This window comes from Lycium barbarum, chromosome 1, assembly GCF_019175385.1.
Source record: "Lycium barbarum isolate Lr01 chromosome 1, ASM1917538v2, whole genome shotgun sequence".
In the NCBI taxonomy this organism is placed as follows: Eukaryota; Viridiplantae; Streptophyta; class Magnoliopsida; order Solanales; family Solanaceae; genus Lycium; species Lycium barbarum.
Window position 1 is genome coordinate 10,804,183 of NC_083337.1, and position 72,089 is coordinate 10,876,271.

Sequence of the window (72,089 nt, forward strand, 5' to 3'; positions counted from 1 at the left end):
ATTTCTCTCATTCCTTTTTCGCACAAAAATCCATTTATGGCCAACTGGTTTTACACCATTAGGCGTTTGGACTACAGGTCCAAAAACCTCACGTTTGGCAAGTGAATTCAATTCTGATTGAACTACTTCTTGCCACTTTGGCCAATCATATCTTTGTCGAAATTCTTCGACAGATTGAGGTTCCTGATCCTCAATGTCTTTCATAATATTTAGTGCAACATTATATGCAAAAACATTATCCACCATAGTCTTCGATCGATTCAAATCTATCCCATCACCAGAAGAACTCAATGATAGTTCTTTATTCACTTGAGTCTCGGGTTCCCTAATATCTTCAGGAATATGAGGATTAATCAGATCTTGAATATCTTCATGATATTCTTTCATAGTTTCATTTTGATCATTTTTCGCGTTTCTTTTTCTAGGATTTTTATCCTTAGAACACAATGGCCTACCACGCTTCAGGCGTGTATGAGATTCAGAGGCTATGACACTAGTAGATTGTCCCTTTGGGACATCAATTCGGATAGGCACATTCTCTGTAGGGATATGTGACTTAGTTATCCTCTTCAAATCAGTAAATGCGTCTGGCATTTGATTTGCTATTTTTTGCAAGTGAATGATCTTCTGGATCTCCTGTTCACATATGGGGGCACTTGGATCAAAATGAGACAGTGATGGAACTCTCCACGTAATTTCTCTTTTGATTTCTTTTCTCTCTCCCCCTAATTGTGGAAAATTTGTTTCATCAAATCGACAATCTGCAAATCGGGCAGTGAATAAATCTCCCATCAATGGCTCAAGATAGCGAATAATAGAGGGTGATTCAAACCCAACATATATTCCTAACCTTCTTTGGGGGCCCATCTTAGTGCGCTGGGGTGGTGCTACCGGCACATATACAGCACAACCAAAGATTCAGAGATTAACAATATTTGGTTCATGACCAAATACTAATTGTGACGGGGAGAATTTAATATAATGAGTCGGTCTGAGACGAATCAGAGATGTTGCATGTAAGATAGCATGACCCCAGACAATAGTGGGCAACCGTGTTTTCATAAGTAGTGGTCGTGCTATCAATTGTAGTCGTTTAATAAATGACTCAGCAAGGCCATTTTGGGTATGAACATGTGCTACAGGATGTTCAACTTTTATCCCAACTGACAAACAATAATCATCAAAAGATTGAGACATAAATTCTCCGGCATTATCGAGGCGTATAGCCTTAATGGGATAATCCGAAAACTGTGCCCTTAAGCGTATTATTTGTGCCAATAATTTCGCAAATGCCAGGTTGCGAGACGATAGGAGGCACACATGAGACCATCTTGAAGATGCGTCTATTAGGACCATAAAATACCTGAATGACCCACAAGGTGGATGAATAGGTCCACATATATCCCCATGTATACATTCTAGAAAGGCAGGGGATTCAATGTCAACTTTCATTGGTGATGGCTTAGCTATCAATTTACCCTGATAACAAGCGGCACATGAAAATTCAACACTTTCAACAATCTTCAGGTTCCTAAGTGGATGCCCATTTGAATTTTAAATAATTCGTCTCATCATTATTGATCCAGGGTGACCTATTCGGTCGTGCCAAAGCACAAAAGTACTTGAATCATTAAACTTCTGGTTTACGATCGAGTGTGCTTCAATTAATTTTTGCATAATACAGACCAGAAGACAAAGTTGATAATTTCTCCAAAACGTATTTCTGGCCGGATACATTCTTTGTAATAGCAAGATATTCATCTTTTATGTCGTTTAATGTCTCAGCGTGATACGCATTACGGCGAATATCTTTGAAACTTAACAAGTTTCTTTGGGGATTTATAAGAGAATAATGCATCTTCTATAACACGTTTCGTCCCTTTAGGCAGAAATATAGTAGCTCTTTCAGAGCCTTCAATCAATTTCGAATTGCCAGAAATTGTATTAATATTTCCCCTTTTTATACGCAAGTGAGAAAAGTATTTCTTATCTTTGAATATGGCATGCGTTGTTCCACTATCAATCACACAAATATCTTCATGATTGGTCATTGATCCAAATAAAATTTGAGGAATTTCCATAGATTCTTCGAGGCTTTTAAAGTATTTGCTCGAGATGGCAGAGTTGTTAGGATTTGAATCCCAAATCCGACCTTTGTAAGCAGGTTCCCAGGAAAGATTGGGGGGTCACAGCTGGACCACTTAAATACCAACCTCCTTAGACAGAACCTACTTACGCCGTGATGTAAGCGAAGAATAAATAGCACACACAGATATATAGTGGTTCACCCTCAATGTGAGAGCTACGTCCACGTTGCTGCTGCAGATCTTATTAAAGAAGAAATATTACAAGTGTTTACAACACTCAACCTCACAACCCCAATCCCAATTACACTCAAGAATTTTACCACAGAAAATTCTCTCAAAGACCTTCTCTTACTTAGGCCTTTCACTAAGAGTATTTCTCTTAGATTTTTCTCTCTTTGGGATGTGTTGTCTTCTTCAATTTGGTGTGTTTACAAATGAACCATAAACTACCTATTTATAGGAATGAATTTCCTATGATGAGGTAAGCGCTTACATCACGACTATCATGAGGTAAGCGCTTACATCACGACTATGTGAACAAAAGAATTGACTTGTTTGGCCAATTCCACACCTAACAAATCTCCCACTTGAAGACTAATTTTAATTTGTCTTCACACTTTGATCGATGCAGCAGCTCTTTCCTACTTTCATACTTCGTGCAGGCCAACTGAAGTTCAGCATAGCTTCAGTTTGTCTATCGTCACTGCCTTTGTCAGCATGTCTGCTGGATTCTGACTCCCTGCGATCTTCTCAAGCACTAGCGCTCCATCTTCCAAAGCTGATCTAATGAAATGGTACCGGAGTTTTATGTGCTTCGTTCGAGCATGGTAAACCGGGTTCTTTGCCAAATGAATGGCGCTTTGGCTATCACAATATAGCACACTTCCCTCGTGGTCCTGATCCAATTCCCGCAGAAAAGATTGTAGCCACATCATTTCCTTTGTGGCCTCCGTCACAGCAACGTACTCAGCCTCACAACTAGAGAGAGCTACTATCTTTTGCAACTTGGAAACCCAAGAGATTGCAGTACCTCCGAATGTGTAAACATACCCGGATGTGCTCTTTCTGCTATCAATATCACCACCGTTGTCAGCATCAACATACCCTTGCAATCCTGTTTTTGATTTTCGGAAATACAGAGCTGAACTCGAGCTGCCTTTCAGATATCTGAATATCCACTTCACAGCCTCCCAGTGTTGCTTTCCCGGATTGCTCATAAATCGGCTGACAACTCCCACTGCATGTGCAATATCTGGCCTTGTACATATCATTGCATACATAAGACTACCGATTGCAGATGCATAAGGTATCTTGTCCATCTGCTTCTTCTCATCCTCGGTTGTCGGCGACTGATCCTTTGACAACCGAAAGTGTCCAGCCAAGGGAGTGCTGACTGGCTTGGCATCATGCATGTTAAACCTTTTGATAACTCTCCTCACATATTCTTCTTGTGAGAGTTTGATGCCCTCCTTACTTCGGTCGATTCTCATCCCAAGGATTTGCTTTGCAGCTCTCAAATCCTTCATTGCAAACTCTTCCGATAACCCTTTTTTCAACCGATCAATCTCCTGTAGGTTTGCTTCTACGATTAGCATGTCGTCGACATAGAGTAGCAGTATCATGTACGAGTCTTCAAATTTTTTGAAGTAACAGCAGTGATCTGCCTCGCACCTTGAAAAATCAGCTTTCTTCATAAAGCTGCCAAACTTTAAATACCACTGTCTTGGAGCCTGTTTTAGTCCGTACAGATTCTTTTGAAGTTTGCACACCAGATTCTCCTTTCCTTTGATTTTGAATCCCTCCGGCTGTCGCATGTAGATTTCCTCGTCTAGATCACCGTGAAGAAATGCAGTTTTCACGTCCATCTGTTGCAGATGTAGATTTTCCTTTGCTACCAGCCCAAGAACAGTTCTGATAGTCACCATCTTGACTACGGGAGAGAAGATCTCTGTATAGTCAATGCCTTCTTTCTGTTGAAATCCCTTTGCAACCAGCCTTGCTTTATAACGCTTGCTTCCATTGGGTTCTTCCTTTATCCGATAAACCCATTTGTTTTGCAATGCCTTTTTATCCTTTGGCAACTCGGGTAATTCCCATGTATGATTTGCCGATAGTGAATCCATTTCATCCTTCATTACCAGCTCCCACTTAGTCGATTCATCGACTTGCATTGCTTCTTCATAACATTCCGGCTCCCCTCTATCAGTGAGTAGAATGTAGTTGAGGGATGGAGAGTACCTGTGAAGCGGCTTCCTGATCCTGGATGATCTACGCAGCTCTGTGATTGTCGTCTGTTCATTTGTTTCAGAATCAGCACTTTCATCAGCACCTTCTCGGATTGTTTGTTCCTCTGCCTCGGTTGTACCTGGCTGCGGCTCAGGTGCCGGAAAGTCCTTCAAATCGACTATTTCCGATTCCTTGTCCTGACATTCTGAATTCTTTTGCAGCTTGTCTTTGTACAGTACCTCTTCGTTAAAGACAACATTCCTGCTTCAGATGCTCTTCCGATTTTGTTCATCCCAAAATCGGTACCCAAGCTCGGTGTCACCATAGCCAATAAAGTAACACTTCTTTGATTTTGGATCAAGCTTGCTTCTAGCCGTATCATCATTATGAACATATGATAAGCAACCGAACACTTTCAGAAATGAAAGATTTACCTTCTTGCCACTCCAGACTTCTTCTGGAATTCTGAAATCCAAGGGAACTGACGGTCCTCGGTTAATTAAGAAGGCCGCGGTATTGACTGCATCTGCCCAGAATGTCTTGGGCAGTCCAGAGTGTATTCTCATACTCCGAGCACGCTCGTTCAACGTTCGGTTCATTCTTTCGGCTACTCCATTCTGTTGCGGCGTTCCAGGAATAGTCTTCATCATCTTGATCCCATTATCGGCACAGTACCGTTTGAAATCACCATCAGTGTATTCTCCGCCGTTGTCGAACCTCAAACACTTCAACTTGAGGTTTGTTTCATTCTCGACCATGGCTTTCCATCTTTTGAATACACTAAACATATCGGATTTATTTTTCATAAAATAAACCCATACCTTCCTGGTTGAATCATCAATGAAGGTCACGTAGTAGTGTGATCCTCCAAGAGAGGGTACAGTGGTAGGTCCCCACACGTCTGTGTGCACCAATTCCAGCTTTTCGACCTTCAACTCTCTGCCTGCACTTGAGAAGCTTACTCGCTTTTGTTTTCCGAGAATGCAGCTCTCACACGTATGAAGGTCCACCGTCTTCAGCTCCGGAATTAAGCCATTTGTCACCAACAGCTTCATCCCCTTCTGGCTGATATGCCCAAGCCGACAATGCCACAAATCTGTCTTCTTTGTGTTGTCAACCACAGCAACAATATCACGACAGCTATCCGTCATGTAGAGAGTGCCAATCTTCTTTCCTCGGCCAACTACCATAGCACCTTTCGCCACCTTCCAAGACCCATTACCAAAGTTGAGATCATATCCCTCATCATCAAGCTGACCTACTGAAATCAGGTTTCGCATCAGCTTTGGAACATGTCTAACTTTTGTAATCTTCCACGAGGATCCATTTGACATCTTCAAATTAATGTCTCCCGTGCCAACAACGTCTAGCGGCTCTCCATCGGCTAAATAAACTTTTCCGAGATTCCCAGCCACGTAGTTTGTCATTATATCATGATGTGGGGTGGTATGAAAGGACGCTCCTGAGTCAAGCACCCAAGAGTCTATCGGGCTGTCAACCGATAGTAACAACGCATCGCCAATGTCTTCCGTAGCAGCGTTGATTCCAGCCCCCTTGTTGTCCTCCTTCTTTGGCGCCCTGCAGTTTTTCTTGAAGTGACCTGGTTTTTCACAGTTCCAACACTCAAATGTTCGTCCTGGTCTGGATTGACCCCTGCCATTTCTTGACTTCGATCTGCCCCTATTTCGGTTGTAGTTTCTGTCAAAATTTCTGCTTCTGTTTTCAACATTAAAAGCAGATTCGTCGATGCCTCTCCAGAATCTGTCCTGCGCACCTCCTCAGCAAGGATACGATCCCTAACATCGTTGAACTTTAGTTTGTCACTACCGACAGAATTACTAACCGCTGCTCTCATTGGCTCCCAGCTATTTGGTAGGGATGCCAACAAAATTAGAGCTTGCACTTCATCATCGAAATCAATTTTTACCGATGACAATTGATTTACAATGGTATTGAATTCATTTACGTGTGCAGCAACATGAGCATTTTCCATCATCTTTAGATGAAATAGTTTCTTCATGAGAAATACCTTATTATTTGTCGAAGGTTTCTCATACATGTCAGACAATACCTTCATCATATCTGCGGTGGTCTTCTCCTTTGCCACGTTGTGAGCAACGTTCTTCGACAGCGTCAGCCGAATGACTCCCAGAACTTGTCTGTCGAGGAGATTCCAATCTGCTTGCTTCATCTCCTCTGGTTTCGGACTCAGAGGTTCATGAAGCTTTCTGCCATATAAATAATCTTCAATTTGCATTCTCCAGAACGCAAAGTCTGTACCATCGAATTTACCGATGCCGTGCGTCGTACCATCTTCGCCTCCCATCGTTTCTAAATCACAACACAACTTGTTGCTTTGATACCAGTTGTTAGGATTTGAATCCCAAATCCGACCTTTGTAAGCAGGTTCCCAGGAAAGATTGGAGGGTCACAGCTGGACCACTTAAATACCAACCTCCTTAGACAGAACCTACTTACGCTGTGATGTAAGCGAAGAATAAATAGCACACACAGATTTATAGTGGTTCACCCTCAATGTGAGAGCTACGTCCACGTTGCTGCTGCAGATCTTATTAAAGAAGAAATATTACAAGTGTTTACAACACTCAACCTCACAACTCCAATCCCAATTATACTCAAGAATTTTACCACAGAAAATTCTCTCAAAGACCTTCTCGTACTTAGGCCTTTCACTAAGAGTATTTCTCTTAGATTTTTCTCTCTTTGGGATGTGTTGTCTTCTTCAATTTGGTGTGTTTACAAATGAACCATAAGCTACCTATTTATAGGAATGAATTTCCTATGATGAGGTAAGCGCTTACATCACGACTATTATGAGGTAAGCGCTTACATCACGACTATGTGAACAAAAGAATTGACTTGTTTGGCCAATTCCACACCTAACAAGAGTTTCTTGGTGATAACGTGATATAAAATAAAGACTAAGCTTCAAATTAAAAGGCAAAAGATATACGGAGAGAGAGAGATAGGAAACAGTAGTACTATATCAATTGTTTCTTCTAACTTTTGTTTTGTGTATATTCCTTTCTACATTTTTCAATACAAACAAGCTCCTCTATATATAGAAAAGGAAAAATGCTTCTAGGACAAGCCATAGTTGAAAAAGGCTTCTAAGACAAGCCATAAAACCTTAATGACCAAACTAACTTTGTGGCCAAGTAAAATGGACATACAATATAATATTTACAACAAATCTTTCTTTCTTCATCTTTTTCTTTGTCAATTTGTCTTGTATTCCCCCGGTCCAGAACCAAAATGACCCCCCAAAAAAAAGAAACTCTGTGAACCAAAAGAAAAAAAATTAGTGTTAAAGTTTTTTTTTTTTTTAATTTTCACACTTTTTTCGTATTTTGGCCATTGATTAATTATGCTTCGAGATTCTGGAACTTCAATATTTTATATAGAACCCTACTTATTTTTGTGTGATTAAGAAGGTAGGATAAGCACAACTTCGACTTGTCGTTTTAGTGGTTGAAAAGTGCTCGAAGTCCATTTTTGTTTGAAGACTTGTTGTCATTAGCTTAAAGTTTTTTATTTTTAGGGTTTAGATTTAAGTGTATTATTTTTTAATGCGTAACTTTATTTCGAATATGTTGCGATCTTTTTAAAATAAGATTTATTATTAAGAAATAGATACACAAAAAATATACTTAATATTTACTAAAACATGCACCATGCGCCCAACCAAGGCATGGTTGAAAAGTGCTCGATTATTAATAATGTTTGATGTGGCATGAGCTGAAGTAGTTATATAAATTGATAAGATAAAATTATCAAATAATGAATATAGGAAGAAAAAGTAGTTGTAAATTGGTGAAACTTTAATCGGTCATAACTTGGTGCTCGGACGTCCGATTTACGCGATTTTTTTATTTTTTTTATTTTGCAAACTGCCGTAAGGCGGTTTGGCCGGGCCAGTTTTTACAAAAACATCCTTTATCCCATTCAATTTGAATTTTCCCCCAAATTGGTGCACAATTTTCATTATCTTTAATAAAAATCTAGTGATAAAAAAATAAATTTGAATATGGTAATCCCGTAGTAATGATGTTTTGAATGTCAATTTCAAGGTTCGAAATTCAATTTATGAAAACAAGTTAGATGGCATTAGTGAACTTTATAAATAATAAAAAATGTCTACATTGTCACTTTCACAAACTTGGCTTGGTGATTTAGCCATCTCTTTTTACTTCTTTTTTAACCCAATCACCGGGGATCAAACCTATGCGGGTGCATGTTTTAGTAAATATTAAGTATATTTTTTGTGTATCTATTTCGTAATAATAATCTTATTTTAAAAAGATCGCAACATATTCGAAATAAAGTTGTGCATTAAAAAATAACACGCTTAAGGAACACTTAGTGTTTTTTCCATAAAAAGATCGCAACATCTTATTTTAATAAATATATTTTTTGCAACACTTAGTGTTTTTTTTATACTTTGACCAACGATTAGTCGTGTGTCAAGACTCCGAAATGTCAATATTTTATATAGAACTTAATATGTTTTTCTGCGTACTATAATGTAGGCTCAATACATCAAGGATACGTACGTAAATGTTCGGATAATCATTTTAGGGGTTGAAAAGGTACCCAAAGTAAGTTTTGTTGGAAAACTTTAGGTTTAAGTGTTTTATTTTTTAAGGTTTTGATTTAAGCGTGTTATTTTTTTTAGTCAAGACGTAACTTTATTTTGAATATAAATCTAATTCAATTAGATAAAAACGTATTTAAAAAATATATAGAGAAAAGCTAGTTGTAAAGAGGTCAAACTTTAGATGGTCATAACTTTGCGTATTTTTTTGAGATCTATGAGGGCGGTTTGGCCGAGCCAATTTTAAAAAAACACCTGTTATCCCATTCAATTTCAATTTTCTCCCAAATTGGCGGCGTGAAATTTTCATTTTTCTTTACTTATAATATCATCCGCAATAGATTTCAACGTAAAAATCATGGGATAATGTAGCAGCGAATGTCAATTTCACTTTTGTGGTTTCAATTTTCGAAAATAAAGTTGACTAATTTTGTCGACATATAAAGTTGAGTAAAATAACCTTACTAAAATAGAACACTTAAACCTAAAGTTTTCAAACAAAACTTACTTCGGGCACCTTTTCAACACCTAAAACGACTATCCGAACGTCTATGATTGATGTATTGAGCCTACATTATTGTACGCAGAAAAAAATATTAGGTTCTATATAAAATATTGACGTTTCAGAGTCTTGACACACGACTAAATCGTTGGTCAAAGTATGGAAAAAAAACAATAAGTGTTGCAAAAAAAAAAAAAAGTTAACCAATTTTTTTTTTTTTACTGGTCGCTATAACGCATTATTTTACTGCGTTAAAGGACTTAACCGCGCCATTACGGTTAAGTCCTTTAACGCGGTAAAATACTATGTTAAAGGTAGTTTTGTATGAATTTTTTTTTTTGGGGGGTATTTGGTCGGTTGTCTTTTTTATGGGGTTATTTTGGTTCCGGATTCTATTCCCCCCTATTACTTTTAGGGGTTGTTTAGTAGAGTTAAGAATAGTGTTGAATAGGGTATATTAGTAATATTGGCATTAGTTATATTGAAATTAGTGATGGTGGCATTAGTTATGATGAGATTCTTTCTTGTTTACAAAAACACCCTGCACATTCTTTTAGCTTTCAGGGACTTCAAGAGCAATTTTGTCTTTAACCATGCTTATGCATGCATTAAATAGGCTATTGGTATTGCTAATACCCTAGTTCGCTATGTGCTCCCTCCGGATCAAAAAAAGAGTCCACTTAACATTTTGATACCTCTTAAGAAACTACTCACTCCAAGAAAAATATATGTAAATAGACTAAACTACCCCTAATTAAATAGACATTGAGATTTGATCACATAACACTTAATAGGGGTAAATTTGGAAAGATAAGGTTAATTGTTTCTTGATTTAATAAGTGGACACTTTTTTTTACCCAAGAAAAAAAGGCTAAGTGAACACTTTTTTTTTTATCCAAAGGAATTATTAGTTATACATAGGAATATAGGATAATACCAAATAGGATGTATAACTAATACTAGCCTTTGTTATACATAGGTTGAAAAAGTGTACCAAACAAGGGATTAATAATATCAAAAGCTAATGCATGCATTATTTTCCCTAATGCATTCTACCAAAAGACCTCTTACTCCCGATATCCCTTCTCATTCCCGATTAACTTTAAAGAGAAACATATAAAAGTAAAACTAGTTATTTGTCATTTATTAAATGTTCAAAGGTGTGCTCGACATTTAATCTTAAATTTGGGAGGAAGATAGCCAATAAGTTCTAACAGTTCACATGTTTTTGCGTAATTAATTAATTAATATAGTAACTTTAAAAATAAAAAAAATAAAAAATAAAAAACAAACAAACGGAGGCAGTTCTCAATTTTATATAGGATCCATTCCAGACTTGTATATTGTTAAATTCTTTTTCCCGGCTATTTGCAACATCTATCAGCTAAAGTGGATGTATTCCTTTTATGAATTTTGATGAACTCACACACACACAGAAAAAAGATCTTTTCCCTTTATGAATACCACATAAATAAAAAAATAATCAAAGAAGTGAATGACGTGTCATTCATATAATTTTACACCCTACCCATATAACCTAACCCTCAAACGTACTTAACAATGTATAATAAGCTCTAGCAAAAAATAATTTAATAAATATATATATTAACTGCATAAAAAAATTATATTACGATGTAGTTTAATTTATAATAACAAATTATTATTAAAAAATTAATTCTTTTTCGATTGAAATGTATTGATCAAGTTCATTTGTTAATAAAAATATGCAAAAGCTCTATTTGTTTCGACTATTCTATGAGTTTCTTCCTTTTTTATACGGTGCTTATGAAAAGCACTTTGGACTGAATTTTGTCGATCCAATCTGTTAGACAAGCATTCATCAAGATCAAACTCGAATTTTGCTTATTCGAACAATCACTTACTCTAATATTCATCAGTTTACCAATTAATGCTTATAATTCTATCCATAATTAATGTATAAATAACTTGTTCGTATAAATACTTTTCGTCAATCTATAAAATTTACCAAAATAAAGTCAGGTTTGCCATTAACAGGTGCGGACATAACATATTGGTTCATTCGAACTCGATGTTTTGGCAGATGAACAATAAATTTTAAACTCATAAATTTAATATGTTGTGGTAGAATTTCTTATCCGAATTCATAAAATTCAAATTCTAAATTCGTCTCTCACACTGAATAAACGTTATTATACAAACACCAGCTTATAAATACCTCATAAACACTCAAGCATAGAGTTTCAGTTTGTTTGCACATCGTGACACGTGATTTTTTTTATATACGAATTTCCTTGACTTTTCTTCTCCACCATCCTTTCCTCTTTTTTTTTTTTTTTATAACTAGAAAGAAGAAACAAACTTATCAAGAAATAAATAAAAGTACACCCATATTTACGTATCTATATTTACGTATCTATTAACTCTATATATACATCTAAGTTACGTGTCTTTGCATGTTATATCTCTGTCTGCGTAAGAAACAAAGAAATTAAAGAAGAAGATTAATTAGCAGTTGAAGAAATAGCTAGAGAAAATTAATTAATGAGACTTTTGCCTGACGTGTTAGGTTGGTAATTAGTCGGTTATTTTCAAAACCCAAAATACAAGTTGCACTTAAAGAAATGTAGAAAAAGTTGGAGTCGCGCAAATAAAGTTTCTTTCGTAATAAGCACTTTAGAATTTAGAAATTAATTGTTTATTTGTTAAACAGGGAAAGTTGACTGACTTGAACTGTTATTTGTTATGTTGTCAAATCGATCAGGTAATTAACTGAGTTTTCCTGATTGGGTAGGCAAGTAGGGGATACCTTCCAAATGGCACATGGAGTCTAGTTCAAAGAGTTTAATTTAGTATTTTTTTGATACAGAGAAAAACTATTTTAAATTTGAATATGATATAAAAATTATTCATATAATTAAGCTAAATATAAGACAATTACAGCATAAAGTTCTTGATAAATATTGAATAGTAACCTAGTAAAAAATAAATGAAGATTTTTGAAATGTTTAGTTTAAAACAAGTCTTAGAAATTTATGTGGTTGTAAATCATCTCATAAAGTGACATTGCTTCTAAATATAGAATTGTGTTAATCTTTTTTGGACAAACTAATAAATAAAGTAAGACAATCTTTTTGGAATGGAAGGAGTACTAATTATAAAACTATCAGTGTAAATATTTACTAAAACTTAATTCCCTCTGTCCCAATTTATATAACATAGCTTGGATTTTCATAGTCAAACTTCTTTATTTTGACTGTGCATTTGGACATTCAATTTTTAAGTTTTTTGAAAAATAACTTACATCTTTAGAAACTATATAAAGAACATATGAATAAATCGCGATAAAAAGATTTCTTGTTAGACTCCGAAAATTCAAACTATATCATATAAATTGAAACGGAAAAAGTAGTAAATATTCAATTTAGAAACCATAATTCAAAAGTGGTCTGTATTTTATGATAAGAAGTACCATCATGAGGTGTGAAGGGATTGACAAGAAAATCTTAATAAAGAGCCTTTTTCCCTTGGCCTGTCGCGACACGAATATAAAATAATCGAGCCAATAGGCTATACAGTTTTAAAAAATGACAAAAACATTTATGATGTTTAAAATCTTAGTCCACCGCAACTTCCAAACAGGCCTCCTGTTTCTCCAACTCTTTATTCAGCAAATATAGTAAGCCTTGTTTTCTGGGTCAATCCTACTTTTCATTTACATTTTAAATCTTCTCATCCCCCTTAATATTTTCTCTGACAACTGTTTTATTGAATTTATCGAACTTTATTATTAAATTGGGTTTTAGTTTTCTTTATAAAGGACCAATTCTCCTTCTGTTTAGGCTGTTTCTTGATATACTTGAGGGTGGGTGTGTTTCTATAGCTTTGCATATTGAATTGTAGGAAAATATGGGTGCTGAAAATCAGAGTTTAAAAAGAGAATTTGGAGAAAAGGGGGTTGAAAAAATATATGTTTCTGAAAATATTAATGGATTACAGTACACAAACACAAAATCAGAGAGCTTTGTTGTGGATATGGAACGCATATCTCATCTTGTGGAGAAAGATATGAATGCAAATTCAAGAATTACTGTAAGTTCATCTTCCTTTAATCCTTTGTCTGAGCTTTCTTTTTTTCTTTTTTTGTCATCTTCAGAATTTTATGCCTGATAGAGGTGTAGCTAGAATTTGAAACGTAAGAGTCCAGGATTTTAGTTTATTTGAATTACTGAATTCTAAGTTAATAATCTGTACGTATTAAATGTAATTTTTGAGACAAATACTGAGTTTTACTAAACTCGTCCGATATCCGTATTGAGTCTGATTTTGGATTCATATTGGAAAATCCTACACTAAGGGTAAAGAACTTCCTTACGATTAAATTTGGATTCATATCGGAAAATCCTACACTAAGAGTAAAGAAACTTCCTAATAAGGACGACTTCCTTACTCCGAGCTCAAACATGAGACCTTTGGTCAAAAATTAACTTAACCTTTGTCAAGTGCTTTCATGGTTTAATTAATTACTCAGATAAAGGCACCATCAATAGAAATTGATTTTATACTTGTTGCCTTTAAAATTATGAGGGAAAGAAATTAATTTTCCAATTTCGTTCTTGGTCTAATTCGAAATGAATATCTCTTTACAGAAAAATAAAAAGGAAAAAGAAAATATTCTTGATGAATTAAATTAAATCATATAGAAAAAGCGAAGAAATACATGTGTTTTTTGGTGTCTCATGGTTTGAATTATGAAAAAAGTTGCAGAGAAATCTTTCAAGGAAGGGTTTATTGAAAAAAACAAATTTCAACGCTGTCAATGAGAAAGACACAAGCCTAATGGCGACTTCACCAAGAGGTAATACATTTTTTATTCTCTTTTTTTTTTTTTTTTTTGGGGGGGGGGGGGGGGGGGGGTGGGAGAGGGGGGATCTTAAATCTTCACCATGAATATCAAGTTGAAGTAGTCTATAATAATTTGCTAAAAGAATTTATTTAGATGATAAATTGAGGTTTAAAGTCCACCAACTATATTTTTCTCTCAATACAACCAAAGCACTAGTAACAAAGTATTGACCATCTTTTACTACTATTTTCCTTTTTTTATTGTGTCTAGAAGAATTCAATTGAATAGACCCTCTATCGAAAAATTACAATGTGCATCCAACAAAAATTGCTTTAGGTTGCATATTTGAATATGAAGAAGCAATTTAATTTTCCTGTTAAAATTTCCGGCTCCGTCACTTGTCGAATGTACTTAATGGTGGGAAAAAAGCACCATTGTTGTATCACTTTGATGCATTCTCCAAGTTAGTTTTGATTCAAACTCTGAATTTATTCTTAAAATTCATTTAATATGTACGAATTATATATTTAAAATTCAGTAACTTAAAAGTATTAGAATCTAAAACACATAAGATTCAAATTCTGGCAGTTTGAATTAATCATATCAAAGTTTAGCACTTTTTATTTATAGTTGGTCATAAGTCCGTTGTGATTTTATTTTCTTTAATATCTACAAAACGAGATAGAGGTCAATTACCCACCCAGCTAGGATCAAAAGACAAATGCATCACTTAAAGATATTGTCAACTATTATCATCTATGTTAAAATCCCCCATACCAAAATGCATCTTGTTATCAGAGTTTTAGGATTTATTTTTCAGAATTTTTTTCTTGAGGCAGATGCCAAATTTGGTGTTTTAATTTTACGTAATTAAATACCGATAATAACAACGATGATAATTATTATGAGAGATTTGGTTTGACCATCATAGAGTTAATCAAGTGACAATCGTGCCTAAACATGCAGCATGCACTTGCACGAAAAGCCTAGTTTGAGTAAACAACTCACATCTAAGATAATCCACTCTGTATCGTCATTTTCATATGCTTGTCTTGCATATCAAAACTTTGTTTAAGTATTATTTAACTATTTTAAGTACTTAGCTTAGCTGCCTTGTAGTTTCCTTAATTACTTTGAAAATCATCATAGTAAATGAGGTGAGTTACTCCAATATTCAATCCCAGGCGTTCCAATTACGTACGCCATTAGTTTTTCATTAATACTCTCTCCTTCCCGATTTATGTGAATGTATTTGACTGAACACGAAGTTTAATAAAAAAACGAAGGACTTTTGTAACGTTTAATTTAAAACAAACCATAGCTCTTCTTTATCTTATTATTAGCCCAGCTTTTTGTTAATGTTAAAGATTGCCAAGATTTTCTTGGTGAGCTGCGATTTTGATGAAATCATTATGCTACAAATTATATTTCTCAATCAAATGGTACAATTGAAAAATATAATTTTATCCAAGCTGTCCGCTCAATAACATCCAAAAATGTTGAAGATAAGAATGATTATGATGTATAATATTCCAATGGGGTCGAGTTTACAGAGTGCCATTCCTTTTTAATTCCCTTAATTTTTTTTTCATAAAAAGAAGCGCACATCCATTAGAATTATTGAGTAAAGCAGAACCAAATACATTATTATGGTATGATCTGAATCGTACTAATTTAAACATCTAAGTTATATACACTGACAGAATAACTATATTTATAAGATTAGTGTTAGTTTAAACGGCTACGCATGTTAGTTACTCCCTCCGTTTTACTTTAATTTGTTTATCATAGTTAGACTTTGCACAAAATTTTATAAAGAAAAAAAAAAGAGTAGATGTAACATTAAAGTAAAAGAGTAGATGTAACATTGAAATTTGTGGTTTAAGTATGCCATAACATTTGTATGGCCGACCAGGAGTAGATGTAACTCTCGAGCAACGGGTTAATCTGAACTCAATACTTTCCGGATGGAGTATAAATCTATATGTAAAAATCTATTAAAATTACAATAAATAGTAGCTATCCGCCTCGGTGTGTAGTCATAAAAGCTTCTCATTACGGAAATATATGAATTGCGTCTCTTTTCTAACTTCTAACAGGAGTTTTATTTTTATCAAGTTCTCGGTAAATGTTATTATAGAGATTTATATGTAAATTACCATTGTGAGTGACCTGATTGTATGTACCATCACTTCATAGAACTTAAATTCTTAAGTGCAGCTTCTTTGCTAGGAGCAAGCATGCCTGAAAAGCCCATGGTGGTAACAGCAGGAACAACTGATCACTCCACACTACACACACATAATCAGAACACAACGGTGGCCGCCAGTAATGGTGCGGCGGCCACCAGTGGTGCTACCGCCATCGATAGCAAAGGTGTTTCCCAGAGATTCAGTTTCAGACGATCTGCTTCGCCTTCTTGGACCCTTGATCCCAGGAGGATACTTATTTTCTTTGCTACCATGTAAGTTCTCTCAACCAGTTAAACAGAATTATGTTTAGTTGACTTATCTTCTCCTTCAAGGGATCAAATGTGATTCCCTGTTTATTATAGATGTACTTCGTTCAGGTCAGGTCAATTCGATCTTTGATTATTCGTCTCTACGAAAAATATAGAATATTGCTCACAGGTCACTTATGATCCCTTTACTGCTCGTAGCGACAATGAAAAGAAAAGAAAAGAAAAAAACAGCATAACAAGCAACTACGAACCCCTAAATCAACGAAAACTGTCTATTGCTTGATTTATCTAATCTGGCAATCCTGCATCTGGTAATTCTAATGCTTCTTGAAGCAAAATAAGGGCATAAACCACTAAATAGAGTCTTGAGTGCCTAGCGGTGTTAGCACTCTCCCTCTTTCTCAGATGAAACTAGCAAGTTCAGGAAGAGTGAATCTGTTTACCCCGAATTTAGGTAATCAATTGAATTTGTAAGTGAGGTATAGGATATGTGGATGAACTTTAATCTATTTTGGGTTTATAGGAAATAATTATAGATTTGCGTGTTATAGCATGTGTATGTGAACATATGCGTTAGTGATTCGAATCAAGATACAAATGTTTATGATTAAGCCAACTATATTGGAAGAATAAGCATAAAATGCCACTGACCCGGACCAAAGGAGAGAGAGCTTCAATATATAATTTCTATTACAATGTTCTTGATCTTGAAAAAGCTAACCCCTAAAAGTAGGAAAATGCCTCCTATTTATAGTTTTACCTTATGGGTCTTGCATACAACATAAAGCCTTTTTCAGAATAAAGTAAACCCTAAAAGGATAAGGTTGGGCTGTACGGTCTGACATCCGTACGATCGTCGGTACAATGTGACAGAACGATGTTGACGCGTGGCGATTTTATAACTGATTAACCGGACTAACGGCCACGATCAACTCGGTCATGCTGAAACCGGACTGGCGGTGATGCGGAGTTTGGTCCGGTGATACCGGACCAAACAAATTCGCTTCACTTTTCTCAGGTCAACCGCAGCCGGTGCAATATCACCAGTTCTAAGGGAAGACTCGGTGATCATGCATGTTTCTTCTTATCTCCGTCCCCGGTCTCACCGGTCTTGCTTATATCCGGTTTTTATCGTATACAGATAGTCCCCACACTTCCTGGATCGTAGTTTTACCGGAGTAACGGGAAGTGGATGAATCAACAAACCGATGGTGCCATAAGCCCGTTCTTATCTTTACATTTTTTGCGGGAACAGTTGTGTCACGTCCCTCAGCCATCAGCCACGTGTCTCACCCCGAGTGGTCAACTTTGGCAACCGCCGTAACGCACGTCTCTTCAACTCACGTCTCATTAATTGTGGGACACGTGGCACCCCCCGGTTGGCCAACTTTTGTAACCGTTTCAGTCCCCCATGCCTATATAAGGCTTTTAACCCTCTCATTTTACCACTTTCACTTCTACTTCTTACTTCTCCACCTCTGATCGTCTTCCTCTTCCATTTTCTTACTTATTTTGATTGCCAAAACAGACCAACTTTGTCAACTTCTCCATTGTTGTTCTTTGATCGAAAGTGCTGTTACGTTTCTCCTCTCACTTTGCTATTTTGAAATTTTCTCTCAACTGCCTCTTCACTCTTATTATTTTTTGTAACTTGTTCCTTCTCCCTCATTCGAGTTCACCGAACCTCCTTTTTTATTATCTAATTCAAATGTCTGCCAACACCGAAACCACCTCCCAGGATGTTCCCTCGGTTTCCCCTCAAGGGGGCCGAGCCAACTTCACAACCCAGGGGCAAGACCGTCGTTGAGCCCACTGCTTTGGACATAGTACCGTCCAAACCCAATTATAACAAAGCGTTTGAAGTTGAGAAACCTTCTCCGGTTGCGGATAGAGGATTCGATGTAAGGCGATACCTATCGTCCATTACCGAGGATAAACTCGACCAAGTCCGGGCTGACTGCGAATGGGGTAACCGTCTGGTGCAAGTGTTTGCACCCGGGCCCGACGAATCGATCACCGATTACAGGGAGGGCTTCCTGTGCGTTTATACCTATACCTTTACACTCAAGTTCGACCCCCCGATCGACCCGGTTATATTGGATATGTGTCGGACATATACTGTGACCCTAGCCCAAATTGGCCCGATAGTCTAGAGGACTATGGCCTGCCTCCGGGTGTTGGCCAACGACGTAAAAAGGGAGTTTACGAAGGCTCACTTCATCCATTTATATTCTCCGAGGTTGTTCCGAGGGGGTGTGATCAAGCTCGCCAAGCGAAGCCGAAATCCGATCTTTTCGAAGATGGACGAAGACAGGGACCGTGGTTGGCTAGAGCGCTACGTCCAGGTGAGGACCGCGGACATTATTTCAGCCGACTATATGCCCTTTCCGGAGGGGTGGAATGATAATCGTGAGTTCCTCAGTTCCTTCTTCAATAACTACCCTTGAACGCTTTGTTAAACACTTGCCCCCTCGTATTAAAACAATTTCTCCCCTTCTTTATATCAGCCGTGGCATGGATACCTCCGGCTATCCGAAACATGAATGAATGGGTTGGAGCTCTCCTCGATCAGCACACCCATGGAGAACTGACATGGGGAATCCTGTCGCGCGGCCGATGGATCGCCGAAAACCACGGTAATTTTTTGCTTGATTTGGAACACATTATATCCTCATCTTTTTCTTTTCCCTTTTATAACATCTTCGATATTCAGGTTTACCTAAGGGCTCGGTGGACCCAAGACCGGAGCCAGCAGGAGAACCCGCTGCGCCGGCACCCGAATTTGATTCAGCGGGTACATCCCGTATTATTGCTGCTGCCAACAAAAGGAGGAGAAACCCCTCGGACAAAGGGCAGAAACCGAAAAAGAGGGCAAGAAGAGTCGTTCGGACTCTAAGAGACGAAACAGAGGTTGATTTCCTTGTTCGGAAGGTCGGTGTGACTCCCTCCGTTGACTCTATACCGGAGGAGGATACAACCATTCCGCTGTTTCCTTCAGCCAGGAAAGAACCGCCAGCTCCGGCATTGCACACAGGTGGGGAAGAAGTTCTTTACCCGACTCCTTTAAGGCCAATTAAATATGTTGACATTTCAGGTGACGCTTCATCCGAGGAGACCCCCCTGCAAAGGACCAGAAGATCCGGGCATGCACCAACTGCCGAGGCCTAACAGAAGGCTGAGCCGGTCCCCGAGACCGAGGTTTCATTGGATACCGGTTCAACACCTGTCGAGGACCTAACTACAACACCCGAGGCACCCGCTCCTACCGAGGCTGCCGGAGCTGTTCCGGCTTCTCCTACTCCTGCTCCGAGGTCGGACAACCTTGATGATATGTTTTTGGATACCCCTCCTGCAACCGGGGAAGCTGCCGGTTTCGGACATCTCCCTATTCCTCAAGTCACGAGGGCAGCTGGTCGGGCCACCGAGACTGGTTCGAGAGATAGCCTAGTGCGTATCTTCCCAGCCCCGAATGTGGAACCTAGAAGGACCAAATCGGTCATGGTCACCGTCCCTGAGGATTGCAGCTTTTTGTCTCGTCCGGTGGGAGTAGTAAGATATCTGAGGCCCCTCGTCTCGGACTCGGATAAGCGAAAGATGACCGGAGTCCCCTGGCAGAGTCTCATTAACGAGGGCATGCACGCGGGCAATCGAGTAAGCTTATCAACCTATCCTTGCATAATTCAATGTGAATTTTAGCTTCTCGTTTATCCAAGTTTAACTTCTCATTTCTTTTACAGAGTGTGGTGCTCGTCAATGAAGCCTTCATCCGTGCTCAGCAAGAAGTTGACGACCTTAAGGGCCAGCTGGATGCCCAGGGTCAAGAAACGAAGAAGTTCCCGCACCTTTTGCAAGTGAAGGCCAAAAACCTTCGGTTAAAGGACGAATTAGCCGGGATGGTCGAGAAGAACCGGCTTCTGGAAGCGGACAAGGTCGGCCTTAGCCAAGATAATGCTCGTTTTTCTTCGAGGCTTGGTGAACTCAAAACTATTATCACTCAACTCCGAGGGGAGCTTGACTTGGTCAAGACTGATGCCGTGAACATGGCCAAGAGGTATCGGCTGCTTGAATCCGAGAGTGCTAAGTATAAGGAGAGGATGAGGGTATTCGAGCAAAAAGATGAGGATAGGGCCCAGATATGCAACGAGCTGAAAATCGAACTCGAGAAGACAGTCGAGGCTAAAGACCTTCTGAGAGCCGAGCTCGAATCGGCCATTCAAATCCAAGGAGTCCTCGATGAAGAGAGAGATGAATTAGTGGCCAAGCTGGCCCAGGCTGAGGTTGATTTGGCAGAATCCCTTAGGAGTGTAGAGGTTGTCGAAGCTCATACCACGATTGCGGTGGAGTATGAACGGTGGAAGTCCCGGAGGGCCACCTTTGAGCAAGCCGAACATGGTTTTGCGGATCTCCCGGCCCGGATACTCGAAGCCAGAAAGACCGAGGAGGAAGCCAAGAAAGCTCTTGATACCGATTCCGAGGATTCTGAGCAGACAGTATCCGAGCGTTCTGGTTCCAGCTACACCGGATAAATCATAGCCTGTACTTAGCCTTTATTTTGCCTTTGCCTTTTTGCCTTTTTTTTTTTATTATTATTAACTTCGTAGGAATTTCGAGTGTAAAAGACCTCCATATATGAAATGTGCATTTTTCATTCCGATTCTCTTTATTCTTTTACTTGAATGCTTGTTATGACTTTTGCCCGAATTGTCGGTTCGTTTTAAGGACAAGCAGAGAATCGGAGTCATTTTTTCGGACTGTGCCTGAATATTAGCTTTCTCTTCGTTCGGTACGTTTTGTCCGGGAATTTGATCGAGTGGTTTGAATTTCGATGTGGTTCTGTCAGCGCACAATACCTTCGGTAGTACTTCCCTCCAGCGATGCTTTGATGTTTCAAGTCTTTTCCTCATATTTTGAATTATTGTTTTATTCGTGGATTCCGCCTGTCCGTTCGCACTCGGGTGATACGGAGTTGATACGATTTTCTTGATCTTCAACCCTCGGAGGAAATCATTGACTTTACCGCCAACGAACTGAGGATCGTTATCACAAGTTATCTCGGTCGGGATGCCGAAACGACAAATAATGTGATCCCATATGAAGTCAATAACTTCCTTTTCTCTAATCTTTTCGAAGGCCTGCGCTTGAACCCATTTGGAGAAATAGTAATTCATAAACAAAATAAAACGGGCCTTACCTGGTGCCCATGGAAATGGACCAACAATGTCCATTCCCCGCTTCATGAAGGGCCAAGGTGATATCATCGAATGCAGCAACTCCCCGGGCTGATGAATCATCGGGGCATGTCTTTGACACCCGTCACATTTCCGGACAAAATTCTTCGAATCTTCCTCCATCCGGTTCCAGTAGTAACCGGCTCTGATAATTTTTCGGACTAGGGCTTCAGCACCGGAGTGATTGCCGCAGGTCCCCTCATGTACTTTTTTCATCACATACTCGGTTTCTCTGGGACCCAAACACTTGGTCAGGGGTCTGAAGAAAGACCGTCGATGCAATTGACCGTCTACCAAGCAGAACCGCGCTGCTTTTGTCCTTAGTGACTGTGATTCTTTTGGGTCACTCGGGAGCTTTCCATCTTGCAAGTAGTCGATGTATTTGTTGCGCCAATCCCAAGTTAAACCCATTGTGTTTATTTCAGCATGTCCATTTTCTATCGTCGAATTCATCAAGTGCACCATAGTCCCGGGGTTGATTTCTTCCCCTTCGACTGAAGATCCCAAATTGGCCAATGCATCGGCTTCGCTGTTCTGCTCCCTGGGTACATGCTGCATGGTCCATTCTTTAAACCGGTGTAGTATCACTTGGATTTTTTCCAGATACCTTTCCATCCGTTCGTCCTTAACCTCGAAGACGCCATTCACCTGGTTAACAACCAAGAGAGAGTCGCATTTTGCTTCAATTATTTCAGCCCCCATACTCCGAGCTAATTCCAAACCTGCAATCATAGCCTCATGCTCGGCTTCATTGTTAGTCAATTTAACAGTTCTGATCGATTGTCGAATGGCATCCCCGGCGGGAATTCTAAGGACGATTCCTAGCTCGAAATCTTTGAGGTTCGAGGTCCCGTCCGTGTGTAACGACCAAATACCCGAAGCTTTTCCCGAGGTCAACAGAAATTCTTTCTCAACCTCGGGTATCATAGCCGGGGTGAAGTCTGCCACAAAATCGGCCAAGATCTGGGACTTGATGGCCGTCCGAGGCTTGTATTCGATATCATATCCGCTAATATCTACAGCCCATTTAGTTAGTCTACTCGATAATTCCGGTTTATGCATGATGTTCTTTAGAGGGCATTGAAAGTAAGGCTTGAGCTTTCTAGAAGCACTTACCAATGCCAATGCCAACTTTTCTAGGTGGGGATAACGGGTCTCCGCATCCCCTAAATTTCTACTCACATAATATATAGGGAATTGCGTACCTGATTCTTCTCGGACCAAAACACCACTTACCGCTGCCTCGGATACGGCAAGGTAGAGAAAAAGCTGCTCGTCCGCTTTCGGTGTGTGCAGTAGAGGCGGGCTGGACAAGTACCTTTTCAATTCTTGCAAAGCTCTTTGACACTCCGGTGTCCAAACGAATTCATTCTTCTTCCTTAGTAAGGAGAAAAAACGGTGACTCTTATCCGAAGACCTCAATATGAAACGACTCAGCGCCGCTATCCTTCCGGTGAGCCTCTACACTCCTTTGACGTTATTCACCACCTCAATATCATCGATGGCTTTGATCTTATCCAGGTTGATTTCAATCCCCCGGTTTAACACCATGAAGCCCAAAAATTTGCCAGATCGGACACCGAAGGCACATTTTTCCGGGTTAAGCTTCATGTTGTATTTGCGGATACATCGAAGGTTTCCTGCAAATGCTTTAAATGGTCCTCTATTTCCAGGGACTTAACCACCATGTCGTCAATATAAACTTCTAGTGTTTTTCCTATTTGTTCTTCGAACATTCCATTAACTAGGCGTTGGTAAGTTGCACCGGCATTTTTTAATCCGAAGGGCATGACATTGTAACAGTAAGTCCCATACCGGGTAATAAAGGATGTTTTCTCTTGATCCTCCGAGTGCATCCGGATTTGGTAATACCCGGAGTAAGCATCGAGAAAACTTAACATCTCATATCCGGCCGTCACATCGATCATTCTATCGATGTGAGGCATCGAAAATAAATCCTTCGGGCATGCTTTGTTTAGATCCTTATAATCAACGCACATTCGGAATTTATTACCTTTTTTTGGCACCACTACTACGTTAGCTAGCCAGTCCGGGTATTTTACCTCCCGGATAGAGCTTATTTTCAAAAGCTTTGTTACTTCATCCTTCACGAAGGCGTGTTTTGCCTCTGCCATGGGCCTTCTCTTCTGCACCGGGGGAACCTCCCGTCAAGGCTGAGCTTGTGAGTCGTCACTCCCGGTGGTACACCTGTCATATCTATATGGGACCATGCGAAACAATCGGCATTAGCTTGAAGAAATTTAATTAACTTGTTCCTGAGCTCCGAGGTTAACCCCGTGCCCAGGTATACCTTTCTATCCGGTAGATATTCGAACAAGATGATTTGCTCCAACTCCTCTACTGTTGACTTGGTTGCATCCGAGTCATCCGGCAAGACGAACAATCTGGGTACACCGAAATCATCCTCTTCATACCCCGGGTTCGACCCATTTAGCTCTGTTGTCGAACCTGTGTACTTTAGTTGCTATTTAGGGTCCTTGCCGCTGACTGATTCACTTTCTTTTTTATCCGATTTTTTGGGAAGGGGTGGTGCTTCCTCCACCGCGAACATCTCTCTTGCAGCGAGCTATTCTCCCCAGATGGTTTTTATCCTCTCCGGGGTCGGGAATTTCAGCAGTTGATGTAATGTCGATGGCACGGCCCTCATGCTATGTATCCACGGTCTACCTAGCCATGCATTATACTTCATATCCCCTTCATTACATAGAACACCGTTTGCTAAACCATTTTTGATAACGTCCAAATACACTCCTCAAAGAGAAAGTGTACACGGTCGTATGCAATATATTTACCCAACTATGAGTCGGGGTCGATCCCACAGGGAACAATATGCTAGGCGATTAAGAAAGTAAGGAACTTTCACCAACTAAGCTAAAGCCAAACGATAAATGGTATTTTGGTTTTTGTTTGAGAATTATAACTAATGCGGAAATGTAAAATTACCTAGAAAGCGAGTAAAATGAGCAATGGCCACAAGCATGGATAATAGGAGATTACACTCAAGTAACGATCCAATGTATTTCACGATTTTACAACTAAGAACGGATTTATGTCAATAGATAATGATTTCTAAAATCTCATTGAAAGTCTTCCAACCAAATCAATGAATTTCACTCTAAGCTTTTCCAAGCCTTAGAGTGTGATATTAGGCACAATCAATTTAACCTCAAGTAACTATCCTCTTCCGAGCTCAAGTTATTAGATGAGTTTAATGACCCAAATTCTTGTTAATTAATCTTTCTCAACCTAGATTTCCTTTTCCAAGCTCAATCTAAGTAAATGGGTGAGTCCTAGGGTTAGCTAATCCCTTTGGAAACATTCAAGAACGAGATTAATTAAATCAACAAAGACCCACTTCAATAGCAATAAGAATCATTCAATACATAAGCAAAACAAGAGTTTCAATCCAAACTTTAATCAAGAATATTTTCATAAACAAGATTCAAGTCTAGAAATGAAATACTACACACTAAAATATTCAATACAAAACAAGGAATTGAAGAAAGGTTTAAGAATTATCTCATTAAAGTGCTCCAATCTTCTCCTCCAATGGTGTAGGTGAAAACCCTAGCCTCCAAAACTTGCAAAATGACCAAAGATGACAATGTTTTGCCTCTTATGTTCCTTTTATAGTCCCACAATTTCCCTAATCAAAATTAGAACAAAATAGCCACTGATTTTCGGAATTGCAAATCTGTCCCGTTTTTGCAAAACTGTCCACTTTTGACAGTTTTGCAAAACTGTCCCATTTGGCCTCTTTTTGACTTTATTTTCACTTGGTTTCTTTTGATCACTTCTAAATCATATAAAATCAACTTATCAGACTCGCAGGTCACGCTTCTTCTATCTTCGTATGTTTTGCTCTATTTTGCTCCATTTTGCTCCATTTTAGTCCATTTTGCTCTGTTATGCTCTCTGGGGATCTTTTCCTACAAAACAACATAAAACACACAAAAAGTAACAACAAAAGTGCTTAAAGAGTCACAAAAACTTAAGGAATTAGCATCGAATATCGCGTAATTTCACGACTCATCAACTACCCCCAACTTAAAGTCTTTGCTTGTCCTCAAGCAAATCAAAACAAAAATCTCAATGAGGAACCACTTTAAGTACAAAAACATGACTTTGGTTGGTACCAACAATTAGGCTACAAGCATGTGAAGCTTCAACCAAATAACTCCCTCATTTCAAAATACAATTTCAAGAATGCAATAGAGATTTAAAACTATCAAGCAACAACACTCAAGTTTCAATAAGTGACTCAAAACTACTAGCTTACTAGATATGCTCAGTTGACTCAACTTTGGATTTTTCAACATCACCAATCTATCGTAATCCATATGCCTTCACAAGAAAGAAAGTCCCAAAATCACTGTATTCACAACAACAACACAAGGGACAAATACACAAAGTCACTCACACTCAACAACGAATTTCTAGTGCTAACAAATATCACACCATAAGCTTGCCCTTATTTTCAATCATCACTAACTCAAGAACATTCAGTTGGAGATCACATAGGGACTTTTTAAGCTTGTAATGTAGGCTTAGGGAAGGGTAGGATAAGTATTTGGGATACAAGTGACTACGCCCTCCTTGAACACTACACAAAACCTTTCGTCCACTTTCCTCTTCATTTCAAAACAACACTCCTTCCTTTGCATACTAGTTTCCCCAATTATTCCAACTTCCTTTATAAAGTTCCAAAATATAATGTGCTAGCACATGCCACCCCCAACTATAAATGTTGCTGTGTCCTCGCTGCACATAATCAAAACAAAACAGAAAAATAGATCAGAAGAAAAAAAAAAATTTTTTTTTTACTCACTGGCACGACCTGCGACCCCACATGCGAATCGCAAGTCTGACCTGCGAGTCGCAGGTGATGTCACCTGCCAATTTTTTTTTTTTTTTTACAAAGATACATTTTTTTGCACAAAAAGTTTGCAACCTTTTTTTGTGTTTTTCAAATTTTCTTCCTTTCTTTTGACTTTTTCACAACACCAACCTTCACCACTCTCAAGCAACACTAACACCCCCAACTTAGGCTTTTGGCCTCAAATTCACAATTTCATGTTCAAGGAGGGAAAGGTTAAAAAAAAAGAGACTTTTCATCAAAACGGGGTAAAGGCTTGTAATGTGGCAATCAAAGAAAAGGTCATGCGCTCAATTGGGGTTACTAGCGATATTGTTTATGCAATGGTAGGCTAGAAAGACTAAAGAGGTTTTTTCACAAAGATAGCCCAAGGTCATCTCTCCAACCAACATAATCAAAATTAGCATTGAACGACTAACCGGGCAAGTTCTAGATGATAAAAGTAAACACGAGATTTATTCAACAAACACTCACACACATGGCATATAAACTAGTCAAGATGGATCAATTTCACTTCCCAAGCAAGAACAACTAGTGCAATATCTCATAATCCAAAGTCAACACACTAGTAGGTAAAGAGTCACAAAATGAGCCAAAAAGTTGTCACAAAGATCATTCTTTCCTATGCACCTTGCTTTTTAACTTTCACAACAATTTGGAGAGGTATTCACATTTCAATTTCACATGCAAGAGACTAACTCTATTAGTATCAAACAAGCCACGAGTTTTCACATTTTTCCTCAAAGGAGAACCTACACCTAAACTTACAAGACTAATGAAAGAAAATAAAATAATAAGAGTGACTAATCCACAACATGTCAAAAGAACAAAATTTTCAGAAATTTTGAACAAGTTTCAAAATATAATGCGCTACCACGTGCCACCCCCAACTATAAACATTGCAGTGTCCTCGCTGCACATAATCAAAACAAAACATAAAAATAGAAAAGGAAAAAAAAAAAAAAGGCATTTTTTTTTTTACTCGCTGTCATCACATGCGACGCGACATGCGAGTCGCATGTGATGTCACCCGTAAAAAAAAAAAATTAAAACTCTCTGTCACCACATGAGACGCGACATGCGATTCGCATGTATGACATGCGAATCGCATGTTATGACACCAGAAAATATTTTTTTGCAGCTTTTACTGGTTTTGGGGGCTGTCCGGGTATCCGATATGCTCAAAATAACTCCAAAAATTCTGAAACTTTGCAGATTAGTCAAAAACCATAAACTAAACTATTCTAAAAAATAAAATTTCAAAAACGATTTAAAACTTTTAAAACGATGGGTTACCTCCCACCAAGCGCTTGATTTAACGTCGTGGCACGACGGTTACCTTTACCACTTTTCCTTCCATTTGGAAGATATGAATTTGCGCCCCAACTTTGAATCAAGATCATGATGACGCTCATGGGGCGGTGGTAGAAAAACAAGGAGGCCAACTCTCGGGTGTCGCATTTTGCACTTCTTGGCCCTTAAGTGAGGCATGCCATTTTGTCTTCTTGGCATAGCAAACTTCAAAATGAAAACGCTTTCTTCTTCATTTCCACAATTCTCCATAGGCTCGGTTAGTTCAACTTCCATATCATCAACCAAGCACAATGTTGAAAAATGGTTGGAATGTGGTCCAATGCGCTTCAATTTCAAATTTGCTTCATTTTTGACATCCTCGCCCAAAAATGAACTAGAGTCTTCAAAAACCATTTCATGAACCTTTTTATGCAACTCTAGTATCATTTCTTCAATATTGGCATCTTGCATTATTTTTTGATTGGTCGGTTGGCAATTCATCATTAGCTCTTGAAAATCAATGTTGACCACTTTTTCATTGGAAACTAACTGAAAACTACTATCCATGACTATTTGATGTTGAGTATTGCATACCTCAACTTTTGCATTCAATTCGGTATTCAAGTCACGGATAGCAATTTCAAGTTCCTTCAACTCTTGACTTTGCTCAGCATGGATTTTTAAAAAAAATTCCATCATCCTTGAAATGCCTTCACGATGATCTCCATAGGCTCCAAGTTGTTGAGCTTGAGTCATAAGCCAATCTTGGCTCACAACTTCCACTTTGTCAAGACTTTCTTCAAGTTGAGGGTCATTCAAAGCTTGTAAAAATCCACCCTTGGAGAAATTCATGTTTTGGCCACTTTCTTGTCTACTTTCAACATCCTCAAGTTGTTGAGCATTATGAATCTGAGCCAATAATTTCATTTGATCCTCCAAGGTGTGAATAGCTTTGTCATTGCAATTAATTGCTTGCCTCAAGTCATCAAGTGGTTGCCTCAAGTCCTTAACCGCTAAGTCCTGTTTTTCAACTTTTTCAAGGATGGTCTCCAACATGAGCATTATCCTCTCATTTTGAGCATTCGAGGCTTCTTCCACTTCCATATCCCTACTATCATCAAAATCAAAACTAGAATAGTCATAGTGGGGGTTCGAGGGAGGGAAGGACAAATAAGCACAATTATCCCAATGACCATTTTGACCACCACACCCATCACAAATACTCCACTCATAGGTTTGAGATTGTGCGCACAATCCGCCCCCGGGAGAATTCAAACAATTTTGCCATGAGTGTGGTCCTCCACAATAATGACAAGGGTCATCAAAGTATGCATAACTACCATCCGACCAATTTTCATTATATGATGCCATTGTTTTTTTTTTTTTTTTTAGATAAAATAAAGCAATGAAAGTTTGAACCAAAGCAAGTTAGCTTAAATCCCAAACTAACTCAAATACGCCAAATTGTTCCCCGGCAACGGCGCCATTTTTGATAACGTCCAAATACACTCCTCAAAGAGAAAGTGTACACGGTCGTATGCAATATATTTACCCAACTATGAGTCGGGGTCGATCCCACAGGGAACAATATGCTAGGCGATTAAGAAAGTAAGGAACTTTCACCAACTAAGCTAAAGCCAAACGATAAATGGTATTTTGGTTTTTGTTTGAGAATTATAACTAATGCGGAAATGTAAAATTACCTAGAAAGCGAGTAAAATGATCAATGGCCACAAGCATGGATAATAGGAGATTACACTCAAGTAACGATCCAATGTATTTCACGATTTTACAACTAAGAACGGATTTATGTCAATAGATAATGATTTCTAAAATCTCATTGAAAGTCTTCCAACCAAATCAATGAATTTCACTCTAAGCTTTTCCAAGCCTTAGAGTGTGATATTAGGCACAATCAATTTAACCTCAGGTAACTATCCTCTTCCGAGCTCAAGTTATTAGATGAGTTTAATGACCCAAATTCTTGTTAATTAATCTTTCCCAACCTAGATTTCCTTTTCCAAGCTCAATCTAAGTAAATGGGTGAGTCCTAGGGTTAGCTAATCCCTTTGGAAACATTCAAGAACGAGATTAATTAAATCAACAAAGACCCATTTCAATAGCAATAAGAATCATTCAATACATAAGCAAAACAAGAGTTTCAATCCAAACTTTAATCAAGAATATTTTCATAAACAAGATTCAAGTCTAGAAATGAAATACTACACACTAAAATATTCAATACAAAACAAGGAATTGAAGAAAGGTTTAAGAATTATCTCATTAAAGTGCTCCAATCTTCTCCTCCAATGGTGTAGGTGAAAACCCTAGCCTCCAAAACTTGCAAAATGACCAAAGATGACAATGTTTTGCCTCTTATGTTCCTTTTATAGTCCCACAATTTCCCTAATCAAAATTAGAACAAAATAGCCACTGATTTTCGGAATTGCAAATCTGTCCCGTTTTTGCAAAACTGTCCACTTTTGACAGTTTTGCAAAACTGTCCCATTTGGCCTCTTTTTGACTTTATTTTCACTTGGTTTCTTTTGATCACTTCTAAATCATATAAAATCAACTTATCAGACTCGCAGGTCACGCTTCTTCTATCTTCGTATGTTTTGCTCTATTTTGCTCCATTTTGATCCATTTTAGTCCATTTTGCTCCGTTATGCAATCCGGGCATCTTTTCCTACAAAACAACATAAAACACACAAAAAGTAACAACAAAAGTGCTTAAAGAGTCACAAAAACTTAAGGAATTAGCATCGAATATCGCGTAATTTCACGACTCATCAGTGCCGTCAATGTTGACCGGCAAAGAAATCTTCCCCTTCGTGGTTTCACTTGCCATATTGAATCCACTGAGCACTTGGGTTACCGGTACGATCTGATCGAGTAGCCTTAGCTGTTCAACCACTCTCCACCGGATGATGTTGGCCGAGCTTCCTGGGTCAATCAAAATACGTTTAACTTGCGATTTAAAAATAAGAATAGAGATTACCAATGCATCATTGTGCGGTTGAATGATGCCTTCTGCATCCTCGTTGTTAAAAGAAATGGAACCCTCGGGTACGTAATCCCGGCTGCGCTTCTCACGCACAATGGAAACCTTTGTCTGTTTCATCACCGACCTTCGAGGGGTATCGGTACCCTCGATTATCATGCTGATTATATGCTGAGGTTCCATTGGTTCGGCTCGTTTATGAGATTCCCTGGCCTTTAGCTCGTTCACTTAGCAATTCTCAAAGGTGGCCATTCTTCAGTAACCGAGCCACCTCCTCTCTTAGTTGGCGACAATCCTCAGTTCTGTGCCCATGGGTTCCATGATATTCACACATCACGTTCGGGTCCCGTTGGCCCGGGTCTGACCTTAGTGGTCTCGGCCATCTTGCTTCTGCGATACGACCAATAGCCGAGACGAGGTCCGAAGTGTTGACGTTGAAGTTGTACTCTGATATCCTTGGCAAGTCTTTGTTGCTGGCCAAGCTTCCAACATCACTCCTAAATGAGAGACCTCGACTATTTGACGGGCGCTCGGTCCATTTATCACCCCGACCGGAGGATTGGCTCGGGCCAACCCTAGATTTTTCCGACCTGAAGCTTGGATTTTCCGAATGAGAGTATGGCCGATATCTTTCCCTCGATGGTCTTGACTCCGGATCGTAATTTTTCCTCGATCTCTCAGAGTTTTTGTTCATATTTACGGGCCCCGGAGGAAGTTCGAGTTGGTCATCCTCTACCCAAATCTTTGATTCGTATCTGTTATGGACATCCGCCCAGGTCACAGCCTCGTATTCCAGCAAGTTTTCCTTTAGTTTGAACAAGGTCGTCGAGCTCCAAGGATTAAGCCCTTTGGTAAAAGCTTGTGCAGCCCATTCCTCCAGAACCGGAGGGAGCTCCATCCGTTCCCTTTGGAACCGGTTGACAAATTCACGCAATAACTCATCATCCCTTTGGGCTATACGAAAAATATCCACCTTACGGGCCTGCACCTTTTTGGCAACGGCATGAGCTTTTATGAACGCATCCGCGAGCATTTCAAAAGAAGTGATTGAATGCTCGGGTAGATGGTCGTACCAAGTTAATGCTCCCTTCGACAGAGTTTCCCCAAACTTTTTCTACAACACAGATTCAATTTCATCCTCTTCAACATCATTGCCTTTTATGGCACAGGTGTATGAAGTCACATGTTCCTGAGGGTCCATTGTGCCGTCATATTTCTGAATATCCGGCATTTTGAACCTCTTCGAGAACAATTTCGGAGCCGCACTCGGAGGAAAAGGCCTTTGAATATACCTCTTCGAATCCGGTCCTTTCAGAATAGGCGGAGCCCCCGGGATCTGGTCCACCCGGGAGTTATATGTTTCCACCCTCTTCTCAGTCGAGTCTACCCGTTTCACCAATGTTTCGAGCATTCTCAGAACTTCGGTGGATGAACCAGCTCCGGACCCATTACTTTCGACCATCCGTGTTTCGTCCCTTCTAGGTTCGGCAACACCTTTCATCCTCTCCGGGGACGTTTCATCATTTTTGCTTTGCAACTGGGCTATTGCGACTCCTTGTTCGGCAATAGCTGCCCTCTGTTCCTGCAACATTTCAAAAATTAAACGTAAGTTAATATCATCCGAGGTATCCAGCACTTTCCGGCCTTGTGCCCGGGACAAAATAATTGAATTGGGAGTATTTAAGGGATCGGTGGCTTGCGGGGCGGCATTCTCCTGGTTCATGGTGTTTTGTCAGTTGAGGCCCTCTCTCGAATCAACGGAGTTTGGGTTAATGGGTTCTGCTGGTAAGCCCCGTAGCCCACTGTTCTCATTTTCGGCCACAATCTCGTTGTTGTTGACGTGACCAGATTGTCCACTGCTTGCCATTTGGTCCGTCTTCACAGAGACGAACAAAAGATTTTTTCAATCTTAATAGGTAAGAGATAGAAACCAAGATGAAAGACCACTATTATTCTAGCCCCACGGTGGGCGCCAAACTGTTTACCTCGAATTTAGGTAATCAATTGAATTTGTAAGTGAGGTATAGGATATGTGGATGAACTTTAATCTATTTTGGGTTTATAGGAAATAATTATAGATTTGCGTGTTATAGCATGTGTATGTGAACATATGCGTTAGTGATTCGAATCAAGATACAAATATTTATGATTAAGCCAACTATATTGAAAGAATAAGCATAAAATGCCACTGATTCGGACCAAAGGAGAGAGAGCTTCAATATATAATTTCTATTACAATGTTCTTGATCTTGAAAAAGCTAACCCTTAAAAGTAGGAAAATGACTCCTATTTATAGTTTTGCCTTATGGGTCTTGCATACAACATAAAGCCTTTTTCAGAATAAAGTAAACCCTAAAAGGATAAGGTTGGGTTGTACGGTCTGACACCCGTACGATCGTCGGTACAATGTGACAGAACGATGTTGACGCGTGGCGATTTTATAACTGATTAACCGGACTAACGGCCACAATCAACTCGGTCATGCTGAAACCGGACCAACGGCCACGATCAACTCGGTCATGCTGAAACCGAACTGGCTGTGATGCGAAGTTTGGTCTGATGATACCGGACCAAACAAATTTGCTTCACTTTTCTCAGGTCAACCGCAACCGGTGCAATATCACCAGTTCTAAGGGAAGACTCGGTGATCATGCCTATCTCTTCTTATCTCCGGTCCCCGGTCTCACCGGTCTTGCTTATATCCGGTTTTTACCGTATACAAAATCGTCGAACATACAGAAGTAATTGCAAATTATTTTTTCCCCTCTTTCTTCGGACGAGACTAGCAAGTTCAGGAAGAGTGAATCGTCGAACATAGAGAAGTAGAGGCAAAGTATTTTCCCCCCACTTTCTTCGGAAAATACTAGCAAGTCCAGGAAAAGTAAATCATCGAACGGAGAAAAGTAATGGCAAGGTATTGTTTTCGTCTCTTTCTTCGGACGAGACTAGCAAGTTCAGGAAAAGTAAATCAGCGAACAGAGGAAGTAATATCAAAGTATGATCCATTACAAATTAGGATCAAACATTTTAGGCATTGACTAAACCAATGACATTGTAAAAACAGCTGACTTGTGTTCTTGTTTTTTTACATTGACAGATCAAGTGTGGGAACAATACTATTAATCTATTTCACACTATCCATGGCCAAGCTCAATGGAGAAGATAAAACTTCTTACTGATCTATTCACATACTATCCATTGCCAGTCTCAATGGAGAAGACAACGATCTCAGCTGACAGAAAAGACGTCAAAAAACTGTCTGCTCTCCTAAAACAACAACGAGATGAAAAAGTTAAAATTTCCAAATAAAAGTCTGTATGATATCGAAGCAGAAGAGACCAGAGTATAACTGGTTTTTGGGTGACAAACTTACTGGGAACATTTGGAAGTACAAAAAAATGGAGTTTGATAAACGGAGTCAAAGAGATGCTAAAATTACAGATAGACCTTTCATTAGAAAGAATTCAAGTGGCAGATATAACTTCAATCAGCTGGCTTTTTTTGCATGATTTTCAAGAGAAGACCATATGACAAAGATGTGAAATATTCAAATAATGAGTGGCAAGGTCTAGAACACACATGTATATCTTTTCTTTTGTTTTTGTTTTTTTGGTTTTTGTTTTTCTTGTGTCATGTATAAACTTTTGAGTCTTTTAACTTTTATACAGTGACGGTATAATTATTTGTATACCATTACGTCACCTAACAAATAAGTGTTCGATGGTTATATAGCCCATTACAAATGTGCTTTCAATTATATGGTATTTTACACTGGAGATTTTCATGTTAAGAAGTAGGTAATCGGTATATAAAACATAGAGCCATTGTCTTCCATTTAAATTGCAACCACTTATTTTATACCATTTGCACTAAAAGATAATTATATGTACCGTGTCATAAATAAGGCAGATTACCTATTACAATAGGTTTTAATACACAAATAAGAGAGTTGACATACGCTGTGTATAAGTTAAATTCACAAAATTTTAATGAAGAACAAAGGAGTAACCAACCATTTTGCTATATTTCTCACCATTCCTTCATTTCCTGCCTCTCACTCATCTCGGTTTCTTTTGCGATCCTATGCCAACTGCTTCCTTTTGTTGTTTGCAGCTTTAATGATGGCAACAAGAAGGCAAATAAAACTCTTGACCTATATGTTCATGCCCGGAACTAAAAGCTTTAAAGAGTGAAATATTCCTATGGGGCAGTACTGGTAGTATTGGCATCTCCATTTCAAAGCACTAATGATACTCATTTACTAAATGTACGCGAGATGCAACAACATTAGCTATATTCAGAGTTAATAATGTTGTAACATTTATTTGAGGTGCAGGAAGAGTTAACATTACCTATTATGTGCGCAAACTACGTAAAGTACTGTACAATATAGAGAAAAATGTATAACACCTGTTATTCATAAGTTGCAACCATTGTACGTTTGTTGCTCTGGCATTGCCAGACCAAAGAAGATGTCTTGGCTTAGTTTCAAGTATTGTCTCTCGTTGAACCTCGAGATCTGATCCATCAATGCTTGAGACCAACGGTTTAATAGCGTTTGGAAATTCTTGGCATTGAACACCTGTTCTTTCTGTCATGGTAAAGTCTCAGAACAATGACAGCTGTTTCTTCAATAGCTTTAGCTGTAACTTCTGCAACCAAAGCAACAGCGGGAAAAACGAATCATCAAAAATTCTAGTAATTAACTTCCTCATAAATTCATCTGTTGGCGTAATCGTGGAGGTTAAAAGCTAATTGTTAAGTCAGGCTTTAGTCCAAATATCAGACAACAGAAAAACTTGAGCAGCAGCCAACAACAACAACATATCCAGTCACCAGTGTGACCCACAAGTGGTGTCTGGGGCAGGTGGCGTATATGCAGACTAACCCCTACCTTTGTGGAGCAGAGAGGTTGTTTCCAATAGACCCTCAACTCAAGAAAAGTGTTTTTTAAAACAGGTTTGAAAAATACAGGAGCAAAAGGCTATGATGAAAATATCGAAGAAAAGTATCGACAACAAATAGTAAAGATAACCAAAGTGAAGAAACAATAGTTAGTTATAAAATTGAAGAATATGATGATGATAGAATAATAATGAACCATGCTCGACTAAAACCAGGCTAAACTAGAACCACAGTCTGCCACAGAAAATAGAGAAAACACTCGACAACAGAAAAAATTTGAGCACAGTACAAAATATAGGAGGGAAATTACCTATCACTGGCCAGACAGGGTTTTGCGCAAAAATTTTCCCCGCATATTCCAAATCTTGTTTCACGTAATCCATGTCACAATAGTTGGTCTTTAGTTCTCCGTCAAAACCCAGAGTCTTAGCTCTTGCTCTTCTGATGGATTGCAGAACAACAGGATTTATAGTCAAGGCAAATACCTTTTCCGGGTTAATTTCAAAGAGAGTCTTGGGTAACTCTAAATTCATGACGATTGGCACATTAGCTACTTTATACCCTTTCTGTGCTAGATAAATGGACAGCGGTGTCTTCCCCGTTCGTGAAACACCTGTTAGAACTATATCAGCCATGTGCAGGTTTCGAGGCAAGGCACCATCATCTTGTTTTATGGTAAATTCAATTGCTTCAATCCTTTTGAAATATTCCTCGCTGAGAGGAGTTTTTTGCCTCTCCGGGGCCCAGCGAGGGAGTCCAGAAGGGGAAACACCTAGATGGCCACCAATTGCGTCTGTAAGTGGGCCCAGTATATCACTAGATGCTACACCCCAGTGTTGACATGCTTGTTTGGCAGATTCAGCCATGGAAGGCTCAGCTAAAGTATAGACAACCATTGCCCCTTCTTTGGCTGCTTGCTTTAGTATCTCCATTAATTGATCAACATCGTCAATCTAGAAATCGCGGTCCATCAAGCGAAAACAGTTCAACACGATAACCAACAATTACTTGTCAACACCAAGCTTAATCATATTTGTTGTCAGATCACATCAAATAGTTATTTAGTCGGTCACTTTAGATAGTAACAGGGTCATTTAGATTTTAGATGATTAAAAAAAAAAAAAGATCAGATTGCTTTTCCATTGAATCTTTCATGTCAAGATTACTTTTGCACAACTCTGGCAATACAAAGAAATAGCATGTCAGTAGCAGCTCCAAGGAAGCGAATTATTAGTATGCTATATTTATAGTCATTCTCATGGAACGAGTAATTAACAACCACAACAACATACCCAGTGTAATCTTACAAATGGGGTCTGGGGAGGGTAGAGTGTACGCAGACCTTACCCCTACCTTGGCAGATAGAGAAGTTGTTTCCAATTGACCCTTGGCTCAAATAAAACAGAAGCACAAAGAAAATATGAAAGATAGGCGTTTTAACTTCCCAAATGATTTCAGGAGAGAAAGAGGCGGGACAAGGATGGATACTTGATGAATATTTGTTCACCTTCTGTTTATGTCCAAATTTGACAAAAATAAACAAATGACCTCACTATACTTCCTCACATGATTTTTGTAACTTGTAACTGCTATAAAAGTTGGCCGCCTCCATTTTCTTCTTCGTCATGAAACGTCTCCGCATTAGCAATGGTTTCTATTGACAACCAAATTATTACACAATCTTAGGACTTAGACAGCGAAGCATTGTATTACATCTACCACGTCTAGCTCAGGGAAGCAGCTCCCAACACTGTATTGCTTCCATTTAGTCTATTTTCTTTTCTCCATTCAGTATTCTAGGTCAAAGTTTTGTGTGTTTCCTAGCTGATATGTGCAATATCCACTCAAAACTACAATTTCAAATTTAACGTTCTGGACTTCAACAAATACAGACCTAGCTCTTCGCAGCAAATTCAACTGAATCCACCCTTTTTCATAAGACCATCTACACATATACAAACATTTTATAAAATGCAAAATATAAGTAAACGTAACTCTATCCACCAAGGCTAGGACAGATGGGAAGAAATGAATACTTTATATTATGAAGCCAAAAAAAAAAAAAAAGGCTTAGTTCTGATTTTTTCTTCTTTTCCCCCAACTACACATGTATTTGTCTATGTGGAGATTCAAACTTTTAAAATTTTGACTATATATTCGGACATGAAATACATATTTGGAAACTATGTACAAAGTACTATAAGTCACAATAATTGACAATTCAAACATTTTTAAAGTACATGAAAATATCGCAATCAAAGAAAAAACACTCGAAAGTCGAAAAATGCCACATAAATTGGGGCGAAGGAAGTAATCTTTTTCTTTTGGTCACATTGACTCTTAATCAAAACTACAAGCATCATAAATTCATAATCAGAGATCATAAAAGACAAAACTTACCCCGGAGAACAAGTGAGTATTCACAGCACAAACACGATCAACTAAGCAATAATCAAATTGTCCTAGTGCTGCATTAACGGCGTGTTCAGCAGTCCATCCAGTTCCATCAGATACAATAAATATCGACTTCCCTCCGTTAACTTCCTTTTCATCCTCAGATGAACCGGACCGGCTTCCACTAGTCACAGGCAACTCAATTTCCTCTTCACTCCGAACCGGTGAACCGGACTTAGTACGTAATTCAGTGGTGGAACTGAGAACCGGCCGGTCTAGTTTCCGTCCGGACCGGATGCTTCGAGCTCTGGACCAACGATTTAGCTGAGGGCTAGCTTTAATCCTTCGAACCTGCGGCTGATAAAAAATAAAATAAAAAAGAAAATAAGAAAAATTACTCCTTCCGTTTTACTCCCTCCGTCCCAAAATAAGTGTCACGTTAGCAAAATCACGCTCATTAAGAAATCAATAAATACAATGCGGAGTTTACTATACTTCCCCTATTTATTAAATATTAGAGTCTAAGTGCTCGTTTGGTTGGGAAACAACTTATCCCAAAGTGGGATAAAATAAGGCTACAATCCCGGAATAACTAATCCCGGGATTAGTTATCCCGAATTTTTATTCCAACCAAACATAGTTATGAAAGTATGCCAATCCCATGTTATTAGTTTCACGAGTTGGATAGGGGTTATGTCATGTGTTTATGAATCGACACGTCATACGGATGTTCCATTCTTAGGATCGAGTTCCCAGATTACCGATATATGGTTATAGTACCCTATGTAAGACGAATCTTATTGATAGCTTCAGGTGGTCGTCAATGGGTTACAGATTGTAACTTAAGGTGAATCATTTTGATAGCTCTCAGAAATTACCGTCGTTGGGTTATAGCATTTGAGAATTGAGTAATATTAAAGAGGACTACTTCTTTAATACTAAAAGCATAGTTGAAAACACTTGTCAATTTTTGTCTTGAATTACTAAGGTGACACTTATTTTGGAACAAATTTTTTTTGCTAAAGCAGAACTTATTTTGGGATGGAGAGAGTAATTTGTTTGTCCTACTTTCCTTTTTAGCTAGTTTGAAAAAAAAAGAATGACTCATTCCTTTTTTATCAACTCTTTAATTCCAACTTTCCATGTGATATGTTTATAACCACAAGATTAAAGAACATTTTGATATATTCTACATAACTTTAGTTTAAGATCACAAGATTCAAAACTTTCTTTATTTCTTAAACTTCATGTTAAGTCAAAACCAGACAAATAAATTAAAACGGAGAGAGTACTTTGGTTGTCCTATCTTTTAGTATTTTTGAAAAAGAATATCTCGTTTCTTTTTTGACAAACTCTTTAATTTCAACTTTCCACGTCATATGTTTAAGAATACGGTACATTTTAGAACATTATATATATTTTTAGTTTAAAACCACATAATCAAAAGCATTTTTTATTTTCTTAAACTTAATGTCAAGTCAAAACAAAACAAACAAATTGAAACAGAAAAAAGTATAAAATTTAAAAAAGAAAAAAGAAAACCTGTGGCTGAGGTTCATAGGAAGTTTCAGAGCTTGCCGGAGTTCTGGTGCCTGAACCGGAGTCAGCAAGAGATGATGCAGGAGGAATATTGGACATGTGTAAGCTAGAGGAACAAATCATTTTTTATTTTTTTGGATTTGTTTTTGTTTTTATCAGTGAAAATCTATGTTTTGCTGATCTTTTAATATTTATGCATATAAAAACTTAGTGACAGTTGAGATTTTTTTTGCGGGTTACATAAAATCAAAATGGTTTGGGTCGGCCCATGTATTGGTGGTCCAACTATTCTACTTTTGGCCCATGTTTTTGTCTTCGAAGAGGCCGTTTGGTTTAGGGTCACTCGCGCAAATGTCCTATTTCGCGAGGGGGAGAGGGGCGAGGGGGGGGGGGAGGGGGTATATATACATATTAAGGAGAAATATTTAAGAAACGTGGTCATAGTTTTCTATTTACAAAATATAACATTACAAATCCTATAACAAACATACTTTTTTTTAAAAAAAAATTGTTTTTTTAAAAAAATATTTTTTATTTTTTTATTTTTCTCCCTCAAAAAATTATATATGAAAGTTGTATGAAATGTGTATATCTCTCTCAAGGCTTAAAAAGTTCGCTCCAAATTTAGTATATGAAATGTGTATATCTCGCTCAAGGCTTAAAAAATCACCTCAAAATTGTATGTATGAAAACGGTATGAAATTTATATCTCGCTTAAGGCTTAGAATTTCGCTCACATTTTCGTGTATAAAGTTCATGTTAGATTTCTCTAAAATTAATACAACTACAACAACATTGTATACAACTTTGATATAATATTCAAGACTTAAAATAATCGCTTAAATTTTTATGTATGAAATGTGGGAGCCGGCTCCTCTTCAGCAGTGGCGGAGCGACACTATGCTGAGGGTGTTCATCCGAATCCCCTCGGCAGAAAAAAAATTGTTTTTATAAAGTTAAAATTATTTTTATGTATATATAGTAGATATTGAACCCCCTTATGTTTCTTCCTATGTTTACTTTTTTATATTTTGAACTCTCTCGGTGAAAAGTTTGGCTCCGCCACTATTCTCCAGCAGAGGATCTCTCCATTTCCCCCCGTTGGGACTTCAAATTATTACACGTGTCCTCATTCCAAATGAATGGTCCTGATTTATTTAGTTACCCTAAGGGGTCGTTTGGTAGATGGTATAAAATTATCCCAGTATAAGTGGGATAAGAAGGTATAAGTTGGGATATCCCAGCACTAATTTTTGTATTATGTTTGGTACAAGAATAAATTTATGTCTTCTACCAAATATAGTATAAAAATTAGTATTGAAATATCCCAACTTATACCTTCTACCAAACGACCCCGAAGTGTTTTAACCTTGGTCAAAGGTCAGATCTTCTCCAATTTCTCCTGTCAGAGACTTGCACGTAATCCAACACCTTGCCAAGCAAAAGGCAGCGACTCTTCTTCACTGTCAATGGCACACGTGAAAAGACAGAACTAAAAATTATGCAAATTCATTTAGTGGGTACAAGTTCAAGCTTATTTGGAACTCTCAAACAGTTTATTCATATTTTTTAACTGGGTCTGATTTATTATCTAAATTGTTTTTAATATCTAAAGGTTGGAGGAACTTTTTTTGGAAAAGAGAACATTATTCGTATGGATGGCACTATGAGAATGCAACAATGAAGCACAATTGGAGGAAAGTTTCACAATCGAAGTGCATTTGGCACAGTTCATTCTCTCCCTTTTGATGAATTTGGGAGGAAACGAAAGGAGTTTTATGGGTCCTGAAGAGGAGAGAGTCAAAGAGAGTTAACTGTTAATCAGAGTTAAACACTAAGGTTAACTAAACAAATCAGGACCATTCATTTGGTACGAGGACACACGTGTAATAATTTGAAGCCCCCACTGGGGGGAATGGAGAGATATTCCACTGGAGAGGAGCCAACTCCTGAAATGTGTTTATGTTGCTCGATGCTTAAAAAATTCGCTCAAATTTTGTGTATGAAATGTGTATATCTCGATCAAGACTTAAATATTATGCTCAAAATTTTATGTATGAGAATTGTATGAAATGTGTATATCTCGCCCAAGACTTAGAATTTCATTCACATTTTGTGTATGAAAAATTATATTAAAAATTTCGTTTACATATACACATTTCAAACATTTTTCATACAGTTTTCATACACAAAAATTTGAGGTAATTTTTTAAGCCTTTGAGCAAAAACTAAAAAAAAAAATGTATTTTTTAAAGTTTAAAATAATTTTTTTAAAAAAATATTTTTTCAAAAAGAAATATTTTCTGAAAATAAAATTAAAACACAAAAAATATATGAAAATCCGTCATGTTTCTTAAAATATCATTATGTTTTGTAAATAAGGAAAATTATCGTCACGATTCATAAATATTTCTCTTCAACATGTATATATACGTAGTTTTCCCTTAATTTTTTTTCCCTCAAATTGTTGATGTTCAATTGTTGCCCTTTGATATTTTAAGTGGCCGAAAATATCCCTGAGATTCGTAGCAAATTATGCCTATTTGGGTAACTTCTGTAGAAACCAAACAGAGTTTAAAAAAAAAATCATAACGAAAGGTTTCATAGCAAACTATGCGTATTCAGGGTAAAGTTATGCCTTAAGGCATAGTTCTGTAGAAATTAAGTTATCCAACAGAACTATGTCTTGAGACATAGTTTCTATATAGAAGTTATGCCTTGAGGCATAGTTTCTATATAAGAGTTATGCCTTAAGGTATAACTTTATCCCTTGTCCGGCATAGTTATGTAGGATTCTACAAAATTTAGGCCTTAAGGCATAACTTTCCTTAATATGTATAATTTGCTACGAAATTCTGCCTTGCGAATTTTTTTTTTTTTTTTTGCCTTTGTTGGGGTTCGAACCCGAATATCTGATTTCATAGACCAATGAATATGGGTACTCTGGCTCACAAATTTTCATTAAATGAGAAGTATGGGAAAAATTAAAGACCAGTCCATATGAAGGCCAATCCACGCAATTTTTTGTTTGGTTTAGGGATTTTTCATGAATATCCATGAGGCCCAAAGTACTTACCCATTCTATACCCATTACATATTATCAATGGCGGAGACATGATTCATATTAAGAGGTGTCAAAAAATATAAAGATATATCGCAACCTAGTTTCGGACACGTGACCTTAGGGATTTTTTGCAACCCCTTAAGCTGCATTGAGCCTTCAGCCTATGTCCAACGGTGTCAACACTGGTATACATACCTATAAAATAAAATTTTCATATATCTATACAATGTAATTTTCTGGCGAATGGGTAAGGGTAACTCCGCCCCTGCATATTATGCCATTTAAAATATTACATCAACATAATCTGATATAAATATTAAAAAACCCTGGCATACTTCATTGCAATGAAATATTACGATGCGATACTCAGTTTATTACAAAAAAGTTTTAGATTATGTTTTTACATCCCAACAACATCAAGTTACATGGAAATATTGTTCAAAAAAACATATGTTAGACACCTAATTTTTGACCTCCAATAATTTTATTTAATTGCCTAGAGTTTTTAGATCTCAAACGGAGTGAAATATGTATTTTTGTAAACCAAAATTATTTCGATAATATTTTGTCATTTCATTTGGCAAAATGAGTGCAAATATATATTGTAAGTCATTTACATATTTTTCACTATTAATATTAGGGAAAATACTTAAAATGCACCCTAATGTTTGGCCAAATTTGCAACGACGCGCCTGACCATTACAGGTGACCTATTCAATTAATTGTTTAAATTATCAAGTGTCAAATTGATAAATATTTTACTTCGTTAATTCAAGAAAATTGATTAATTAAATAAATTAAATTAAATAATCATTTTACCTTTCTATGGCAAATTACATTTGCATTTCCGTGACTCAAATTGATTACAATTAATCATTTGCTTAGTTGTGGTTACATTTGAAATTAATTGCTATATGTTAATTGAGGTTACAATTTGCAAAATTGGTCTTTTTATGCATATGGTTGTATTTTAAATTAACTAATTGGTCAATTAGTTATAATATGGTCATAACTGAAAGTTTCAATTAGTGGACATTTGTTTAATTTAGACTATTTGTGAAAGCGGCACTTTTTACCCCTCCCTATATACACATGTATGCACGGTATACATGGATACCCATATTATACACCTGTATACAGGTGTATATCAGATTGGACGATTCCCCCCTTCTTATTTCCCGGCCAGGTCCAGCCCAATTGGATCGACCCGGCCCAAATTCGCATAAATATATAAACCACATACACACACACACACACCCCTCTTTTCAGCATTTCAACGAAGCAACAAGGGTTTTCTTCGAAACACTAGCGCCGTCAGGAGGCGGTTGCCTCTCTCTTCCGCCATCCATGCCTTTTTCAGCAAAAAACCAGGTGTACAACACCTTTTGTAGTCTCAGTACAGCCAGGAGAGGCAAACATTATACAAACACGGTATATCTCGCCTCCTTTTCTGTTTTTTTTCTGAGGAATTTAGGGCCAACGAGTACAAATCCCTTAATGGGATTTGGCCCAAACGATTCTGAACTCTTGGTTCCTATTGGTTGATCAAAACCTACGAGATTCACCAAGAACCCTTCAAATCTGACCCTTCATTTAGTTTTTGTTTAAATCGTGACCATCGAGTGTTGATAGGATGGAATTATTCCCAGAATTTATTTAGTCCCACATCGACTGAGTTGAGGTTTCATCTAAATTTGGGGTTCTACATAAAGAACCCCCAATTCACAGCACACACAGGGACAAGCCTCGTATTCACTGAGCAAAAAACTCAATTTAACTAGGGTTAGCTAAAATTGCTTAAAACCTTAACCTAATCGAGTCTTTAGTCTAAAATTTTATTCTTTCTTTCTTGGCTGAGTTTTTCTGGTGTTGGGAAGCAAAGGAGCATCCCAGTTCCATTTTAGCATAACTCTATGTTAATTAGTTATTAGCCTGCTTGCAGTCGTTCATATATGTTGGTTAGTTTAGTCATGTGTGTAGTTTAGTCCAGTTGTTCGTATGTTAAGTTATTTTATAATCTTCTGTTGTTTAGTGGAAAATAATGTTTAAGTGCTTATATGTTATTTTTCTGTCATCATTTAAGTTTAGTTTCGCTTAGTTAATAGCATTCTTAGCTTCTTCTTTTTTCTTTTGTTTAAATTCTAGTTAATTCAAAAGTTATAAGTAGGATAGCTTTGTAGTTCATTTCTGTTTCTTGTTCTTGCTTAAGCATGTGTTAATTCTGGTTTAGTTTAGTAATAATATGCATATGAGGGGTGGATAAGTCCATTCCATTTGCTTGAATGCCACTATGTGCATGACTTGACTACCCCATACCATTAACCCCTTTACATGCCCCTCTAAGCTTAGACACTTATGTATTTTCATGCCTGTTAATTTGGTTGAAGTTTCTGGCCATTACTTCTCTGTGAGTATAACATCCATGATTTGATTGAGGGTCTGAATATGTATGTTTGTTGACTATGGTATCTGTCTAATCATATGATTGTTTGTGTTCAAAGATATGTGGTTAAAGAGTCTACACTAGTCCAACCTCAGTTATGCAATAGAGTGGTGGTCATGAATATGCAACTTGTTTGAATTGGGATCATGTTTCAACTTCCAGACAAGGTTTGTGGCATGATTATGAACATGATAGGTGCTTAGTGTAGAGTATTTCTGTTTATAGTACCCTGCTTACATGGCTTGAATGGTAATGCTAAGTCACAACTGATTAACCCCCATGTCTGTCCATTTTCCTTTAAAAGATTTAAGTGACTGATGGTATGGTGTCTCCCTATCCTTTTGTTTTCCCTATGCCTCTTTTGGTGAAAGTGTTGACTAAAACTATGCTGGCATGAGCTTTCAAAGTTTTCTTTTATGAGACTTATTCTATAATAGAATAAACACTGCTGGTTTGAAGTTTTGAGCTGTAAAATGTCCATGTATGCTACTGAATGTTGACATAAGTCATGTTAAGGGTTATGTTATATGTGTGAGACTACCACTGTGTGCCATTACTATACTAGGAGCCCGTTTGGATTGGCTTATAAGTTGGCTTATAAGCTGTTTTCAGTTTTTTTGAGTGTTTGGCTGGCCAGCTTAAAGTCATTTTATGCTTAAAATAAGCTCAAAAAAATAATTGGACCCATTTGACTTAGTTTATCTAAAGCAGCTTATAAGCTGAAAACAGCTTATAAGCCAAAAAAAATAAGTTGGACTACCCCAACTTATTTTTTTCAGCTTATAAGCTGCAAACAGCTTTAAGCTGTAAGCCAATCCAAACGGGCTCTAGAGGCATTTTGAGATTCCTTTTAATCAAATGAATGAGTTAGATGTTTGTCAAATGCATTGCTACTATGTGTGTATCTGGTATATTGACTTAGATCTAATGTGATGCTCCTTTGCTCTACTCTCCTTTTTTTTTATATGTTGCCACTACACAACATACATATGGTATATCAGATATATACAGTCTATATATGCTTCGGTGTATATAGGATGGTATATTTTGTATACCGATAGGATATTATCATGACTCGACTTAAGAACATTGTTGATTGAACTGTTTGGGCCTGCCTCCTTTATTTGTTTTCCCTTTATTACGAAATCGGGCTTTCACCTTATGACCATCTTCATTTTATCCACTTTGGGCCTTTCCTCCAGCATGTTATCTTATTTGGGCTCGTTCCTTTGATTTTTTGGTTTTAATCGCAATTGGATTTTTACTCTGGTCCGTTTATTTTGCTAAGTGTATTAAGTATACTTGATATACATATACATTCCCGAATATATGATCGTGCTTTCCCTTAAGTTTTCTGTTATTAATTTACCAAGTCTAGGTGCTTTCTAACAGCATTTCTCCTTTTCCCCTCTTTGTTTTGCATGAGAATCCATATGGGCCACTTGGGGCATTTTCTCGCATGAAATCAGTGTTGGGCCAAAGGCCCAACAACACATATTCTATCAAATCCGCACGAATGAAGATGATTGAAGGCCCAACCATGGGTGAAAATGACAACTAGTGAGCTTCGGTAGGCCCACTAGCCTAAACTCTACCTTTTATATATATGCATATGAAATTGTATATATATTCGTATATGTACGAATACCATGTGATTATTGAAACCTCACGGTTAGAATTTAGGAAATTCGTGTAGAAAAGTTTAGGATTTTTCTCAAATGATTTTCTCAAAGTTGAACACGGCAAAAATTGACAAAATGTTGGGATTTTTATCAAGTCTTTGAAGTATGTTAACACTGGAACTTTAGAAGTATACGAGTTTGTATATATAAACGAATTTGAATAAAGAAACTTTGGAACTTGTTTTGGGCCTTCAAAAAAACTAGAAATAAAATGAACCATTTTTCGACTTTGAAATGAAACGGGCTTAACACTGTTTCGGGCCTCATTTACAAAATTAGGACTTGGACTGGTATTGACATAAATGAAACAAACTTATTTTTGGAAAAAGGGTAGTAGCAAATAAACCTTTTTTAACTTTATGGACTTAAGGTCATTTGTAAAACCTTTGGGGCCCAAAGCCCAAATCTTAAGACATTGGACCTTAGTTTGAGAATGAGATGGCTTTGGGGTACAATAGGTTGACCTAAAATGGGCTAAATAAATAAAATAAGTAAATTCTTTTCTCTTTATTTACATTTATAAAAATCTATTCTATATTTTTAAAGGGAGATATACTCCATTTATTTTCCATATATATACTTAAATTTATAAGGACAGAAATTATGACATTGGACCAAACTAGTAGGAACTCTACTAAAGAGAAAATTTTAAGTGTGTTTTGGTCCGAAAATGAAGTGATTTCCACCCCCTTTATAACATTTTTTCAAAAAGGAAACTAACTCTTTTCCTTAAAAAATATTTTGCGAAAGAGATGGAGTTATGATTTTGACATGATAATTTTGCAAGAAAGAAAATATTTTAACAAATAATCACAATTATCACACATTGAAGCTCGTAGGTCAACGGTATTCTTCGGATCCTTAATACTAGGATGCTTAAAACGTTCCCTAAGGGATCACCAGAACCCTTACGTCGAATTTTGGTTTTAAAGATTTTTTTCTCTTGTTTGAATAAAGCCTTTAAACTCGGTTTTCTTTATAAAACTAGGTGGTGACTCTAAAAATAATAAAATCAGAATAGAGTTCACAACCTCTTAGTAGTTTTTATGCACCCACGTAAAAGTGAACCGTAATAACATATATGTTCTAGTACTTGTCTGCTCCATAACTTAATTACTAGGCAATTTAAAAGTAATTATGCAATTTTTACATAATTTTGAAAAAAACAACAATCTAAAGGTTAAGGTCTCTATCACCTTGAAATAGACAAGTTTTGTAGATCTGAAATGTCCAATTCACCTCCAACTCGACAGTTTACGAGCTCAATATACGCAAAATATCAATTAACTATGATAATTATATTGATTGGGGTCATTACCATATTTTTCTATCAAGTCTAAATAAAGTCAATGAAAAGTGAATCTAAAATTAATTAAACCCTCAGGTCAAGCCAATCAAACCTTGAAACAACTTATTGAACCAGATTACCCAACGCTCATGATCACAAATATATAATCAAGTTTTGGTTTTGACTATATTGCTAGGTCTAATTTATTTACCTAATTAAGAAACTAGATAGAAATCTCCACTTTAGTCACTTGAATCTTATGATTCTATAGTTAAATCCAACAAATCAAGTATAACCATCATAGGGTATTAGAGAATCATAACCTCAAGGCTCAGGTCAAAATTAATTCATTAGATTACCACCCACCAGCTCTTATTTTTTAAGAAAAAATGGAACAATTCTAGGCCTAAATTTGTCACTATTCATACTTAATTTATATATATCAGAATACCCTGCGCAATTGCGGTCCCCTAACCTTATTGAAATAATTCATGAGCTAGACTACTTAGTACAATCGCGACGCACTATTTATCATGATTCATATTAGCAGGCCGCAACATAACACCCAACAAGACACTATCTGTCAGGTAAACATTCAAAGTCAAACTAAGAAGAGAAAATCATGCAAATTGAGTCTCTCAAGTCTTAAATCATTAATAAACTAGTGAAATTGTATGCACTTCGCGCGGTCCTATAATACATCAGCCAATTTATAATTATATCATGTTTTTAAATTTTTTATTGAGATAGAAGATCCTTAATCCTTGAAGAATTTAAATAAAATTAGAGGACTTGGTTAATTTATGTTAAGAAATTCGTGGAAGTTAGTATAAATCTAGAATTAACTTTCATCTTCCTGAGAAAATGAAACCAAAAGCAAACAATATAAAGTCATGTATATCCATATTAAATGAAAAGTCATGTTTGTATAAAATTCATTGAGGTAAGCAAAATCAGAACTTCTCTATCTCCTTCACCCTCCGCAATTCTCTATCTCCTATTGTCTCGTTTCACTCCTCTATTTAGAGAGTTGGAATTCAAATAGAATTGAAGGAAAATGAATGTGATAAGACAGAACAAAATTCTATTTGAATTCCACCTTATAAATAAGGATAATCAATATGATAAACAAAATAATTTCATTTTAATTTTACACTTCACTTTTCTTATAACATCAACAGATTGTAGTCATTCAAATGACAATTTTAATTCATATGTAGTAGAAACCTCAAGTTTCTCACATTACACCCATTCATAGGCAAAGGGATTTATATAAATCAAAACACATTATGCTGATACTTTTTTGAGACACAACTTGTTAATATTTAAAAACTTTAGGAAGACAATACTACAAATTATCAAGACACTTCACATTCAACCACTAAAACATTAGAAGAAGTAACCTCGTAAAATCCATATTTATCGAAGGCTCTACAATTTTTTAAAATAAAAAATTGAGCCTAGCAAGCAAACTATAAAAATAAGGTGCAGTTCACCGCTATACAATTAGCAAATATCTCTTGCTTGAAGAATATTGTCGTAATCTCAATATCTATAAGTCCAATGTCTTGTGTCGCACATGACATTGAAAACATATTAGTGACTCCACAACAACAGAATCTAAACTATATGATTAAATGATTTTACTGGAAAACATTGAATACCCGATATATTTCTCTTCAGAATATCCTCAGCTCATAAGAACTGCAAAAGGCCAAAATAGGAACAATTAAATTGGCGACCAAAATGTGAGGCAATGCGTGGAAAATAAAGTGTTATGAATATTACAAGAGAATCAAATTTACAGAATTATGAATATTATAAGAGAAACAAATTTAAACAATTAAGAAAAATGAAGAGAATAGATTGAAGAGAGTTAAACAAATTATTCTTAACCTCCAACCACATAAAATGCAAACTTTTCCCCCCAAATCTCATTTCATTTACTTCAAGTTCCAGCAATCACAAAAAACAATTCCAAGTATCAAAGCTTTGAAACAACAAAAAGATAGAAGAGGGAGAGAGAGAAGAAAATGATAAAAAAATTTAGAACTGCAATTTACGTTTAACTATTTCATATCTGGTGAAAATCGTAAATTAAAGGATAGAAAGTACTATCTCTACTATCGTGAAGTTCCTTACAAACCTTGTTACTTTCAAACATTAAACAGAAAAGAAAAGCATGAGGAAGGAAAAAAATAACGAAATGGGAGCTAAGTTTACCTTCAAAATAATGGCTTTGACATGAAAACATTAAGGTGAGCTTTCATGCAAAATGTTTTAATCCCTTTTGGGTAGTTGAACACCATAATTCGTGTGCCTTAAAAACTTTCATCCGTTACAATATTAATTAAGGGAATAAATTACCATAGAGATGGGAGAAGCTGGAAGAGGAAAAGAGGAGGCGTAATGTAAATTAAGTGAGGATTTATTATTGATAATTAATTAATAATTTAGAGTGAAGAAGAGGATGAAGGAAAAATGTCAAAAAATGTAGGAAAAATAATATCATTGCTAGCCATAGAAAGGTGTCATGTCACCTTGTTTATGCTTGATTTTAATGTGTGTGTGTGTGTGTCTCTCTCTCTCTCTATATATATATATATAATTTTTAATGAGGTAAGAGATAAATAAGGTACTTTTAATGTTTTTGCAGATTTTTAGATTAAAAAATAGGAGAAAATCTAAAAAATTTGAGGAAAACAATAAATGGTAATCCTAGTCTAACATAGGTGCCACGTCACTCTCTTAATGTCCGGTTTTATTATATATAATATAGATAGGCATATCTCAATAGAGAAAGTGTAGAAGGTACAATAACAAGAAATACAACCCAAATTCATAAATATACCATCAAGGAGGATCTAAAGAATCTGAATATAGAAATCTAGGAAGGCATTCCAACAATAACTAAAAAGAAAGATAAAAAAAATAGGGTAGAGATGCCATTACAATCTAAAATGTGAATGAGCTAATTGTACGATGAGAAATGAACGGTTTGGAGGCTATTAGCAAAGCAAGAAAGTACGTCGTCCAACCAGAACAGCGGGCCATTATAAAAACACAATGTGCCCTCCAGAGTTCAAATCATAGGCTTATCCTACAGTTTAGTTGACCCCACAAAATAAAGATAATGTTACTTTAAACTCCACAGTCCACCAAAAAGAGTTCACTCATATTTCCTCTGATTCGTGGACTGTGACAGTCTCCGAAAAGAAAGGTTTTGTCAATGATGTCTCACTTTTCTTCTTTAAGGCTTCATACTGACACATCAACTTTATGATATCTTGTTTGTTGAGAGAGAGATTATAAACGATACTCTTAAGTCTTAAGAATTTTTCAAATTTTAATTTATAGGCTAAAGTTATCGACAAACTCCTAAACTTGTTCTAATATTTCATTTAGATCACTCAATTGAGACGTTGACATTCTGAATCCTCGAACACAAGCTAAACTGCGCCCTTTGAACACAGTCCAGATCAAATGTGATGCGTGAGCTACACTTACAGTGACAGGAAAAAATAGACCAAAAAAACAATAAGCCATGTCAACCAAAAAAAATAATTTTAAGAAAAATTAATTTTAAAATCTATTTAAATAATTAAAAAAAAATCTGAAAAACCCAACCCATCCTCTCCGATCTGAAAACCTAGCTCACTTCGCCGTCGCCGTTTCAAAATCTATTTAAATAATTAAAAACAATGGTGTCGTTTTTCGTCGGAGATTTGTTTAAATAGATTTGAAGTGGAGCGGCGGCGGCAAAGTGGGCTATCGGAGAGGATGGGTTGTGTTTTTTTGTTAATTATTTAAATAGATTTTAAAATAGAGTATTTCTTAAAATTAATTTTTAATAAATAAAAATTTTAAAAAAGAAAATATTTGGTCTCTCATGCTCTTTTAAAGCAGTGTATTGCAAGCATGTGTCAAGCTGGCACGATGTGTTCAAATGACACAATTTAGTTTATGTTCAAGGGTCTAGATGGTCAACGTCTCAGTTAGGGGGTCTAAATGGAATATCAGGACAAGTTCAGGAGTCTATCGATCGATGATTTTAGCCTATATCTATATCAACATATATACATACTAGTGGCATTTGGCCCATGCTAAGCCCGGACCCAAACCTAAGATAAAAAGTTAAATTTATAATTATTTTTTATTTTTCCCCGCTCTTTGTGACATTAAGTTATAAAAAGATTAGTTTGATAGTTTCGGCAAACTCTAGCACGGGCCCAAAACTAAGATTAAAAGTTGAATTTGTAATTCTTTCTTATTTTTCCCGCTTTTTATGATATTAAGTTATTGAAAGATTAGTTCGATATTTTCTGCAAACTCTTAAAAACTAAAGACTTCCCATATATTTAGATTGCATAAAAATATTTAAAAATTGAACAAAATTTCTTTTTTGTCCTTACTTTAGACCTTTTTTTTTTTCCTTCAAAGAACTACGTGACATAAAGTCCATAATTTCTAACATCATCTAATATGAACTACAACGTTTTCTTCCAAAAATAAGAAAAATATTATGGTTCTAGAGATGAGAAAAATAGTATAGTATGGTCCTTAATTTCTGATTATATTTATTGGGCATTGTACTTTGATTATCTTATTTATCTATGGTAGTTAATGCTCCTCGTTTTCATATTGTTTTTGATATGCTAGTCCTTATCTGACTTTTTGCCTTGTTTTGTCTCTTGAGGCGAGGGTCTTTCGGAAACAGTCTCCCTACCGTTCAAGGTGGGGGTGAGGTCTGCGTACACTTTACCCTTCCCAGACCCCACATTGTGGGATTCTACTGGGCATGTTGTTGTTGTTGTTGTTGTAGTATGGTTCTAGAGACATCAATTATATATGCTATATTTATTCTTCCGTTGAGATTGAGATTACTTATAAACAAAGATAACTTTCAAATAAATAAAACTAAAATTTTACACTTTACTAATATTTGTAGATGACAATTAATTAAATTATACAAATATATCGAAAAGATGAAGAAAATTAATTACTTTTCTTAATATAATTAGACTTTTCTTTTACTTTCTAAAAATCTACGGATGAGAAAATACATTTTTTCCTTTTATTAGTTTAAATGGTTTTTTTTTAAATGTATATTTTAATTATTTTCTTAAACACAAATGAAGAATCAATGCTTCATGATTCATTTAATCATGTTTCCCTAAGCTAACAAACACTGCCTAACATTTTTTACCTGCCCAAAAAAAAAAAAGATACACAAAAAACATAAAAAGTTTACTCCCTTTTGTCACAAGTTGTTTGACATTATTACTGCCTGGAAAACTAAAAAAATGTTTCATTAACTACATATTTCTCAAAAATGTTCTCAACATTTAAATTACGTCATCAAGTTCAGATTATAATTTCTTTTTATGTACTTTTAAGTGTCAATATATTAAAAAATGTATTTATGAATTTATACCAAAAATCGGACTAACGAACACAACGTCCAAAGAAAACAGACGTCAGTACGAATATTGTACTGAGTATGTAAGGCATGAATGAAACAAACATAATAGAGAAATCATAAGTCATGAGGTGAAGGCAAAACCTGCGCGACCTTTAAGGATGAATACATTTCATACATATATCACATATACATAATCGTCGTACATGAATCATCATAGCGTACATCATCATGTCATATAATTTATCATCGTAGTACCGTATCTTCTCATACACATAAAACATTATTCGTATTCGGCCCCATAGAGCTCGACAATATCCGTATTCGGCCACGTAGTGGCTCGACAGTATTCGTATTCGGCCACGTAGTGGCTCGACAATATCACATACATATCTTCCGTATTTGGCCACGTAGTGGCTCGACCATATCACATACATCATAACAAGGATCAATATATCTCATCATCATCATTGTCATCAAATTCATCTTATAAACGTATCATAACCTTTCATTAAGGCATACATTTAAATTTAAAGACAATCTATGAAAAGCCATATCATATTCGTAGCATGAATTTCGTATAAGTATCGCATGATAGTCCTTATAATCTTTAGACTTAAGCTCATCATTACCATTATCGTTTCTATAGCGTATCTCTTACCTTTTATCTCACATGAAATCCTTTATGAACATAGACTCGTAGTTTCTCGGAACATTGGTCATAGGACATGCATTAAGGCTTATGGACAATCTATAACAATGTCGGGGTGACGTAAGGTCGAGAACCCCCGATTACATTATAGAGCATTCATAGGTATTCTACCTCACCTTGAAGGAATTAGTAAATAAGGTGAGTGTATCCATCAAGCATCACCAATAGATCGTAGTTAATGTCGTTAGCTTGTATAAACAGTATACCATGAACTCTAGAATCTTTAGTCTTAACTTTATCATCTTCGTTATCGTGCTCATAACATGTCTCTTATATTTATCTCACGTGGCCATCTATGAACATAGGCTCTTAGTTCCGGAATATAAGGAAGCCATGGAAATGTAGGGAAATAACATCATAAGAATCACATAAGAATTGCCATCTTCGTAGGAATGTCGTTCATGAGCTTTAGGACTCCTAGACTTAGATTCACCATCAATATCGTCAGGCTGAGAACATGGTGGTTTACGACTCAGTTTACGGGCCGTATTTCAATTTACAGTCCGTATTCCAGGTTGTATTTAACCATTTGAACATTTGGCATAAAGTTGAAGTTTTGTGAGTTGGAATACGACATGGTAGTTTACGGGCCGTATACCACTTTACGGTCCGTATTTCATTTTACGGCCGACTGGGCCAAAATGCAAATTTGCAACTTTTCACGTTTTCAAAACCTATGATTAGTCATTGTGGAGCATAACCTATCTCTTGTTCCCATTGCCTTTGAAATCTTACTTAGGGTCGTCAATCGTCATTCCCTTCTGATTAAAACATCGTATACTCGTCTTCTTCGTTAGTCTATTCGTTGTACGTTCACGGGGAAATTTTCAAGGTGTAACAAGGAGGGCTTCCAAAGGGAAATCGGTAGCCGAGGACGTAGTTCGGGAAAGAAGAACACCCGTTCCATCGAGGCCACCTAGACGCAGGGAGGCCGGAAGTTTTCCCATTGTGCATTCGGGGGTTGGATCTCGAGTTCGAACTCGCCATATTATGGGGACTCGTCAGGAGATGCCTTTGGGTGAAACTACACCAGTGATTGTGCTCGATGAGGAAGATTTACCGGAATTGGATATCCCCGGGTCGTCCACCTCTGGTGCAAGTCTTGGGGACAGTTAATCGGTATCACCCGTCATTGCCGCATCCCGTGGATAGACTCGGAGATCTCATCCTCCGACTTGTTAGGTTGAGCAAGGGTGTGACTGCTTTACTTTTGTTTTCCAATTACTGGTCATAGAGTAGGGTTTCTTCTGCTTTTTATGATGTACAGATATATCCGGCACAGTCGGGATTTCTGAAATGGAAAATATCTTTAATGGAATCTTGCAAACTGGTTGTTATTGGACTTTATTGAGCATTCCATGTATAATGTTTGTACCCAAACTTTCGTATATGCCTTTGTTATACTTGATCAGTAATAATTTATTCCATAATCCGAAAGAACCCGACATGTTTTGCTACCGGTTCGAATTCCATAATCCATAATTATTTATTCCATAATCGAGCATCTTGTTATTAAACTCGGCCATGACCGGTTCGAAACAACATCCTTTGCGAAATATTCGGAAGCTTTACTCGATTATGGAGGTGTTCGTACGAGGTTCCGATTTAGGTCTCTTCGGAAGGTCGATCTGTTCAAGCACGATCTGTTGGTTGAGCGGACGCCCCGGTTCCTTCTCTCGTATGCTTCCCATGATTAGATAGGATCAAGGTCACATCCATCACATCCATTTAACATCGACACGTGTCGAAGCCCCGTTGGCTCTGAAAACGGTTGCGGAAGGTAAAACGTCTCGGTCCCACTCTATAAAAGCAAGTTTTCCCTTCTTTTTTCACTTTCCAACTTTTACCAAAGGGAATTATTACCTTCGTGTGCTCTGAATGCTTTGATCTTGATATCTTCAAACCTTCAAACCTTTATATCTTCATATCTTCTTCTTAATTTCCAGTTCAATCTTCAAACCTTCATTTTAGACCTTCTTATCTTCATACTTTCAAAATGACGAGCAAATCTTCAAAGGCTAAGCCCGGTGAGACGTCTTCGGCTCCTAAACCAGAGCCACTGCTGACTGACGTCGTTCCTCAAGACTGTTCGATAATTCGGGACTTCAAAGTCGAGAAACCTTCTCAACAGGGGGATTGAGGTGTCGAAATATCAACCTATCTGTGCACGATACCCCCGAATAAACTCGAACAAGTCAAGGAAGATTGTGGGTGGAAAGGTAAGGAGGTCGTTATTCCCGACCAAGATGAAGCCATATCGACCCACGTGGAAGGGTACTCGAGTGTTTATACCTACCCGTTCACCTTCACCATACTCGACTTTGTGGTGGTCGATTTCTGCAAGCGGTAAGAGATCATCCTCGGCCAAATTCACTCGTCATTTTAGAGGATCGTTGTGCTCCTCCATTATTTTGCTGCAAACGTGAACATTCCGTTCACGGTGCACCACCTACTTCGACTATATAATCCCCGTGTCTTCAGAGGGGGAATGATAAAACTTTCAAAATGAGCTGCAAAAGTGCCCTTCTCCGGTTTGGACGAAGATAGAGACCGAGGCTGGCAGGACAAGTTTGTCCGAATCAGGACAACGAATCTGATCCCTGCTAACAAATTGCCATTTCCCGAGAAATGCAACCCAAAACGTAAGTAATTTTACATCGATGCGATTCGGCCGCGTGTCTGCACTGATACTGAACTTTTTATTTGTTTGTGTGTATACAATGCTTATCCGAACCCTTGGTGCGGTTCCTAACCTCGACCAGTGAATTCAAAAAATATATTCCCAACTTACTTATGCCGAACGCACCTGGAGGCGTTTACCCTGGTCCCGTTGGGAGGCCGGGACCTATGGTAAGTCTTCTCCTTAGAGCGTCGTCCTTTCTACTCTGTGTAGTTTTCCACGTTAGTTAGGTAATGACTATTCTTCTCTTTGCTTCACAGGTTTGTCAAAGGCCACCAGAATTCGGGACCAGGAAACTGCCGAGACCTCAGCTGATGAGCAGGATACTGAAGCTCCCGATTAGGGAGACCTAGTTGTAAAGAGGAAAGGAAAATCCTCTGAATCATATCGAGCTCCTTCCCAGGCTAAGAAAAGATCGAGGGTCGTCACTCGAGAGATCTCGTCGGAAGATATCTCGGCCCGTGCTTTGGATGCTGTGGTCGTTGGTCAATTATTGGACCATTCTGACGACGATGATTAGGTGTCGGGTGGGATTGTCTTATTGACGAGCTCCTTGAGCATGATTTAACTGGTTCTGTTGCAATTACTCCACTGTTGGTGGAAAGTTCAAGTCGAATTCCGGTTGAGTTGAGTGGTATCTCGAAGTCAACGGATGCAGGGATCATTGGGTCGAAAGTCGGGGTCTCCGATCACACTTCTACTCGAAGTACTGAAAAATTTCCAGCCGCAGCAGCTGGATGGAGGGCAACTTCATCGGTATCAGGCTCTAAGGTACCTACTATTCCGCCTTTGTACGGTATTGGTTCCGTCCTTCCGATACAAGCTGTGGCCTTATCTGAAACGATAATTTGTATACAGGATTCTTCGCCGCCATTGGTGGATATTCCTGCCGATGACGAAAAAGCCAAAGGCAAGGTGACCTAGCAAAGGGTGGCCGGTCATGGGGGTTGTGAAATACCCGCTCCGGGTATGTCGGGTTTCGAGCATTTGCCCATCCCTGTAGCTGACCGTTTCGGGGTTAATTCTGGTCCCAGGTTGGAGAAATCATTTCCTGACCCTAGTATCGACCCGAGTCGGAAGAGGCTAATTTCTTTTAAGGTGCCGGCCGATATGAACATGTTATCGGGTCTTGTTGGGGTGTCCAGCTATCTGTACCCTCTGGTGTCCCAAGAGGATCGTAAGAAAATGGACGAAGTCGACGAATCGTGCCTTTCCAACGAGGCTCAGCATGCGTTGAATCGGGTAAGTCTCGTCCTTATATTCTTTTTACTCAGATTTTAATTTCATGCCTCATTTTAATAACCGTTCCTTTTTCCCTTATAGGCCTCCGTGCTTCACTATGCAAGCTTCGACCGGCTTAGGCCTGAAGTGGGCCGACTCAAGGAGGAGCTCAAAAGTAAGAGTCATGAGGTGGATGAGCTCATGACTCTATATGAAAAGAAGTTGAAATATATCTCGTCTCTCCCTGATCTTTCCATCCTTAAATCGAATTTAGCAGCGGCTCGAAACGAAGCTGCCGAAGCCAAGCGGGAACGTGACCAGTTGGCAGAGAAGGTAAAGGCCTTCGAAACGTACAATAAATCTTTAATAGCTGATGCTAATGTCCTTGCTTCTCAGGCCCGGGCTTATGTTAGCCCGATCGATCAACTCCGGGCAGAGCTTGATGGGATCAGGATCGAGTTTGATGCCCTCCACGAAACGACCATCAGTGCTGTGGCCAAACGTGATGTTCTCCGGGAGCAACTTTGGACGTCGGTGGAACAAATGAATGGCCTTAGCGCATCACTTGCTGCGGTCGAAGCGGAAAGGGATCGATTGAGCCGGGTCATCACCGATCTGCAAGCTGAGCATGGAAAGGCTCTTGATCAGATCTCGGGTTATGACGACATGTTAGAGCAGTACAAGGCCGATGTAACTGCTGCCGAAAATTCCAGTAATCTTAAAGCTGAGTACGAGCGGTGTTTGTCCCGAAGGAAGACCCTCGAAGAAGTTCAAGCCACTGGTGTGGACTTATCAAATTTGATCGAGGAAGCCAAAAAGCTTGAAGCGGAAGCAAAGGCTGCGTTTGACCCCGAGGATTCGGATATCGATCTCGAGTCAGCCGATGAAGAGGACGAGGGGTCTGATGAAGATTAGGTTCGGGGCTTTGTGCCCCTTCTTTTGTTTTTGCATCTTTGTTTTGAGGCCACTATCCGAGCCATTGTAAATCTACTTTATATATGAATGAATAAAAATTTGTGTTTGATATTTGCAAATTACTCCACGTTTTAATGTTTGCTTGGTTTATGCCTTCATTATAATTTGCCGTATTGTTACAGCCAGGATAAAATTCAAATGGTAACGACTCACGATTGGGTTTTAGTCCGTGTTGTCGTTAGTTGCTACTTTATTCATAATTTGCAAGACAGACCCGATCGTGACAATTTTGCGTTTCTAGACCGTGGTCTTTAACCGTTTTAGGTCGCAGCTTTTGAGCTTACATTTGTTTTTTAGACCGTAGTCTTTAACTGTTTATGCCATAGTTTAGACCGTAGTCTCTAACTGTTATGCCATAGTTTTTCGGTATTTGGCAACATCGGATCCTTTTGATCGAAGTAAGTTTTTTATTGAAAAAAACCGGCTAGAGATGCATTCGCAATTGTTGCCGCGGCAAGAACAAACTAAGTGGACACGAATCAATCGATCGTTTGGTCCTTACATCTGATCCTCTCGTTCAGGCCTTGCCTTTTACATAGTTCTCACTTAACTCATGGTATAGTAGTCCCCTAGTATTCGAGTTCGAAATATGAGGGCTCCAGTACTATTGGACCGGAATGTGCAGTCCCCGATCTCCGGTCTCTGATCGGTATGCTTTATATGCGTAGCACGCTGTTCGGCGCTGCCTCATTAAAAACCTTGCCGAAAACCCACTTCGGGACAAAACGGCCGAAGGGAAAAAGACTGCAGCACGTGCTTTCAGTCCTAAGTCTATGATTTCCGAGTATCCGGTGTGCTATTTCGTTGTCTCTCGGGCTGTATCCCTGCATGGTTAGATCGAGAGAGAAGAAAGCAAAAGAAAGTTATTCATACCTTTAACAGTAATATCTTTTTAGGTGTGCCACATTCCAATTGTTTTTCAGCCGATGCCCATCTTCTTTCTTGAGCTAATAAGAACCCTTTCTGGTTATTCCAGTGACTCGGTATGGACGTTCCCAATTCGGGGCTAGTTTCTCTTCGTGAGGGTTCTTCATATGAAGTGTGACCTTCCTCAGTACCAAGTCCCCAATTTGAAAATGTCTGAGGTTTGTCCTCCGGTTATAATACCTTTGCATCCTCTATTTTTATGCGGTTATCCGGATATGAGCAGCTTCCCTTCTTTCGTCCACGAGATCCAAATTGACGGTCATTGCTTCATGGTTCGAGTTTTAAGTGGCATAACGGAATCTCAAGCTCGGCTCACCAACCTCAACGGGTATCAGGGCCTCGGCTCCATATACAAGGGAAAATAGAGTCTCCCCGGTGCTTGTTCTTACCGTTGTGCGGTAGGCCCATAAAACCTCGGGCAGAACCTCCTTCCATCGGTGCTTGGAACCGGCCAGTCTCTTCTTTAAATTCTGCAACATGGTTTTAATGGTAGACTCGGCCTGACCATTCGCGCTTGGATGGTACGGGGTTGATAAGATTTTCTTGATTCTGTATTCTTCAAAAAACTTGCTGACCTTGCTACCTATGAACTGCTTCCCGTTATCACACGCGATCTCCGCTGGTACCTCGAATTGACAGATTATATGGTCGTAAATGAAATCAATGACCTCTTCTCCCTGACTTTCTCGAGTGCCTGTGCTTCGACCCATTTAGGGAAATAATCAGTCGTAAGTAAAATAAATTGCGTCTTACCTGGGTCCCATGGCAAAGGTCCCACTATATCCATGCCCCATTTCATGAATGGCCATGGGGAGAGGACCGGTCTTCCCCGGGTTGATGTATTGACGGGGCGTGCCTTTGGCATTCGTTACATTTTTGAACGAAGGTTTTGGTATCCCCCTCCATCTCGTTCCAGTAGTATCCTGCTCTGATCAGCTTGCGGACCAATGAATCGGCTCCCGAATGGTTTCCACAAGTGCCCTCGTGAACTTCCTTCAGAACATAGTCGGTTTCCCCTGGTCCTAGGCATCTCGCCAAGGGGTCGTGGAATGATCTTCGGTAAAACTGGCCATCGACCAAAAAAAATCTAGCTGCCCTGGTTCGGAGGGCCCTTGATTCCTTGGCATCGGATGGTAGCTTCCCTATTTGGAGATAGTCTATGTATTTGTTCCTCCAATCCCAAGTGAGGTTAGTCGATTTTATCTCGGCGTGGCCGGCCTTTATGACTGATTTTGTCAACTGTACCACAGCTCCGAAGGCGAACCCTTCCGATTCGACCGAAGATCCCAAATTTTCCAGGGCGTCCGCTTCATTATTTTGATCCCGGGGTATGTGTTCCAAAGTCCACTCCTTGAACCGGCGAAAGACAACGTGCAACTTCTCTTGGTATCTCCGCATTCTGTCATCTTTGATTTCGAAGGTTCCGTTCGTTTGGTTGACCACCAAGAGAAAATCGCACTTGGCCTCTACGATCTTGGCTCCCAAGCTTTTAGCCAGTTCTTAACCTGCAATCATAGCCTCATACTCGGCTTCGTTGTTAGTTAAATCAGCAGACCTAATAGATTGTCTTATTATGTCACCTGAGGGGGGTTTGAGAACGATCCCTAACCCGGACCCTTTCACATTAGACGCACCATTCGTGTGAAGGGTCCAGACTCCCGTGCTAGTCCCAGAGGCAAGAAGCATTTCCTTGTCGACCTCGGGGATCATGGCCGGTGCAAAAATAGGCCACGAAATTCGCCAATATTTGGGATTTGATCGCAGTTCGAGGTTTTATTCAATATCATACCCGCTAATCTCCACAGCCCACTTTGCTAATCGGCCTGAGAGTTCGAGTTTATGCATGACGTTCCTTAGGGGGTACGACGTTACGACGCATATGGGATGACACTGAAAGTAAGATTTCAATTTTCTAGATGCACTTAATAAAGCCAAAGAGAGTTTTTTCAAATGTGGGTACCTGCTTTTGGCGTCACCGAGAATTCTACTTACATAGTAAACCAGATATTACGTACCATTCTCCTCTCGAACCAGGTCACCGCTCACCGCAACCTCGGACACCGCCAGGTATAGATACAACTGCTCGTTCGCTTTTGGTGTGTGGAGTAGAGGTGGACTTGATAAGTATCTTTTGAGTTCTGCCAAGGCCGCCTGACATTCGGGGGTCTATGCAAAGTCAGTCTTTTTCTTGAGCAACGAGAAGAAACGGTGACTCTTATCCGAGGATCTGGAGATGAATCGGCTCAGGGCAGCTATCCGTCCCGTTAATCTTTGTACCCCTTTAATGTCGTTTATCACGGTGATATCTTCGATTGCCTTTATCTTATTCGGGTTGATTTCGATTCTCCGATTTGACACCATGAATCCGAGAAACTTGCCCGATCCAACTCTGAAGGCACATTTTTCCGGGTTCAGCTTCATGTTGTATTTTCTTAATATGCTGAAAGTTTCCTGCAAAAATTTCAAATGGTCCTCTCTTTGCAGGGACTTAACGACCATGTCATCTATATAAACTTCCATGGATCTCCCTATTTGGTGTTCAAACATTCGGTTGACTAAACGCTGATAGGTGGCACCGACATTTTTTAAGCCGAAAGGCATTACATTATAACAATATGTGCCGAACCTAGTTATAAAGGAGGTATTTTCTTGATCCTCCAGGTCCATTTGTATTTGGTTGTACCCGGAATATGCATCGAGGAAACTCAGCGTGTCGTGACCCGCGGTAGCGTCGATCATGCGATCGATGCTGGGCAAAGGAAAGGAATCCTTCGGGCAGGTTTTGTTTAAATCTTTATAATCTACGCACATTCTAAACTTATTCCCCTTTTTAGGCACTACTACAACGTTAGCTAACCAATCTGGGTATTTTACCTCTTGAATGAACCCTATATTAAGGAGCTTGGTTACCTTATCCTTGACGAATGCATGCTTTACCTCGGGTTGTGGCCTTCGCTTTTGTTTGACCGAGGGAAAACTTAGATCCAAGCTCAACCTGTGTGTCGTCACGTTCGGTAGAATACATGTCATGTCTAAATGGGACCAAGCAAAGCAGTCTGTGTTAATTTTAAGAAACTCAATAAATTCTTTCCTAAGCTCGGGGGTTAACTCCATGCCCAGGTATACCTTCTTTTCTGGTAGATGGACGAACAATGTGGCTTGCTCGAGTTCTTCAATGGTGGACTTAGTGGCGTCAGAATCATTGGGCACCACAAAGGTTCTCGGTATTTTGAATTTTAACTCTTCGTCTAGCGTTTCTCCGTTCCAATCTTTCGAAGATTCCGGGATCGGGATCTGTGATTGCTATTTGGCATTCTTCCCTTCACTCCGATCTGGCGCCTTTATAGTCTTAACAGATTCTTCAACTGCGAACATTTCTTTTGCGGCCTGCTGTTCACCACGGACGGTTTTGATACCTCCTGGAGTCGGGAATTTCAATACCTGATGCATAGTCGAGGGAACCGCTCTTACGAGGTGAATCCACGGTCTGCCCAGTAATGCATTGTATCCCATATCTCCTTCTGTCACATAAAATTTCATCTGCTGCGTAGTTTCTGCCATACTGATGGGTATAGTGATCTCACCCTTAGTCGTTCCGCATGCCATGTTGAATCAATTGAGGACCGGTATAGCCGGCACGATCTGATCTAGTAGTCCCAGTTGTTCGATGACTCTCCATCGGATGATATTAGCCGAGCTACCTGGATCAATCAGCACACGTTTAATTCTAAACTTATTGACAAGGACAGATATTACCAGTGTGTCATTATGCGGCTGGGCAATGCCTTCCATGTCCTCGTCATCGAACGGCCATCGGGGTCATCGTTTCGGATACGCTTTTCCCTCGTTATGGAAATTTTCGTGCGCTTCATAACCGGTCCAATGGGAACGTCAGTTCCTCCCATGATCATGTGTATCCCCTGCTGGGGCTCTTCCGGCCTATCCTGCTTGTTGGAATACAGATTTTTAAAATGGGTTTTTGCTCGTTCACTTAGGAATTCTCGAAGAAGCCCCAAATTGAACAGATGGGCGACCTCCTCTCTCAGCTGTCGACAATCCTCGGTTCGATGGCCGTGAGTATGATGATACTTACAAATAAGACTTTTATCTCGCTTCTCCGGGTCAGATTGTATTGGCCTCGGATGCCTTGTTTCTTTGTTTCGGATAACGGCTGCCGCTAAGGTTGCTACATCGACGCAAAAGTTGTACTCGGATAACCTTGGAGTTTCTTTGTTTCTCGGAGCTCTATCGATAACATTTCTGTTTACCAAACCACGGTTATTTTGGCCTCGATCATTCCTTCGATCGTTTCTCCTATCATTCTTGCCCGATTCACTATTACGCCCATTCCCCTTTCGATCGAGCGGGTACGGCTAGTATCTGTCATATGACGATTTGGAATCTCGATTTATCACTCTCCTTGAGCGATCACCTCCTTTACCAGAATGCCATGACACTGAAACGACCCTCAGAATCTTATCGTTTTCGACCCTGATTTTCGACTGATATCTGTTGTTCACATCAACCCAGGGATTGTCGGGTATTCTATCAAGTTTTGTTTTAGTTCCATAGATGTGATCGAGCTCCTCGAGTTGAGCCCTTGGGTGAAAGCCTGAACGGCCTAATCGTCAGTAACTGGAGGTAAGTCCATGTGCTCCATTTGAAATCGAGCCACGAACTCGCGGAAGGTCTCGTCATCTCGTTGCTTAAGGTTGGATAAGTCCGATTTTCGAGTTTCGGCCTTGATAGCCCCGGCATGGGCCTTAACGAAAGCATCAGCGAGCATGGCAAATAAATCAATCGAGTGCTCGGGCCAAATCATAGCTCCTTTCGACAGAGTTTTCTCGAATTTCTTAAGTAGCACTGATTCCCTTTCGTCATCGGCGAGGTCGTTTCCCTTGATAGCACACGTATACGCAGTCACATGCTCATTTAGGTCCGTTGTCCCATTATACTTCGGGATATCGGGCATGCGAAATCTCTTGGGGATTTTCATCGGTGCCGCACTTGGCAGAAACGGCATTTGAACAAACTTTTTCGAATCTGGTCCCTTCAACACTGGCGGAGACCTCGGGATTTGATCGACCCTCGAATTGTAGTTCTCCACCTTCTTATCGTTCGCCTCTATCTTCTTTTCGCCGGATTCGACTCGTTTGGTCAATTCTTCGAGAATTCTTATCAATTCGGTACTTTGTCCGGGATGTCCCTCGTTACCCCGTGAGGCATGTCTTTCCTCCGTATCCTGGGTCTATTCCGATGGGGCAACATCGGGTGCCTGACCCCGATTTTGCAATTGCGCTATGATCTCTTGCTGGGCCTGCAACTGAGCCATGGCCATGTCTAACTAGTTTTGGAGTTGTTGCAGCATGGCCCCACCGGCCGGTACGTTGTCCACCGATGATCCGACTTGAACAGGATTAATGGGGGGCGCGTTGTTGTTTGGTACGTCCCCGTCGTCATGCTCATGATGGCTTGGTCCACTTGGAAGTTGACAGAATGGGAATCCGACATTTCCGGTATACGTGAAATCAAACCCTAAAGAACAAGTGTAAAATATCGAGTGTGACCAGAATGTTGTATTGAACGACCACTACTATCTAAGGCCCCACGGTGGGCGCCAAATTGTTTAACCTTAAAATGTAGAACAATTAAATGTGTACGTGATGCCAAAGATATGTGGATAAATTCAATTCAAGATTAAATAGCGAGATATGTCAAGAAAATGAACAAAGAAGCAGATCTAACCAAATGTTAAATACGTATGGCCTCGGGTATAGAAACCGAGGTCGATACCCTTTTGTTACAAGCTCTCACGAGGTATAATAAAAATGAACTTAAGAACAGACGGGAACTGATTTAATAAGATTCTTATGATTGTTGATGTAAACTATTTCTCTCCTTGATATTGCCAACCTCTTTCATGAATGATGACCTCCTCTTTATATAGTAGCAGAGCTTCAACCCTAGTACAATTCTAAATAAAGCAAGTAAATCTGATGACAACTGTATTGCCGAGATCGACGCCGAAATATCCTGATGAGGACGGATATTTCGGTCTCCCACTAATGGCAGTTAATCGCCCTTCCTTTATCGCCTCATCCTAGCCCGGGCTCGAAGCCTCGTTTCCGGTGAGACGGTCGTATTGTGACCGAGCATAACCATGACGACGGAAAACCGAGCGTGCCTGTGTCCTCGGTTTTACCCGTATACAGTACTAAAAAAGGATAGATATTTAATCAAATTTGACAAAGTCACATCAAGCGTGACTAATTTATTTGCTCATTGGCAAGCCCCAAACATAAAAGTGTAGTAGAGTCTTGGAGTAATTGTAGTGAAGATCTCTTTCACTAATGAATATGACCTTTAATTTGGTACCGATTTCTCTCTTTAAAAGGTAGTTTCTATCACACTTATTAGTTTTGGTAATAGGGGCACAATAACAACGATGCATCCGACTCTAATACTTTGTCAAGAAAAAAAAGAAGTCTAACAGCTCTAGGAACAAGATCAAGAGGTTTGGATTGTCCAAAATTATACATACTGGAGAATAACTCATACACTTGGATCTAATAACTTTGCCTAAACATTTTATACAAGAAGGGATCTTCTCAAAAATAAGGAGCCAAATCTAATATGAATCCTCAAGTTGAATGAAATTACACATTTATATCTTTCTTCTATTTATTTTCTTCATATCGAGGAAGAATATAAGATGCCTGATCTTTCAAGTTGAAAATTATTACTCATCAAGACTTGGTTGATATTCTTTTTGCTTGTGGTCTTTATCATGAAAGAGAAATTAAACAAAAAAGATACTTTATACAATTTCAAATCATGCTTGAATATTTTACTTGTTGAAAATAAGATATAACTAGAGCATGGACATGCACCAAAATAGGAGGTTAGCATGATAATGTTTTTTTGTTTGCTGATAAAAGACCATGCATTACTGAAATGAAAAGTAGCACAGGAAATTACATCCAATGATCTTGGAAATGGATGGTATTAAACTTTTAATCACCGCTTACTCTATGGGCAAACCTTTAAGGTCAAAAGACAAAATCAGTTGATCTTGAAGTTTTGCTTGTAGGGCAAGCGAGTTTAAAAGTTCAAGACCATCCACGTGCTCCAAGGCCATCGATGGATCATTATAAGCAATAATTAACCAAAAATTCATATACAGATATTCAAGAAATATTCTGGTGTATGTAGGATTTGAACTTATGACCTTATAGGGCAATTGTGTGGAGCTTGTGGTCTAGAACAAAATTTAGACATTTATGTGACTATAACTCATTTTGCTAATGATAAAATAAAAAAATTTGAGTTAAGTTATTTCCAGATATAAAAAAGTAACATTATATTTTCTCAAGATAAATTAAGAAAGAATGTGTACCACCTAAATTAATTGGGAGGGAGGGACTATCCAATTTTCATTTCTCAATGTCCAGCTATCACTATGAAAAAATTTGTAATTCGCGAAGGTTGAAAATTACAATTCGCAGAGATTTTAGCCTTCTTTAATTGTTAAAAAAAGCTAAAACTTTCGATAACTTTTTACCTTTACAAATTATCCTTTTCGTGTGGTGTATATATAAAGTTTTGATTGTGACACGTTTGTACTCTCTTGTTATCATGAAGAGACTAACTGAGCAGGAGCTAGATGAAAAAGTACAGAAAAGACTGCAGTCTGCTAAGAGATTTACTATACAGCTATTCTTATAGAAAGAGATGTCACTGAAAACAGGTCCTTCAATTATTCGTTAACTTACTATGAAATTATTGAGGATTCTTTTAACGTGTCATTTATTTGGTCTGTATATATACATGGCCATATTTATGGCATAACATTAACCTGAAAATGTCACGATCAAGTATACTTTTGAAAGGTGATGTGAAATATTGGGACCGCTCAACACAATGGTTGTTTAGCCAAGTCAAATAAACAAAACAAGAGAAAGAAAGGGACCATCGTAACTGTTAGCGCGGAAGCGATAAAAGCACAATAATTAATGTGATTCGGATCGATGTGATTCTAGTCAACAGAGAACGGCCGACACTTTTATTAATATAAAGGGAGAAAGTAAGTTACAAGATTGAATACTCTTAGGTTCTATGTTTTGTCTTACTTAATAAATCCTAATTAGTATGTATTTATACTATTAGGTCTAATCCATTCCTAGAAAAGATTTAAATCTCAATAACACTCGAAAACCAACAAAGAAAAAAGTTTCCTTTTATTTCTTTCCGCTTTTGAATAGGAATTAGATTGAATATCTTCTTAATTTCACAATCTCCACCTTGAGATGAATTTCGAACTTCCATATGAACGTCATTCAGTCCAATGTCTCTAAGCCTGCGTGAGCTAACTCCGTGTAGGAAACAAGAGACACTAACCGAAACCTTGTACATACTAGTAGCTCTATCTTGCCCTGCCGTTCTCCATCCTAACGCATCAGTTGATGCGATCTCCTGCCAAATTCATACAATGACTGAACTTTGACAAGAGGAACCACCTTGGTCAACATATCTGCTGCGTTGTCCTTTGTGTCAACCTTCAAGACCTTAACTGTGCTTTGTTCAACAAAATCACGAATAAAATGGTGACTGTTTCAAACCATACAAAGATTTCTTCAATTGACAAACCTGGTCTTCTTTTCCTTCAATAAGAAAACCCTCGGGCTGATTCATGAAGATTACCTCTTCAAGTTTACCATGTAAGAATGCAGTCTTAACATCAAGCTGATGAAGCTTCAAGTCAATATAGGCAACCAAAGCTAGTAACAAATGAATTGAGCTATGCTTCACGACTGGTGAGAAAATCTCATTGTAGTCAATTCCCTCCTCCTGAAAAAAGCCCTTAGCAACCAATCTCGCTTTGTATCTAGCATCTTCTACACCCGGAATGCCATTCTTTTTTCTGAAGACCCATTTGCAACCAACAGTTCTCTTCCCCTTTGGTAGATTCACCAAATCCCATGTCTGGTTCTTGTGCAGAGACTCTATCTCTTCGGTCATGGCTAAACACCATTGATCAGCTTCACCACACATAGTGGATTCTTTATAGGTTGAGGGTTCCTGATTCTTTATTTCCTCCTCGACAGTAGCTAATGCATAGGCCACAAGATTAGCTTGCGAAGGCTGAGGATAATATTTTGGATTAGGCTTCGGAGTTCGTTTGTCCCTTCCAGTAGCTATACTGTATGGTTCACCTTCAGGTACTACTGTGTGAGCTTTTTCATCATCTGACTCCACCTGAGTCACTTGATCTTTCTGCTAGGTGATATTCATATTTTCCTCCACAGTTTCTGTTGTAAGAACTTTTGTCCTGTAAACTCAATAGAAGTCTTTCCAGGATCAAACATAGAGGCCTCATCAAAAGTAACATCTCTACTGATTACAAACTTAAGAGGATCTAAACTCCATATTCTATATCCTTTTACCCCTTCAACGTATCCCATAATAAACCTTTTCAAGCTCTGGGTTCTAGTTTTCCATCACTTATGTTGCAGAACGATTGACAACATAAAAAGCAGTATTTACTGATTCCGCCCAGAACTCCTTAGGCACCTTGCCATTAGAGAGCATACATCGTGCCTTCTCAAAAAGAGTCCAGCTACTCCATTCTGTTGTGATATATGCCTAACAGTTTTATGTCTCAATACACCATGAATCTTGCGGAAATTGTCAAACTCGTCATTGCAAAACTCCAAGCCATTATCTATTTGAAGACACTTAATCTTTCTGTCACATTAATTTTCAATTAATGTCTTTCAGTTTTTGAAATTTTCAAAGACATCACTTTTAGCCTTTAAGAAGTATACCTAAACCTTGCGTGAAAAATCATCAATGGAAGTAAGAAGATACCTCTTTCCACCCTTGGATGGAACCTGAGATAGACCCCATAAATCTGAATGAATGTAGTCAAGCACCCCTTCGGTTTTGTGCTTGCCCGTGCTAAAGCTGACCCGTTTCTTCTTTCCAAGGACACAATGCTTATAAAAATCAAGTGTATTAATCTTCTCACCTTTCAAAAGGTTTCGGTTGCTCAAAATTGCCAACCCCCTTTCGCTCATGTGACCTAATCTTATATGCCACATCTTAGCCTTGTCATCATCTGATAACTGTTAGGTTGCAGCATTTACAGTACCTAGAATAGTGCTGCCCATAAGTACATAAAGACCACCCTGTAGTTTGGCCTTTAACATGACCAGAGAACCCTTGGTCACCTTGCAGATTCCACCTTCACCCGCATGCTTATATTCGATCCTATCAAAAGTACCAAGAGAGATCAGATTCTTTTTCATATCAGGAACATGTCGAACATTAGATAATGTTCTTATGATGTCATCATGACGCCGTATACGGGCTGAACCAATGCCTGTTATTTCACATATTGCATCATTACCCATAAGTACAGTCCCACTCATATGCTCGTAACTAGTAAACCAATCTTTTCTTAAGCACATGTGAAAGGTACAAGCTGAATCTAAAATCCACTTGCGTGTCTGAATGTCATCCGTTGAATCATTTAGCACATAATCTTCTCTAGATGTCTGAGCTACCTGAACTGTAGATGCACTGGCTGTTGTTTTATCAATCTTCTTATTTGGGCAATTCCTCTCAAAGTGGCCCTTTTGATGACAACCCCAACATTCAACATCCTTCCTACTCACCCTTTTCCTATACTTTGACCTAGCTACTGATTTGCCTCTCCCTCTTTAGCTCGAGCGGCCTCTAACCATCAAACCCTCACCATGGTCTTCTTTCTCACCATTGTTGATATGGTTTCTTAATTCATCTGAATTCAATGCATGTCTTACCATCTATAACGTGACCACCTCCTTACTGTACATCATGGAATTAACTACGTCTTTGTATGCCGGTGATAATGAAAACAGTAGAGTGCACACTAGTTCTTCGTCTCCTACTTTAATATCAGCATGAGTAAATTCCATAGCAAATTTATTAAAAGCGTTAAGATGATCCTGTAAAGTTGTACCTGTCTTCATCTTGAAGGTGTGTAAGCGCTGCCTTAACAACATTCTAGTTGTTACTGATTTCTTTTGGTAGAGATCTTCAAGTTTCTTCCACAAACTCGCAGCTGTTTTCTCGGTACTGACTTCACATAACACACTGTCTGATAAGGATAATTGAATTGCGCTAAACACATCCATCTCAATCTTCTGCTTCTCGCCCTCTTTTGTATTTTTGGGATATGAGTCGTCCAAAGCATAGACTGATCCTTCTCTCCGTAACAACGCCATGATCTTGATCTTCCAGATGTTGAAGTTATTACTTCGCCCATCAAAATTCCCTACCTCAAACTTCATAGATGCCATAGTCTCCTCGTCTCCTAGATCTCACGATCTGTAGGCTTCTGATACTAATTGTTAGTTAGGAAGCGATAAAGACACAGTTATCAACGTGGTTCGGATCGATATGATCCTAGTCCACGGAGAACGGCCGACACTTTTATTAATATCAAGGGAGAAAGTAAGTTACAAGATTGAATATTCTTAGGTTCTATGTTTTGTCCTAGTTAATAAATTCTAGCTAGCATGTATTTATACTACTAGGTCTAATCCTTCCTAGAAAGGATCGAAATCCCAATAACACTCGAAAACCAACAAAGAAAAAAGTTTCCTCTTATTTCTTTCCGCTTTTGAGTAGGAATTGGCTTGAATATCTTCTCAACTTCA

At 38.3% G+C, this 72,089-nt stretch overlaps 3 protein-coding genes and 1 long non-coding RNA gene across 11 annotated transcripts; 3 read left to right on the forward strand and 1 right to left on the reverse strand.

Moving 5' to 3' along the window:
- The first annotated feature begins 12,958 nt into the window (after nucleotides 1–12,958).
- On the forward strand, nucleotides 12,959–35,389 carry LOC132631695 (uncharacterized). Of its 6 annotated transcripts, none has more exons than XM_060347401.1 (5): nucleotides 12,959–13,088; nucleotides 13,409–13,501; nucleotides 14,177–14,267; nucleotides 16,476–16,719; nucleotides 34,236–34,909. In XM_060347401.1, exons 2-5 carry the CDS (start codon nucleotides 13,445–13,447, stop codon nucleotides 34,315–34,317), a joined length of 474 nt encoding a protein of 157 aa, XP_060203384.1. In that variant the 5' UTR covers nucleotides 12,959–13,088; nucleotides 13,409–13,444; the 3' UTR covers nucleotides 34,318–34,909. The 6 variants fall into 6 exon arrangements, with proteins under 6 accessions (XP_060203384.1, XP_060203381.1, XP_060203374.1 ...); XM_060347398.1 differs by having other exon boundaries at nucleotides 12,960–13,088; nucleotides 14,171–14,267; XM_060347391.1 differs by lacking the exons at nucleotides 12,959–13,088; nucleotides 34,236–34,909 and adding an exon at nucleotides 35,252–35,389 and having other exon boundaries at nucleotides 13,095–13,501; nucleotides 14,171–14,267.
- LOC132631686 (uncharacterized) lies at nucleotides 19,448–21,267 on the forward strand. Its single transcript, XM_060347361.1, has 2 exons — nucleotides 19,448–20,367; nucleotides 20,454–21,267. Exons 1-2 carry the CDS (start codon nucleotides 20,047–20,049, stop codon nucleotides 21,240–21,242), a joined length of 1,110 nt encoding a protein of 369 aa, XP_060203344.1. The 5' UTR covers nucleotides 19,448–20,046; the 3' UTR covers nucleotides 21,243–21,267.
- LOC132631674 (pyruvate, phosphate dikinase regulatory protein 1, chloroplastic-like) lies at nucleotides 34,268–40,154 on the reverse strand. 3 transcript variants are annotated; one of them, XR_009578993.1, is made up of 5 exons: nucleotides 39,980–40,154; nucleotides 38,444–38,794; nucleotides 36,354–36,996; nucleotides 35,549–35,790; nucleotides 34,268–34,405 (listed from the first exon to the last, which is right to left on the reverse strand). XR_009578993.1 is itself a non-coding variant. In XM_060347345.1 (4 exons), exons 1-4 carry the CDS (start codon nucleotides 40,097–40,099, stop codon nucleotides 35,687–35,689), a joined length of 1,218 nt encoding a protein of 405 aa, XP_060203328.1. In that variant the 5' UTR covers nucleotides 40,100–40,154; the 3' UTR covers nucleotides 35,416–35,686. The 3 variants fall into 3 exon arrangements, 1 of the variants encoding a protein (XP_060203328.1); XR_009578996.1 differs by lacking the exon at nucleotides 34,268–34,405 and adding an exon at nucleotides 35,055–35,251; XM_060347345.1 differs by lacking the exon at nucleotides 34,268–34,405 and having other exon boundaries at nucleotides 35,416–35,790.
- A 4,160-nt stretch (nucleotides 40,155–44,314) lies between these two features.
- On the forward strand, nucleotides 44,315–47,221 carry LOC132631719 (uncharacterized). Its single transcript, XR_009579043.1, has 2 exons — nucleotides 44,315–45,593; nucleotides 45,651–47,221. It is a non-coding gene; the product is annotated as an uncharacterized LOC132631719 (long non-coding RNA).
- The last annotated feature ends 24,868 nt before the right edge of the window (nucleotides 47,222–72,089 follow it).

Excerpts from the sequence above, each read along its gene's own strand:
- LOC132631695 (XM_060347371.1), top strand. The coding sequence starts at position 13,319 with ATGGGTGCTGAAAATCAGAGTTTAAAAAGAGAATTTGGAGAAAAGGGG. Across the intron at positions 13,502-14,170 it reads ATGCAAATTCAAGAATTACT|TTGCAGAGAAATCTTTCAAG; the intron begins GTAAGTTCATCT and ends TTATGAAAAAAG. Across the intron at positions 14,268-16,475 it reads AATGGCGACTTCACCAAGAG|CTTCTTTGCTAGGAGCAAGC; the intron begins GTAATACATTTT and ends TCTTAAGTGCAG.
- LOC132631686 (XM_060347361.1), top strand. The coding sequence starts at position 20,047 with ATGTTTTTGGATACCCCTCCTGCAACCGGGGAAGCTGCCGGTTTCGGA. Across the intron at positions 20,368-20,453 it reads GCATGCACGCGGGCAATCGA|AGTGTGGTGCTCGTCAATGA; the intron begins GTAAGCTTATCA and ends TTTCTTTTACAG.
- LOC132631674 (XM_060347345.1), bottom strand. The coding sequence starts at position 40,099 with ATGATTTGTTCCTCTAGCTTACACATGTCCAATATTCCTCCTGCATCA. Across the intron at positions 38,795-39,979 it reads CCTATGAACCTCAGCCACAG|CCGCAGGTTCGAAGGATTAA; the intron begins GTTTTCTTTTTT and ends ATTTTTTATCAG. Across the intron at positions 35,791-36,353 it reads CCCTGTCTGGCCAGTGATAG|AAGTTACAGCTAAAGCTATT; the intron begins GTAATTTCCCTC and ends CTTTGGTTGCAG.